The following is a 72,089-nucleotide window of genomic DNA, read 5'->3' on the forward strand; positions in this document are numbered from 1 at the left end:
GGGTTAAAACCATATACAACCTCAAAAGGTGAGATTTTGGTAGTCTTATGGACTACCCTGTTGTAAGCAAATTCAATGTGGGGCAAGTACTCATCCCAAGATTTATGGTTACCCTTAAGGACTGCCCTTAACATTGTAGATAGGGATCTATTAACTACTTCCGTTTGCCCATCAGTTTGTGGGTGACAAGTAGTAGAGAAAAGTAATTTAGTTCCTAGCCTACTCCAAAGAGTTTTCCAGAAATGACTAAGGAACTTAGTATCCCTATCTGAGACAATAGTTTTGGGTAGACCATGAAGTCTAACCACTTCCTTGAAGAAGAGTCTTGCTATGTTGCTTGCATCATCTATTTTGTGGCAGGGTATAAAGTGGGCCATTTTACTAAATCTGTCCACTACCACAAAAATAGAATCCATGCCTCTCTGGGTCTTGGGCAAGCCCAAAATAAAATCCATACTGATATCAACCCATGGAGAGTTAGCAACAGGCAAGGGTGTATAGATGCCATGAGGCATTACTTTAGACTTTGCTTGTAAACAAGCTATACATCTAGAGCAAAACCTCTCAACATCCCTTCTCATATGGGGCCAAAAGAATTTTTCTTTTAGAAAACTTAGAGTCTTTTCAACTCCAAAGTGCCCCATGAGACCACCCTCATGACTTTCTTGAACAAGGAGTTTTCTTATAGATCCTTGGGGTATACAAATTCTTCCCTCTTTATATAAGTACCCCTCAGAAATATAGAAACCTCCTTGAGGCTTTGCTAAGCATTGGGTATAATTTTCTTTAAATTCGAGATCATTAGTATACAATTCCTTAATGTGATTAAATCCCAAGATTTGAGATCCAAGGGAGATTAACAAAGTGTGTCTCCTAGAAAGGGCATCAGCCACAACATTATTTTTCTCTTTCTTGTATTTAATCACATATGGAAATTGTTCTAAGAACTCTACCCACTTAGCATGCCTTTTGTTTAGCTTGCCTTGGCCCCTCAAATATTTAAGTGACTCATGGTCACTATGAATGACAAATTCTTTGGGAATAAGATAGTGTTCCCAAGTTTGAAGGGCCCTAACTAAAGCATAAAGCTCTTTGTCATAGGTAGGGTAGTTAAGAGAGGCACCTTTGAGTTTTTCACTGAAATATGCAATAGGGTGCCCACCCTGTAACAAAACCGCACCTATGCCAACTCCAGAAGCATCACATTCTAACTCAAAAGTTTTTGAAAAATCTGGTAGAGCTAGAAGTGGTGCATGAGTAAGCTTATGCTTTAAAGTTATGAAGGCATTTTCTTGTTTCTCTCCCCATATAAATTCCACATTTTTCTTGACTAAATCATTTAATGGGGAGGCAAGTGTGGAGAAATTAGGAACAAACCTCCTATAGAAGCTTGCCAAACCATGTAAGCTCCTAATATCTCCAACATTTTTAGGAGTGGGCCATTCTTGGTTGGCCTTGATTTTCTCGGGGTCCACATGAACCCCTTTTTTACTAATTATAAACCCTAGAAAAACTACACTATCTACACAAAAGGTACATTTTTCTAAATTTCCAAAAAGTTGATTTTTCCTAAGAATATTAAAAACTTGCCTTAAGTGTCCTATATGATCACTTAGACTCCTACTGTATATGAGAATATCATCAAAATAAACTACTACAAATCTACCTATACAATCCCTAAGGACATGATTCATGAGACGCATGAATGTACTAGGAGCATTGGTGAGCCCAAAGGGCATCACTAACCACTCATATAATCCAAACTTGGTCTTGAAAGCGGTTTTCCATTCATCTCCTTCTTTGATTCTAATTTGATTGTATCCGCTTTTAAGATCAACTTTAGAAAATATGATGGCTCCATGAAACTCATCTAACATGTCATCAAGCCTAGGGATGGGGTGTCTATATTTCACAGTGATGTTGTTGATGACTCTACTATCACAACACATTCTCCACTTGCCATCGTTTTTTGGAACCAACAATACTGGAACAGCACAAGGACTTAAGCTCTTTCGAACCCAGCCCTTCTCCAACAAATCTTGGACCTGAGACTCAATTTCTTTAGTTTCTTGGGGGTTGGTCCTGTAGGCAGGCCTATTAGGTAGGCTAGCTCCAGGCACCAAATCAATTTGATGTTCTATTCCTCTAGAAGGAGGAAGGCCCATTGGACCCTCAGGAGGAAATAGATCATCAAATTCCTTTAAAAGTGTTTTTATCCCCTTAGGTAAAGTCTCATGTCCACTAGATGTGGCAGTGCAAGAAAGAGTTCCTTTACAGAGAAGGAAATAAGAGGGTTGTTGAATCAAGAGGGTTTGTTTGGAAATTTTATTCTCTTGACTAACGACCTCTAGGGAGGGAACTCTTTTCTCCCTAGATTCCTCTCTATCCTTAAGTTTCACAGACTTTTTTTTTTCTCTCTTTTCTTCTTTTTTTATAAATCTCTTTTCACTATCTCTTTTGAGTTTCATTTGTGCTTGATCCTCAGCCACCTGTTGAGGAGAAAGAGGATGAAGCACAAACTTTCTTTCCTTATGAGTAAAGGTAATCTCGTTAGTAAGGCCATTGTGCATGGTTTTCTTATCAAATTGCCATGGCCTTCCTAATAAGATGTGACAAGCTTCCATTGGTACTACATCACATAGCACCTCATCTTCATAGTTTCCAATGGAAATTTTGACCTTTACTTGTTGGTCAACTGCTAAATCACCATCCTCATTAATCCAATGGAGTTGATAAGGTTTAGGATGAGAATTAGTAGTTAAACCCAACTTCTCAACCAGCCTAGTGCTACAACAATTACACCATGAGCCACTATCAACAATGAGAGAACATGCACTGTTTGAAACTTTGCATCTAGTATGAAATATGTTCTCTCTTTGTGATAGAGTATCACTAGGTTGGTTGTTGAGGAGTCTCCTAATCATTAAGAGCTCCCCTTCATAAGGAAAAGTAGACTCTACACCTTTCTCTTGATCACTTGCTTCTTCCTCACTATTACTAGAGGAAGTAGTAGCCTCATCTTGGCTACTATAAATGTCATGCCCCCTCATGATCATTACCTTCTTTGTGGGGCATTGGGAGGCAATGTGGCCTCTCCCTAAACATTTAAAGCACTTAATATCACTAGTCCTAGAACTAGTGTGTGTAGTGTCCTTTCCCTTTCCCTTATCTTTTTCTGTGGCTAGATTTTTGGAGGGTTCAAAAGATTTCTTCTTTTCAAAAGTTTTTCCCTCCTTCTTGGAATCTTTCTTTAGAAATGAAGAGTTGGAGCTATTTTTGTAAGATTTTCTCATTCTTTGTTGTTCTACCCTTACACAAAGTTGGACCAAGTCATTTAGGTCCCTGTAGGGTAGTAGCTCCACTTGGTCTCTTATTTCTAAATTAAGACCACTCAAAAATCTAGCTACAGTAGTATCTTCCTCTTCCCTAATACAAGCCCTCATCATTAATAGCTCCATTTGTTGCCTGTACTGTTCTACAGACATGTCTCTTTGTTGGAGCCTTTGGAGCTTATTCATAAGCTCCCTCCCATAGTAGGTAGGAATGTGCCTCCTCCTCATTGCACTTTTAAGATCATTCCAATATTGAATTGGAGGATCATTGTGGAGGCGTCTCTCTCTCTCTAGGGCTGTCCACCAATACATGGCATGCCCTTGGAAGCTAAGGGCAGCCAAAGGTACTTTCCTCTCTTCACTTACCCTATGGCAAGCAAAGAGTTGCTCAACCTTCATTTCCCAATCTAAATAAGACTCCACATCATCTTTGCCAAAGAATTGTGGGAGGTCAACCTTGACTTCCCTTGGCCTAGTAATTCTCCTAGGAGTATGTTGGTAGTGATCCCCTTGATTCATGCTTTCATTAGGGGATGTGTATTGGGAATGTGAGCTCCTACTCTTTTTCCTATGTTTCTTCATATCTTCTTTCAATTTTTCCTCCTCTTGTCTTAAAATTCTCAACTCTTCCTCAAGATAAGCAAGTTGTCCTTCTCTTTCAATTCTTTCCTTCTCTCTTTGAATGGACTCTTGCTTTTTCCATAGTTTAAGTGATTTGAGCTCTTTAGTAATGTAAGAAAGACTTTTTGGAGAGCCATCACTTTTACTATGGGAGGAATCTTGAGACATTTTAATTCAAGAGATATTTTTCACACAAAAATAGTTTTTATGAAAATAAGGTTTTGGAGTGCTTTAGACTTGGCACTTAGAGGTCTAAGAGTACAAATTGAACTTTGGAGGGAGGTGAGCTACTAAAGAGCCACTTAATAACCAAGCCTCTTCAAGTAAAAATCTCTAAACCCCCTTGTACTTTTGTCTTGCACAAAACAATTTTCACAAAGAACTTTTCTAAAGAAAATAACAAGCAAGTGCCTATGTGTACAATTTATAAAATGCTTGAAAACATAAAGAGCATGAAAACATAAATTGCTTGAAAACTTAAATGACTGAAAACATAAATTGCTTAAAACATAAAGTGCTTGAAAACTTAAAGACAAGAAAACTTAAACTAGACGTTTAAAGCAATAAAACCTAAGTGAGAGCTTGAGAGGTACCAAAGACCTTCAAGGACCACTCTCACAAGTACTACACGTGGATTACTATAAAAGTTCTTAAGGAGAGATGGAGATACACCAAAGGCACTCCAAGACACTTCTTAATAAAGGCCTTGTACAAAAATTTAGAAAGCAAAAATTACAAGGTAAATGAAATTCAAATTTGCTTCAAATGAAATGTAAATTTACACTCCAAATGAAATGTAAATTCACTCTCAAATGAATTTAGTGGCTGCACCTAATTTTAAGGAAAACAAATTAGCCACTAATTTAGAACAAATTTAGAGACGGATTTTGTAATGAAAAACTAGGTTTTAGAAACCAAAATTTCCGTCACTAAATTTAGTTCTAGATTTTCACAAAAATTTTTCACAATTGGTTTAGTTTCTTGTTGCTCCAAATCAGTCACCAACTGCAGCCTCCCAAGGTGTTTCACTCCTCTCTTTAGAAGCAACTTTGATATTAGTCACTTCTAGGTGTTTCCAAGAGCCTAGCCACCAAGAGAGAACAAACTCCCTAAGCAACCACCAAAGCCTTCAAGTGGATGTCCTTTGCCTTGGCCTCCTACACCTTTCAAGAAGCACTCAACCACCTTCAAGACTGAATATTAGTGCTAAAACTGAAAATGAACAATTTAGAATGGCTACACCAATTGGTGGAAAACAAATGAGACAAGACTAGAAAGAATTCCACAAAAAGACAAGCAACAATTAAAGGAAATTTTGAAGGCTAGCACACAAAGATTAACCTAGGAAAGGCACTAGAATGGATTACAAAATTAAAAGCTAAGATTAGAAAACAAAATAAGACTCAAAAATGTGGCTGGTCACAAAGATTTACATGCAAAAACAATACCAAAACCGAGAGCACTCTTAACCAATTTTTACTCCTTTTTTGGCTTTTTCTTTTGCTATTTTCTTTCTTTTTCTTTTGCAAAATATTTTTCACTTAATTTTCTTTTGATGTTCAGGAGTTTCAATGCCTTTTTATCACTTATAAGTCTCGGTTTCAATATAGAAAAAACTGCAGTAAAATTTCACACAAAACAAGAGGTGTTTTCATGCATGTTACAACTAGTGCTTCACTCTTTTGTATTATTTTTTAGGTCAAACTTTTAAGCACTCATTCCTTTGTTTTTCTCATGCATATAAAACACACACACCTCTGTTTTGGTTCTGTTTTAAGGCAAAAAAAAATTGCACAAAGTTTCAGCCACAACACAAGACTCAAAGAAACCTAATAGGAATTAGTGTTTAAGAATTTTTTTGACAAAACTTTTAACAAGACATAATAGAAACTTAACTCTAGGAAATTTGCTAGAACTATTAGCAAATTAAGAACTCAAACATGTAAAGCAAAAGCACATATAGGAAGGTTCAGATTTATCAAGAAAATATTCAATAATTTTCGGACACAAAAACACAAAGCAAAAATTAGGTCAAACAAGCTATTCTAGGAAGTTACAACATATAAAGGACTACACATGACTTACTAGGACAAAACAAGTGATTCAAAACCAAAATCTATGCAATATGAATGTTGTCCAATCACGGACACATGTTATAGAATGAAGAGACTCAAGCAAAATTAAAAACACAAGTATAGGAACCTAAAGCACAACAAAACCGGTTTGATTCAAGAATTAGGAGAACAAGCAAATATGAATCAAACAATTATTATGTGACATTTTGGATCCATCAAAGTGTGAATAAAATCTAGATCCATTCAGCAAACATAAGAAGACATGTAATAGAAGGAAGATACAACACGGATTCAAGTAGAAAAGTTTGGAAACAAAACCTCAAGAGCACTAGGCTCTAGATACCAAAAATGATGGAACTAGGTGAGGAAGATTGGTGTTCCTCAACTCTTCCATGCTTAGGACCGTTTGCACTTGAGGTAGACACTTGAAGAATCTCTGAATCCTCCTTTGAAGAAGCTCCAATGGAGGTGAAGCCAAGAATGATGTTCGGTTACTTCAAGCTTGAGGTAGAAGCTTGATGAACCAAGGCAAGGTTTGAAGGAACCTTGAAGGAAACCTAAGAGAGGAAATCTCCACGGTTTTTATGACTCTTGAGTTGAGAGGAAAATCTGATTTCATTCTCAAAATATGTTCAAAAGTGTCTTACAAAGTGTAGAAATCAAATATATAGGGAGAGGTAGCTTGTAGGAGAAGCTAACCTTAACCATGGTTCACTAGGAACCATGGTAGGATTAACTTAAACTCCCACGGTTTAGCTAGCTTCTAGGAGAAGCTAACCTTGACCATGGTTCACTTAAGAACCATGGTAAGGTAAGCTTAACCTCCCTTGGTTTAGAAGCTTGCAAGACAAGCTTCAAAACCAAGAGGTGAAGCTTGAGAAATTCGGCCAAGGAGAAGCATATGAGCTAGGCGGCCTTGGACAAAAATGGCTCCATGATTTAATTTGAAAAGCTTTGATTTGGTTTAGTTAGGTTCATCATATGATGATGAGACCTAGCTAAATCAAATCTATGAAAAATTAGGAGCAAAATGAGTCCAATATGCAAAATTTTGCCTAGGCCCAATTCAGGCCCAATTTCTAAGCACACCCTCAAGCATTGCTAAATGTCACCCCCTTTTCCCTACTGAAAAAATATAAAATGAATGTATCATCTAGGGAGGTTAAATGGAGCTAAACTCTCCAAGTAACCTACCTTAAAAACAATATACACATAATAGGAAAAAGCAAATAAAGTGCCTCTCAAATACAAAGGCAAAAATAACCTATACAATAGACTATGTATAAACTGTACAATATGAACAAATAGAACTAGGCCTTCTCTTCATGATAGAGCATTCCAAGTGAAGATTATCTTGGGCCTAACAAGCCCATTAGTCTTCTCAAGATCCAGCTCTTCCTGTATCCTCCTAGCCATAGCTCTGGTCACTAGGCCCTTGACCCATGGTCTATCAACAGGTATCTTTGTTTATCTTTTGGTTCGATTATTTTTTGAAACAATTATTACTCACATCATGTTTATGTGGCAGGAATACATACTTTTTGTCATGGTCATTTGGGATGTGTTATATCTCAGTGAAACCACAACGGGAAAAGATAACAAAGTTGTTATTGCACGTAATATCATGTAAGGGATGTTTTTGTATTGATTTGCTCGATGTTAAATGATGCTATACCTCTGTTTAATAATTTGTCATTGCTTCTGTTGGCAGGTATGTTGTGGGACAATATCCTCGATTTTTAAGAGCTCATTGGACGTTTCTAAAAGCTATTGTGAATATGTTTCTTGAGCTTTTGCATGAGACTCGACCTGGAGTTCAGGTTATGTTTTCTTCCTATGTTTTCTGTCCTACTTTTTCTTATATCAACACCTTAGTTTATGTCCATGTGCGTGTGCCTGTGTTTGTGTGCTATACGTGCTCATTTCTGTGTGCTCTGTGTCTGTACTTTGTGGTGTGTGCCTTTGTTTGCCTTTGAGTCCTTGTGTGTGCATGTTGTGTTTTGTATGTGTTTCTATGTGCGTGTATCTGTCATTTTTGTGTTCACAGGTGGTAGCCCTTCAGTTTGGGAACACTACCAATATTCTTGAGGCATATTCATATGGTTCAAGTGAGGAACAAGTAAGTCTCTGGATTATGGCAAAATTGAATCTGGACATACTACTAAGTTACTTGTGAAGCATCTCTGACAAAATTTCCCCCTTGTTTAGGAACATATCATGTAGAATTTTGCACTGTTCTTCACCTCGTTTTGCAAGGCAGGTTTGTTTTCTCAGCTTTATGTCTATCTGTGATTGTATCTTGCAAGTATATGTTCATGAAATGTCATGGGATCAGGTGAAATAATGTGACCTAGTTTTGGGATTTTTTACGCTTTGTGTACGTGTACCATATCATGCGTGTGGCATGTTTGAGAATGGACCCACCTTTCTATATACTGAATTGTCATGTCAATTAGTTTTTTTTCCACATTTGTGTAGCACCTCTTCCTCTGTTTTTTGCTCATAGTTTTTCAGTTTGCTTGATTAGTGTTCAAGACTGTTAACATCTTAATTGGTGTGGTGATACCGTTCTGTTTATGCAGGTTCACATTTGAATTCTGGAATCTAGTAAAGAGAATACATCTGCTTTGCTTTTGGGTCTTGAATGTCTTATCAACGTCCCATATGTAGATGATACCGGGGATTTTAAGGTATGATAATATTGACATTCATGTCTTATGGTTGTCAATTTCTTATGTTATGATTATGATTTATGTGTTTTCAAAGTGTGATAAATGATAGTATACATAACTAACACATATAAAAGTATAACTAAAATCTAGCTAAAAATTTATTTTGTAGGTGATTGTATTTTGTTTTAACAAAAGGCACACTAGAGAAGATATAGGCCCCAACAAACCAACTCCTTCGTTTTTGGAAAATTAAAAAAAGAAATTGAGAAGACGACAGGTATCTTTGTTTATCTTTTGGTTCGATTTGTTTTTGAAACAATTATTACTCACATCATGTTTATGTGGCAGGAATACATACTTTTTGTCATGGTCATTTGGGATGTGTTATATATCAGTGAAACCACAACGGGAAAAGATAACAAAGTTGTTATTGCACGTAATATCATGTAAGGGATGTTTTTGTATTGATTTGCTCGATGTTAAATGATGTTATACCTCTGTTTAATAATTTGCCATTGCTTCTGTTGGCAGGTATGTTGTGGGACAGTATCCTCGATTTTTAAGAGCTCATTGGACGTTTCTAAAAGCTATTGTGAATATGTTTCTTGAGCTTTTGCATGAGACTCGACCTGGAGTTCGGGTTATGTTTTCTTCCTATGTTTTCTGTCCTACTTTTTCTTATATCATTAGCTTAGTTTATGTCCCTGTGCGTGTGCCTGTGTTTGTGTGCTATACGTGCTCGTTTCTGTGTGCTCTGTGTCTGTACTTTGTGTTGTGTGCCTTTGTTTGCCTTTGAGTCCTTGTGTGTGCATGTTGTGTTTTGTATGTGTTTCTATGTGCGTGTATCTGTCATTTTTGTGTTCACAGGTGGTAGCCCTTTAGTTTGGGAACACTACCAATATTCTTGAGGCATATTCATATGGTTCAAGTGAGGAACAAGTAAGTCTCTGGATTATGGCAAAATTGAATCCGGACATACTACTAAGTTACTTGTGAAGCATCTCTGACAAAATTTCCCCCTTGTTTAGGAACATATCATGTAGAATTTTGCATTGTTCTTCACCTCGTTTTGCAAGGCAGGTTTGTTTTCTCAGCTTTATGTCTATCTGTGATTGTATGTTGCAAGTATATGTTCATGAAATGTCATGGGATCAGGTGAAATAATGTGACCTAGTTTTGGGATTTTTTACGCTTTGTGTAGGTGTACCATATCATGCGTGTGGCATGTTTGAGAATGGACCCACCTTTCTATATACTGAATTGTCATGTCAATTAGTTTTTTTTCCACATCTGTGTAGCACCTCTTCCTCTGTTTTTTGCTCATAGTTTTTCAGTTTGCTTGATTAGTGTTCAAGACTGTTAACATCTTAATTGGTGTGGTGATACCGTTTTGTTTATGCAGGTTCACATTTGAATTCTGGAATCTAGTAAAGAGATTACATCTGCTCTGCTTTTGGGTCTTGAATGTCTTATCAATGTCCCATATGTAAATGATACCGAGGATTTTAAGGTATGATAATATTGACATTCATGTCTTATGGTTGTCAATTTCTTATGTTATGATTATGATTTATGTGTTTTCAAAGTGTGATAAATGATAGTATACATAACTAACACATATAAAAATATAACTAAAATCTAGCTAAAAATTTATTTTGTAGGTGATTGTATTTTGTTTTAACAAAAGGCACACTAGAGAAGATATAGGCCCCAACAAACCAACTCCTTCGTTTTTGGAAAATTAAAAAAAGAAATTGAGAAGACGACAGGTATCTTTGTTTATCTTTTGGTTCGATTTTTTTTTGAAACAATTATTACTCACATCATGTTTATGTGGCAGGAATACATACTTTTTGTCATGGTCATTTGGGATGTGTTATATCTCAGTGAAACCACAACGGGAAAAGATAACAAAGTTGTTATTGCACGTAATATCATGTAAGGGATGGTTTTGTATCGATTTGCTCGATGTTAAATGATGTTATACCTTTGTTTAATAATTTGCCATTGCTTCTGTTGGCAGGTAAGTTGTGGGACAATATCCTCGATTTTTAAGAGCTCATTGGACGTTTCTAAAAGCTATTGTGAATAGGTTTCTTGAGCTTTTGCATGAGACTCGACCTGGAGTTCAGGTTATGTTTTCTTCCTATGTTTTCTGTCCTACTTTTTCTTATATCAACAACTTGGTTTATGTCCTTGTGCGTGTGCCTGTGTTTGTGTGCTATACGTGCTCATTTCTGTGTGCTCTGTGTCTGTACTTTGTGGTGTGTGCCTTTGTTTGCCTTTGAGTCCTTGTGTGTGCATGTTGTGTTTTGTATGTGTTTCTATGTGCGTGTATCTGTCATTTTTGTGTTCACAGGTGGTAGCCCTTCAGTTTGGGAACACTACCAATATTCTTGAGGCATATTCATATGGTTCAAGTGAGGAACAAGTAAGTCTCTGGATTATGGCAAAATTGAATCCGGACATACTACTAAGTTACTTGTGAAGCATCTCTGACAAAATTTCCCCCTTGTTTAGGAACATATCATGTAGAATTTTGCACTGTTCTTCACCTCGTTTTGTAGGGCAGGTTTGTTTTCTCAGCTTTATGTCTATCTGTGATTGTATGTTGCAAGTATATGTTCATGAAATGTCATGGGATCAGGTGAAATAATGTGACCTAGTTTTGGGATTTTTTACGCTTTGTGTAGGTGTACCATATCATGCGTGTGGCATGTTTGAGAATGGACCCACCTTTCTATATACTGAATTGTCATGTCAATTAGTTTTTTTCCACATCTGTGTAGCACCTCTTCCTCTGTTTTTTGCTCATAGTTTTTCAGTTTGCTTGATTAGTGTTCAAGACTGTTAACATCTTAATTGGTGTGGTGATACCGTTCTGTTTATGCAGGTTCACATTTGAATTCTGGAATCTAGTAAAGAGATTACATCTGGTTTGCTTTTGGGTCTTGAATGTGTTATCAACGTCCCATATGTAGATGATACCGGGGATTTTAAGGTATGATAATATTGACATTCATGTCTTATGGTTGTCAATTTCTTATGTTATGATTATGATTTATGTGTTTTCAAAGTGTGATAAATGATAGTATACATAACTAACACATATAAAAATATAACTAAAATCTAGCTAAAAATTTAATTTGTAGGTGATTGTATTTTGTTTTAACAAAAGGCACACTAGAGAAGATATAGGCCCCAACAAACCAACTCCTTCGTTTTTGGAAAATTCAAAAACGAAATTGAGAAGACGACAGGTATCTTTGTTTATCTTTTGGTTCGATTTTTTTTTGAAACAATTATTACTCACATCATGTTTATGTGGCAGGAATACATACTTTTTGTCATGGTCATTTGGGATGTGTTATATCTCAGTGAAACCACAACGGGAAAAGATAACAAAGTTGTTATTGCACGTAATATCATGTAAGGGATGTTTTTGTATCGATTTGCTCGATGTTAAATGATGCTATACCTCTGTTTAATAATTTGCCATTGCTTCTGTTGGCAGGTATGTTGTGGGACAGTATCCTCGATTTTTAAGAGCTCATTGGACGTTTCTAAAAGCTATTGTGAATATGTTTCTTGAGCTTTTGCATGAGACTCGACCTGGAGTTCAGGTTATGTTTTCTTCCTATGTTTTCTTTCCTACTTTTTCTTATATCAACAACTTAGTTTATGTCCCTGTGCGTGTGCCTGTGTTTGTGTGCTATACGTGCTCATTTCTGTGTGCTCTGTGTCTGTACTTTGTGTTGTGTGCCTTTGTTTGCCTTTGAGTCCTTGTGTGTGCATGTTGTGTTTTGTATGTGTTTCTATGTGCGTGTATCTGTCATTTTTGTGTTCACAGGTGGTAGCCCTTCAGTTTGGGAACACTACCAATATTCTTGAGGCATATTCATATGGTTCAAGTGAGGAACAAGTAAGTCTCTGGATTATGGCAAAATTGAATCTGGACATACTACTAAGTTACTTGTGAAGCATCTCTGACAAAATTTCCCCCTTGTTTAGGAACATATCATGTAGAATTTTGCACTGTTCTTCACCTCGTTTTGCAAGGCAGGTTTGTTTTCTCAGCTTTATGTCTATCTGTGATTGTATGTTGCAAGTATATGTTCATGAAATGTCATGGGATCAGGTGAAATAATGTGACCTAGTTTTGGGATTTTTTACGCTTTGTGTACGTGTACCATATCATGCTTGTGGCATGTTTGAGAATGGACCCACCTTTCTATATACTGAATTGTCATGTCAATTAGTTTTTTTTCACATCTGTGTAGCACCTCTTCCTCTGTTTTTTGCTCATAGTTTTTCAGTTTGTTTGATTAGTGTTCAAGACTGTTAACATCTTTATAGGTGTGGTGATACCCTTCTGTTTATAGAAGTTCACATTTGAATTCTGGAATCCAGTAAAGAGAATACATCTGCTTTGCTTTTGGGTCTTGAATGTCTTATCAACATCCCATATGTAGATGATACTGGAGATTTTAAGGTATGATAATGTTGACATTCATGTCTTATGGTTGTCAATTTCTTATGTTATGATTATGATTTATGTGTTTTCAAAGTGTGATAAATGATAGTATACATAACTAATGCATATAAAAATATAACTAAAATCTAGCTAAAAATTTATTTTGTAGGTGATTGTATTTTGTTTTAATAAAAGGCACACTAGAAAAGATATAGGCCCGAAGAACCCAACTCCTTCGTTTTTGGAAAATTAAAAAAAGAAATTGAGAAGACGACAGATATCTTTGTTTATCTTTTGGTTGCGATTTTTTTTGAAACAATTATTACTCACATCATGTTTATGTGGCATGAATACATACTTTTTGTCATGGTCATTTGGGATGTGTTATATCTTAGTGAAACCACAACGGGAAAAGATAACAAAGTTGTTATATATCATGTAAGGGATGTTTTTGTAATGATTTGCTCGATGTTAAATGATGTTATACCTCTGTTTAATAATATGTCATTGCTTCTGTTGGCAGGTATGTTGTGGGACAGTATCCTCGATTTTTAAGAGCTCATTGGACGTTTCTAAAAGCTGATGTGAATAAGTTTCTTGAGCTTTTGCATGAGACTTGTCCTGGAGTTCAGGTTATGTTTTCTTCCTATGTTTTCTGTCCTACTTTTTCTTATATCAACAGCTTAGTTTATGTCCCTGTGCGTGTGCCTGTGTTTGTGTGCTCTGCGTGCTCATTTCTGTGTGCTCTGTGTCTGTACTTTGTGTTGTGTGCCTTTGTTTGCCTTTGAGTCCTTGTGTGTGGATGTTGTGTTTTGTATGTGTTTCTATGTGCGTGTATCTGTCATTTTTGTGTTCACAAGTGGCAGCCCTTCAGTTTGGGAACACTTCCAATATTCTTGAGGCATATTCATATGGTTCAAGTGAGGAACAAGTAAGTCTCTGTATTATGGAAAAATTGAATCCGGACATACTACTAAGTTACTTGTGAAGCATCTCTGACAAAATTTCTCCCTTGTTTAGGGTATCATGTAGAATTTTGAACTGTTCTTCACCTCGTTTTGCAAGGCAGGTTTGTTTTCTCAGCTTTATGTTTATCTGTGATTGTATGTTGCAAGTATATGTTCATGAAATGTCATGGGATCCGATGAAATAATGTGACCTAGTTTTGGGATTTTTTACGCTTTGTGTATGTGTATCATATTATGCGTGTGGCATGTTTGAGAATGGACCCACCTTTCTATATACTGAATTGTCATGTCAATTAGTTTTTTTTTCACAGTTGTGTAGCACCTCTTCCTCTATTTTTTGCTCATAGTTTTTTAGTTTGCTTGATTATTGTTCAAGTCTGTTAACATCTTTATTAGTGTGGTGATACCCTTCTGTTTATGCAGGTTCACATTTGAATTCTGGAATCCAGTAAAGAGAATACATCTCCTTTGTTTTTGGCTCTTGAATGTCTTATCAACGTCTCATATGTAGATGATACTGAGGATTTTAAGGTATGATGATGTTGACATTCATGTCTTATGGTTGTCTATTTCTTATATTATGATTATGATTTATGATTACTGAAACTTGTGTTTTCAAAGTGTGATAAATGATAGTATATATAGCTAATACATATAAAAATATAGCTAAAATCCAGTTAAAAATTTATTTTATAGGTAATTTTATTTTGTTTTAATAAAAGGCACACTAGAGAAGATATAGGCCCGAAGAACCCGACTCCTTTGTTTTTGAAAAAGTAAAAAAAAATTGAGAACACTGAAGGTATTTTTGTTTATTCATAAATTATATATATATATATATGACGTGTATTTTGTAATTTAATTTTATATTTAACTTAATTATATGAATTTTGTACTGTAAAATCCTTTTACATGATTGTCATTGTTATATTTTACAATACATGTTTTATTCCAATATCATGTTACACGGTCTGATTTTGTCTCATGAATATGTTGTTTATAATTAAATAACTTGATGTTACATTTTTTAATGTAGATACATAATTCTAGTGACTATAAATGTTGTTTAAAGTTTAATGAATAACAATTATTGAACCAACTACAAAAAACAAGCTATGGCTATTATGTTAATTTTAATATTAAACTTAAAAACTCATGTGATGTGCAAAAACATTTGTTGTCATTTAAAGGATTTTTGATAGACTATGGCCCAGGCCAAAGAATCCAAGAGATGATACCTTAAAAGAACCAAGAGGAATGAGATGATCTTAAAGACCTTTTTCATATATTTTGTACATAGTTCCTTTGTATAGGTCTAATTTTTTCCTTTGTATTTGTGAGACACTTTACTTGCTTTTCCTAGTGTTTGTATATTGATTTTAAGGTGGGCTACTTGGAGAGTTTAACTCCATTTAACCTCCCTAGTTGATAAATTCATTTTGTATTTTTTCAGTAGGGAAAAAAGGGTGGCATTTAGCAATGCTTGAGGGTGTGTTTAGAAATTGGGTCTGAGTTGGGCCTAGGCAAAATTTTGCATATTGGACTCATTTTTCTCCTAATTTTTCATAGATTTGCTTTAGCTAGGTCTCATCATCATTTGATGAACCTAACTAAACCAAATCAATAATTTTTGAAACAATTCAAAGGAGAAAATGAAGTCGTGGCCGCCTAGCTCTGTTACTCCTCCTCGGTCGAAATTTCCATGCTACACTCTTGGGTTTTGAAGCTTCTCCTCCAAGTTTCTAAACCTTGGTAAGGTTGGCTGACCTTACCATAGTTCTTAAGTGAACCATGGTCAAGGTTAGCTTCTCTTACAAGTTTTAAAAACCATGGATAGTTAGTTACGCCTTACCATGGTTGCTAGTGAACCATGGTTAAGGTTAGTTTCTCCTAGAAGCTACCTCTCCCTATATATTTGTAAATCCTTCACTTGTACTCACTTTTGGACATTTATAAGAATTAGAAATCAGATTTCTCTCTCATTTTAAAGAGTCAAATTTGTTAGAAACCTTCTCTTAGGTTCTCTCTCAAAGTTCCTTCTCCTAGAAGTTTGGTTCCTCAAGCTTCTTCACCTCTCCAAGGAGTAACCGAACCTCCTCAAGGTGCCTCTCCTCCATTGGAGTTTACTTCATGGAGCTTCAAGCTCATATTTGAAGATTTGCCTCAAGAGTATTCACGGTCCTTTGCATGGAATACTTGAAGAACATCAACCTTCTCCAAGTAGTTCCATCATTTTTGGTATCTAGAGCCTAGTGCTCTTGAGGTTTGGTGTTCTAATTTTTTTTGTATGAATCCGTGTTGTCTCTTCCTTCTTCTATGTCTAAATATGTCTTTACTGAATGGATCTAAATTTTCTAAAAAAATTTTGATAGATCCTATATGTCACATAAGAAGTAAGTTGATTCATGTTCTTGCTTGTTTCCTAATTCGTGAATCACTTGTGTTGTTCTTTAGGTTCTCTTTGCTTGTGGGTTTTTGTTTTGTTGAGTATCTGCATTCATTCACATGTGTCCGTGATTGGACAACATTCATTTTATATTAGATTTGTTTTTGAATCACTTGTTTTGTCATAGAAGTCATGTGTAGTCCTTTTGCTTGTTGAAACTTCCTAGACTAGCTTGTTTGACCTAAATTTTTTTGTGTTGATTGTGTCTGAAATTTTTGTGTATTTTCTTATTGAATCTGAACCTTACCTATATGTGCTTTTGTTTTACATATTTGAGTTCATAATTTGCTATTAGTTCTAGCAAATTTCCTAGAGTTAGGTTTCTATGATGTCTTGTTAAAAGTTTTGTCAAAAAAATTCATAAACACTAATTCCTATTAGGTTTTTCCTTGAGTCTTTTGTGTGGCTGAAACCTATTGCATTTTTTAAACATTAAAACAGAGACAAAACAGAGGTGTAAGTGGTCTAAATGCATGAGAAAAACAAAAGAATGAGTGCTTAAAAATTTGACCTAAAAACACTACAAAATTGTGAAGCACTAGTTATAAAATGTATGTGAACACCTCTTGTTTTGTGTAAAAAATTTGCTGCAGTTTTTAGTAGCCTAAATCCGAGACTTATATGTGTTAAAAGGCATTTGAACTCCTGATCATTAAAAGAAAAAGAAGTGAAAAATATTTTACAAAAAGAAAAGAAAGAAAATAGCAAAAGAAAAAGCCAAAAGGAGTGAAAAACCTAGTGAAACTAGTTCTCGGTTTTGGTGAAGCTTTGCCTTAAATATTTTCAGTCCAGCCACATAATTTGTGTCTTATTTTTGTTTCTAATCTTAGCCTTGTTTTTGTAATCCATTCTAGTGCCTTTGATAGGTTATCTTTTGTGTGCTAACTTCCTAAAATTGCCTTAATTGTTGCTTGTCATTTTTGTGGAATTCCTTCTAGTCTTGTCTCATTTTCTTCCACCAATTGGTGTAGCTGTTCCTAATTGCTCCTTTTCAGTTTTTGTACTAATATTCCAGCATCTTAAGTTGTGTTGAGTGCCTCTTGGAAGGTGTTGAAGGCCAAGCTCAAGGATAGCCATTATTGAAGGATTTTGGTGGTGACCTAGGAGCTTGTTTCTCATTGGATTGGATTCTTGGAAATTCAAACACCTAGGAGTAACCAACATCAAGGTTGCTTCTAAAGAGGAGTGAAACACATTGTGAGGCTGCAAGCTAGGTGGCTGAATTGGAAGAAGAAGGAGCAAAAGTTTTTTGTGAAAAATTTGTAAAGAATTTAGTAACAAATTTAGTGACGGAAATTATTCTTCAAAAAATTTCAATACCAAATCCATCACTAAAATTGTCACTAAATTAGTGGCTGATTTTTTTTGTTCTAAAATTCTTGGTGCAGCCACTAAATTTTGTTTAAGTGAATTTACATTTCATTTGGTGTAAATTTGCATTTCATCTTGAATGTGTATTTGCATTTCATTTGGTGTAAATTTACATTTCATTTTTGTAATCTTTTAATTTCCAAATTTTGTACAAGGCCTTTATTAAGGAGTGTTTTGGAGTACCTTTGGTGTATCTTCATCTCTCCTTAAGTGTTCTAATAGTAATTTTCGTTTAGTACTTGTGAGAGGGTCCTTGAAAGTCTTTGGTGTCTTTCAAGCTCTCACATAGGTTTAATTATTTTCCACGTCTAGTTTATGTTTTCTTGTCTTTAAGTTTTCAAGCAAGTTATGTTTTAAGTAATTTATGTTTTCAGCAATTTAAGTTTTCAGGCAATTTATGTTTTCTTGTCATTTATGTTTTCAAGCAAAATATAATTGTACACTCTAGGCACTTGTTTGTTAATTTTCTTTGAAAAAAGATTTTTGTGAAATTGCTTTGTGCAAGGCAAACGTACAAGGGGGTTTAGAGATTTTTACTTGAAGAGGCTTGGTTATTAAGTGGCTCTTTAGTAGCTCACCTCCCTCCAAAGTTCAATTTGTTAGACCTCCAACTGCCAAGTCTAAGCACTTCAAAAAAATCTTATTTTCATAAAAATTATTTTTGTGTGGAAAAATCTTTTTGTGTTAAAATGTCTCAAAATTCCTCTAATAGTAAAAGTGATGGCTCTCCAAAAAGTCTTTCATATATTACTAAAGAGCTCAAATCATTTAAACTATGGAAAAAGCAAGAGTCTCTTCAAAGAGAAAAAAAATTGAAAGAGAAGGACAACTTGCTTATATTGAGGAAGAGTTGAGAATTTTAAAACAAGAAGAAGAAAAATTGAAAGAAAATATGAGAAAACATAAAAAAAAGTAGGAGTTCACACTCCCAATACACATCTCCTAATGAAAGCCTTAATGTGGGCAACCATTATCAACCTTTCCCTAGAAAAACTATTAAACCTAAGGAATCCAAGGTAGATCTCCCTTAATTTTTTGGGAAGGATGATGTGGAGGCCTACCTTGATTGGGAGATGAAGGTAGAACAACTCTTTGCTTGCCATAGGGTAAGTGAAGAAAAGAAAGTTTCACTTGCAACCCTTAGCTTTCAAGGGCATGCAATGTATTGGTGGACCTCTTTGGAAAGAGAAAGACGTCTCCACAATGATCCTCCTATCCAATATTGGAATGATCTTAGGAGTGCATTGAGGAGGAGACACATTCCCTCTTACTATGGCAGGGAGCTTATGAATAAGCTCCAAAGGCTCCAACAAAAAGATATGTCTGTAGAACAGTACAGGCAACAAATGGAGCTTTACATGATGAGGGCTTGTATAAGGGAAGAGGAAGCCACTATAGTAGCCAGATTCATGAGTGGTCTTAACTTAGAGATTAGAGACCAAGTGGAGCTACTACCCTACAGGAACCTAAATGACTTGGTCCAACTTTGTGTAAGGGTAGAACAACAAATATTGAGAAAATCTTCTAAAAGAGAAAGCTCCCACTCTAGATCTCTTAAGAAAGACTACATGGAGGAAGAAAAACCTTTTGAAAAGAAAATTATTTCAGAACCCTCCAATGAATTGGCTAACAGGAAAGAGAAAATTAAAGATAAGGATAAAGATCTCATCACTCCACACACTAGCACAAAGACTAGTGATATTAAATGTTTCAAGTGTCTAGGGAGAGACCACATTGCTTCTCAATGTCCCATAAAGAAAGTCATGATCTTAAGGGGGCATGACACTTATAGTAGTCAAGAAGAGACTACTACCTCCTCTTCTAGTGAGAGTGAGGTTGAAACAAAGCTTCAAAGGTCCAAAGTGGAGCCAGTTTATCCTTATGAAGGAGAGCTCCTAATGCCTAGGAGAATCCTTCATAATCAACCTAGTGGTACCCTATCACAAAGAAAGAACATCTTTCATACAAGATGTAATGTTTTAAATAATGTTTGCTCTCTCATTGTTGATAGTGGCTCATGGTGCAACTATTGTAGCACTAGGTTGGTTAAAAGTTGAGTTTAATTACTATGTCACATCCTCAACCTTATCATTTGCAATGGCTTAATAAGGATGGTGACATAGTAGTTGATCAACAAGTGAAGGTTAAGTTTTTCATTGGGAAGTATGAGGACCAAGTTTTATGTGATATAGTACCAATGGAAGCTTGTCATATTTTGTTAGGAAGACCATGGCAATTTGAAAAGAAAACTATACATAATGGTCTTACTAATGAAATCTCCTTCACTCATAAGGAAAAGAAATTTGTACTTTATCCTCTCTCACCTCAACAAGTGGTTGAGGATCAAGCACAAATGAAAAAAAAAAAAAAAGAGAAAAAGTAGGGAAGAGTAAAGAGGAAGAAATATCCTCTAAGGGAGTTATGTCTAAAGACAATTGTTTTATCACTAGAGAACCTATGAAAATTATTCTCTTTATTCATAAAGACCTTAACTCTTACCCTCACGGTGCCACTAGTCTTGAAGAACAGATTCACAAATTCATTATTTTTAAAGAAAAAGAATCTCAACTTCAAGATTTTGTGAAGGAGTAGATAGCCTTCTTTTGTGTAAGACTTATCCTACCTTAGTTGCGTCAATAATGCACCCAATTTATGGAATATATTATTTGTTGGATATAACATATGAACCTTTAAGGTTCCTTGTGACAAATTCTTTTCATAACTATCCAACAAATAATATAATCCAAAATTGTTTAGAAAATTTCTTAGTAGTTTTTTCCTTATTTTCTAGGAAATGCCTAGGTTACCACATAGGGTACTTTAGGCAAGATGTTTTAGTTTTTAGGATTAAGTCTTTAGTGTGCTATAGTTTTAGTTTTAGCACATTTTTAGGATTTAGAAATATACCTAGTCTATGTTTAGGAGAGGATCCTATTCATTATATTAGTAGGTCTAATATCATAGATTTCTTTAGGTTCCGTGAAAGGATTCCTACTAGGATATACCTTTCACATTTATTCATGAATTTTATTATATTTGTAGGTGTGGCCAATAATCATGAAGACCCTCGAGATTTGAGGTCAAATCCTTTTCAAAAAGGAGGGGATGATAGACTATGGCTCAGGCCAAGGAATCCAAGAGGTGATACCTTAAAAGAACCAAGAGGAATGGGATGATCTTAAAGACCTTTTTCATATATTTTGTACATAGTTCCTTTGTATAGGTCTAATTTTTGCCTTTGTATTTGTGAGGCACTTTACTTGCTTTTTCTAGTGTTTGTATATTGATTTTAAGGTGGGCTACTTAGAGAGTTTAACTCCATTTAACCTTCCTAGTTGATACATTCATTTTGTATTTTTTCAGTAGGAAAAAAGAGGTGGCATTTAGCAATGCTTGAGGGTGTGTTTAGAAATTGGGCCTGAGTTGGGCCTAGGTAAAATTTTGCATATTGGACTCATTTTTCTCTTAATTTTTCATAGATTTGATTTAGCTAGGTCTCATCATCATTTGATGAACCTAACTAAACCAAATCAATAATTTTTGAAACAATTCAAAGGAGAAAATGAAGCCATGGCTGCCTAGCTCCTTTACTCCTCCTTGGCCGAAATTTCCATGCTACACTCTTGGGTTTTGAAGCTTCTCCTCCAAGTTTCTAAACCTTGGTAGGGTTGGCTGACCTTATCATGGTTCTTAAGTGAACCATGGTCAAGGTTAGCTTCTCCTACAAGTTTTAGAAATCATGGATGGTTAGCTACACCTTACCATGGTTCCTAGTGAACCATGGTTAAGGTTAGCTTCTCCTAGAAGCTACCTCTCCCTATATATTTGTAAATCCTTCACTTGTACTCACTTTTGGACATTTATGAGAATTAGAAATCAGATTTCTCTCTCATTTTCAAGAGTCAAATTCGTGAGAAACCTTCTTGTAGGTTCTCTCTCAAAGTTCCTTCTCCTAGAAGGTTGGTTCCTCAAGCTTCTTCACCTCTCCAAGGAGTAACTGAACCTCCTCAAGGTGCCTCTCCTCCATTGGAGTTTACTTCATGGAGCTTCAAGCTGAGATTTGAAGATTTGCTTCAAGAGTATTCACGGTCCTTTGCATAGAATACTTGAAGAACATCAACTTTCTCCAAGTAGTTCCATCAATTTTTTTATTTATAATTATAACATATTTTATTAATAAATGCATATACATAATTCTAGCCACTATGGATATTGTTTAAAGTTTAACGAATAACAATTATTGAACCATCTACAAAAGCGAGTTGTGGCTATTAATCAATTATGAAAGTAATAATGAGTTAAGAATTTATATATTAACGATACCATCTTTCTCATCTTTTATGTTAATTTTTTTAATACCAAACTTAAAAACTCATGTGATGTAAAAAAAAATATTTGTTGTCATTTAAAAGAATTTTTTTCATTATAATTATAATATACTTTATTGCTATATGTAGAATTGCACGATTACACTCACTCATGTTATCGAGATATATATTTCATATACTATTAATTATATTACATTCATATTCATGTAAGTTAATTAGACATTGGATAATATAATTACGCTATTCATTTTTAGTTTCAATTAGCCTTAATATATTTTTACCTAAATGTTAATCCCAATGTCTTATTATATATATTAATAAATAAATAAAAATTATCGATGTTTAAATTTTTTTAGCATAAAATGCACACAAATCAATATTATTAGTAGTTTTGTAGAGGTAGAAAATACGATCATTTAATTCACACAATATTATTCATACAAAGGTTACTAAAGTCACTAACAAATTTAATTAATGTGATTCACAATTTTTTAGTTTAAAATTATATAATTACTAATAATTATATTTTTTTATTATATGTTATTATTTTTTTAAGTATATATTCCATGTTATTCTTTATTTAAATACTACTTATTTTTGAAATTCATTTTGATGCAATATTTTTGATTTGGTATAAATAATGCATTAATATGTTACGTTATACAGTTTTTTTTCTTTCATCATATATTTAAAATTATAAATATATATATATATATATATATATATATATATATAATCATATATTAACAATTTATCAAATTGAAAAATAAAATAGTCCATACATCGCATAGGCCACCCACTTAGTTTTATATAAGGTAAAATAGCTTTTATTTATGCAAATATACTTTTTGGAGGTTATATAATTTAATCTTGCAAAATTAATAGAATAAATTTTTTTATAAAAATTTTAAAAGAAATTAGATTGATATAATTCCTCTTTCTAAATCTTTTCTTTCTTGACATTCTTCAAGTTTCTTCAAAGTTTCTAATGGAGAATTCATCTTCAATGGTGAAAGACTCTCTTCAAGGAATGACACCTCAAATCTTACCACACTCTTAAGAAGAAGATAATAGAATTGAAAGTAAATCAAAGAGAGTTTTAAGCCTTTAAGAGAGAGAACTCTAGAGAGAAATCTCAACCTTCTTTCATCATTTTTGGTATCAGAGCCTTGGTGCTCTTGAGGTTATGTGTTCTTGTCTCTTTTAATTGTTTCGTTCATGTCTTAATTCCTTTCTTGTCTTTAGTTTATTTTGCATCTTTGAGTTTATATTTGCTATTAGTTCTAGCAAATTTTTAGAGTTAGGTTTCCTTGATGTTTCATTAAAAAAATTGTCTAAACTACTACTTGTTTCCTTAGGTTTCTTGAATCTCTTGTGTTGGTTGAAACTTGTGCCTATTTTTAAGCCTTTAAAACAGAGAAAAATAGAGGTATTAAGTGTTCAAAAGTGTAAGAAAAACAAAAACAAAGTGTGTCTAAAAAAGTTACCTAAAATTTGTGTGCTAAGTTGGGAGCACTTGTAACACACACACACACACATACTTGTATACCTCATGTTTGTGCAAAATTGTTTGGCAACCTTTTTATTACTAAAATCAAGACTCATAGGTGTTGAAAAAGGCATTGAAACTCGTGTTTAAAAGAAAAAGAAAGTGAAAAGAACAAACAAAAGAAAGACAAAAGAAAGAACAAAAGAAAAAGGCAAAAAAGTTGAAATCTAGGGAGGTAGATTTGATTCTATGTCCTAATTAGTAGGACTACCTCTTTGAGCTCACCTTGCCTCCTTAAATTAAAAGTTTTATTTGATTGCTATATTTGCAATCACATTTTCTTGTTTATCCCTCTTATATCTTATTTCTCTAAAATCAAATTAAAACATTGAAAGTATTGTTGTATGACTTTTAAGAAAAACTTAGGTATCATTTTTTTTTTTAGGTTCGTTCCTTGAGTATCCACTGCCGACAGGAGTGACTAATCTCCTCGCTACGTTGAAGGCACCTCAAAGGGTGGGATAGCTGGCCCCAAGATTTAACGCGGCTGCATACACAAGGCAGGATTCGAACCCCTGACCTTGCTTAAGCATGGATCAACCCCTACCGCTGAACCACACGCTTGGAGTTAACTTAGGTATCATTTGGAAGAGTTTATGAACAACTTATTTATAATTATCTTATTCTATAAGTATTTATGGGAAAAATTTATAAAATATTTTATGAGTAGTCCATTAGATATTTTGAGCTTATTTTAATAAATTGTTTAATATAACTTATTACTTAGTTTATACGATAACTTAATTAAAAATACCTATACTCAAATCATGTCACTCACTAAAATAGCTTTATTTTTATTTTTATTTTTATTAAAAATCAATTTTATATTCTCTTTTCATTATTCTCTTCAAGATTTCCATTACTCTTCCAAAAGTTTACATTCCTCTTTATATTTTTTTTTCCCACCATTTTTTCTCTCCCCCTTCCCCAAATCTACATTTTCTTAGAATAAAAAGTCTTCATAACTTTTAGAAAATAGCACACTTTGAAATAATTTTGTTACTAATATTTATATAATAAATTTTTTTAATCATAATTTTATAGAATATATAAAACTGATTTTTAATTTTAGAGTTTATGATTCTTAGTTTTATTTATGGTTATATATATAATTGATTTATCATATTTTATTATTTATTTTTATAAATAAAAATTTCGTGAATGTGACTAGCTTATTATTTTAATATATAATATTATTTTTAAGAATTATTAATTACTTTTAAGAAAATTATTTTATTTCCAATCAAGATTTAAATTATAATTTTTAATTTTTTAAAATGAAACAACATCTTATAGATATTTAAATAATGTTTAACAAACAAAATTCATATCCTTGTAAATGTAGATTAGTTATTAATTATTAATTTTAAAATATTATAAAAATCATGTCCGTAAACTTTAAAAAAAAATACATCAAAGCATTTTAAAATTACATAAATACTTAAAAACATATTGAAATGCAACAACTTATTAATTTATGCACTTATACCATAATATAGAAGAGCTTATTAAATGATAAAATCTCATTTATGCAGATATGCCTTTAATATCCTAACTTGATGCATCATCTTTACTTGCCATTTTTATTGCATATTTACCCTAAAAAGTTACACTTTCCCTCCTGTATCACTCTTATTTTTTTAATAATAAAATTCTTCTACCTTTTTCTAGTACTCTTATAATGTGTTTGGATGAGGAATTTTATAAATTCAAGGAATTTTAAATTTTTGGTATTTGAATTACTTTGATTTTAATTTCTATCATTCTTAAAATATTTTGTTTGGATGAGTCAATTCAAATTTCTTAAATTTTAAATTGTTAGGTTGAATATGATAATTTGATTCCATCATAGTAAAATTGATTTTAAAATTAATTTATATGTTGAGATTTTTAAATTAAATTTTATAAAAATAAATATTAATCCATTTTTAAATATTTAATAATTTTAAAAATTAATATTAGATAATATTTAATTTGAAATTTTAATATAAGATAATATTTAGTAATTTTAAAAATATTTTTGAATATCCAATAATTAAAAGAATGAAGAGATAAGATAAAATATATAGGTGAAATAAGAAAAACAAATATGAGAAATTTCAAATTCTCCCATTATTAGGAGAATTTGAAATTCTACTATTTTAAGGAATTTCACAAATGCTTGGATTTTAAATTCTTTGTAAATTCCTCATCCAAACAAAGCATTTCACCTCCAAAAATTTGAAATTCTTCAAATAAATGAATTACCCTATATAAATTTCTCATCCAAACACACCATTTGCCTTCTTTAGAGGTTATTTAGAAGATTTAATCAGGTTTACAATTTTTGTTAAGGAGTTAACTAAAAAAATATTATAATGATAAAAAACTAAAATATATTATAGATATTAGTAATATAATGAACACATTTTTTTCTTATCTCTTTTTTTGTGAACAACTTTTTTGTAACACTTACTTTTTCTTATTTTCACGATTTTTTTCAGAAATGAAAAAAAAAGAGAAGGAACTTTACCGTGCAAGAAACAAGGTAGGAAAATGAAGAATATGAACAAATTATAGTAATAGTAAGAAGAACAACTTATGGAAGTTATATTACCTAGCTTTAGAAACAAAGCTCTAGTGACCAAATTATATGAACTCATCATCATTTCTATAATAAAGATCTTATAAATTATATTTAAGATAATTTTAATTAATTAATAGTACTAATTGTATAACAATTACTAGAGTCGATAAAAATTACAATAACATGAACTGAGTGTTGAGTACATTAGTACAATCGTTATAATTTTTATGAATAAAAAATAAATTTAGTGCATAAAATATATATTATTTAAAAAATAGTAAAATAGAAAAAAATTTATTTACCAATAAAAACTTTGTTTTGAATTTAATTAGAATACGCAAACGTTATAAAGGTTTTTCATGTTACTTAATTATAAAGTTCTTATATTTATTGGTGGTAAGATTTTTTTTTTTTTAATAACTACTTTAAAAATTTATATAAAACAATTTCTAATTGATTATCAGTTTAAAAATATTACATAAAAATTGAACTAATTTTTTAAAATCAAATATATTTTTTATTTTTATTTTAAGCAAAAAAGTATTGGACAAACAAATGGTGAAATGAGGTAAGACGCAGTTGGGATTGGACGATTTATGGTGAAGAGGAGGATTTTACGGTTTATGGTGAAGAGGAGGATTTTGTCGCACATGGCCAAATTGAACATTGCATCCTTTACTGCTGCACACAAAACCAAACCCGCATGGATGATGAAATTGAGAAGGGTTCCTCGTTGAATTTGGTAGGTTTTCACTCTCAAATCTCCAACTTTTACAATACAATTTCATAATAGTTGTTTTCTGTTTAATAAATTTAAATTTAATTATTTTGGTTGCGTGTCAAATATGATCATGTGGCTTTGTAGTTTCTGCGATAATTTCCTTTCGTTGTACTATTAATCGTCAACAAATATCAATATATACGAGGGCTGTGACGTGTTGTCCTCGCTTCCAGATCCTTCTTTTAATTCTCTGAATTTTATTATTTTCCTAACAATCTCTTTCGAGTCTCACCTACCACAACTTCAGTTATGCTTTAGCTGTTCATAAAACTCTCCAGAAAAATTATTGTTGTATCCGCTGCTGTATATCTTCTTTCATTATTCTTTTGCCAAGGTGATGATTTTCTCTGTTTTTTTATTTAATTTTATTTCTTTTCCATAGTTTTTCCTCTTAGTGATTGGTCCTGGGGATTTAGATTTGTTTAGGTTAGTGTTTGGGTTCCTACGTGTTTTTACCCTGTGGTGTTTGGTGTCGTTGCATATCTATCTGGATATTAGAAGCATGCTTCATACTCTTTTTAACGGTGAATGAAAGGAAAAAGTATTACCTTTTCAGCTTTCTCGTTTGTGGGTTTTGTTCAATTGTTCGTTGCCCTCGATTGCTTGAATAAGGAAAGAAAATACCAAGTTTTGATGTGGGTTTACAGTGCAAAAAAATAAATGTCCTTTTTTTCCCATCAGAAACGGCGAGATAGATCGTTTGTGGATGAATTCATTGTGTCAACCTTCACAACTGCGATTCTCTAATTTTTTTAATATTTTTCTTTTTTGTGTTTTGGGCTTTTGGTTTTAAGCTGCTGGATTGATGTTTCAGGAGTCAAGGAATTTAAAGAGAACATTATGGAGGAATCAAATGCAGCAAGGTATTGGTGTCATATGTGCTCTCAAATGGTCAATCCTATCATGGATGTGCAAATCAAATGCCCCTTTTGCCAAAGTGGATTTGTTGAAGAAATGAGAAACGCCACCAGTCGCAGCTACATTCACAATATGCCAGAAGCTGATGGGCAATCCACGCCAAAGTGGGCACCCATCTTGCTAGGCATGATGGGCAATCCACGTCATCCTCAAGACTAAGGCAAATAGAGAATGATGATTTTGATAATGGTAATCGTGATGATGTTGATGGTGTAGCAGGCCATGGTGGAGAAACTGCTTATGATCAAGAGCTTGAGTCCATCCTTCGCAGAAGGAGAAACTCGGCTACCATTCTACAATTTCTCTAAGGTATAAGAGCTGGACTGGCATCTAAATCATATGAGAATTCGGACAGCGATAACCATAACAGGGAAAGACAGCGTGTAATCTTGATTAATCCTTTAAATCAGACCATTATTGTCCGAGGTTCCTATGAGTCAAACCGGGCTCAAAGTGATAATCATAGCCCCGTTGGGTCTCTGGGTGATTATTTCATAAGGCCTGGTTTGGATTTATTGTTGCAACATTTGGCTGAGAATGATCCAAATAGATATGGAACTCCACCTGCTCAGAAGGAGGTCATTGAAGCATTGCCTACTGTTACAATCAATGATAATTTGCAGTGTTCTGTGTGTCTGGATGCTTTTGAAGTTGGTTCTGAAGCTAAAGAGATGCCTTGCAAACATAGGTTTCATAGTGGGTGTACCTGCCCTGGCTGGAGCTTCATAGTTCTTGTCCAGTATGCAGGCTTCAGTTGCCAGTCGATGAATCTAAGCAAGACCCTGATGTGTCAAGGAATAGCAGAACCGAAGGGAGGATGGGAATATTGAGCATGACAATGCTGAAGAAAGAGATGGTGAAAGAAGAAACCCTAAACCCTAAAACCCTGAACCTAAATCATAAACCTAAACCATAAACCCTAAACCATAAACCCTAAAAATTTCTAAAACCCTAAACCTTAAACATTCAAACAGAATAATTAAACATCCTAACATTATAAAACAACAACAGTAGGGTAATTTGAGACATAATAGTTAAACATCTTAAAATTATAAAATAACAATAGTAGGATAAGTTGGAGCAGCAGAGGTGGAGAAGCAGCACCTGACACAGTAGCAATCTGTATTAGTATAAAGTAGAATAATCGTTTATTGATATTAAAACTATCATGTTGATCCAATAACCTGTGGAGTCAAAAAATAGATGAGCATATTTTAAGTCTGAATAGCTAATTTCATCTGGTGATATTTGAGTTGAAATTTTTGTATTAACATATTAGTCTGCATCTCTACGCATACATCTAAAGGATATTTTATACTAAGTAGCGGTCTTGACTATTTTTATATTGTATAAGCATATTAGTCCTTAACTCTACACATACATCTAAAGGATATGTTACAGTAGGTACACACTAAATTAATTTTCTTTAGAACTAGTTGTGAATAATTTTTAAATTGCAAAGGAAATGCGTAACTTGCGTACCTTCACTTACTCTCATTGTTTTCTTCTTTTATGAGAGCTACTTGAAGAGATAGAATGTTGAGAATTTTGTTTACCATCATCTAAAACTCTAAGAGGAAAACCTGTTCTGAATTTTGGTACTTCATTTAATATGGCGATATATCTACCAGATGTTGGGCATAATGCTGGAGCAACTAGTACTGTTGTTCATCACTAATTGATAGAAGCTGCAAATCTTCAACATACTGGACTGATTAAGGCCCTGTATAACCCATCTCCTTCTGCAAGTTTTCCATTTCCTAGACATATGATGTGGGAGGAATAATTGTTTGCTTCTTCCACTCAATGGGCCTCGATTGTTGCACTGTGAAACTTTTAGTAGATCCAACTTCTTCAATGTAAGCTTTCGAATAGGTTAAAAAGGTATCATTTTCCATTCTTTCAATGTCTTGAAATTTTAAAGTGCCTTTGTGGTCAGATAATGGCCCCCCAAACACAAGCTGAATAGATGTCTTAAGGGAACTAGTCTGCATTCCGCTCAACAACAGATCTACTGTATAGATAGTATGATATCTATGCCCAGTTGAAAGTATGTCGGATAATGAAGGTTTACGGACATATGAATTAGATTCAAAAATCTCCCTAAAAATTTTCATGCCATAAATTGACGTCTCTCCAACATGAGTATTGGTCATATGGCGTATGTCCAGCTCTAGCAAACATGAGTTGTCTAAAAACCTCATTTTCGTCCACATTCATTATGCAGGCCTGCAAAGAAGAAAACAGATTAAATTAGTGAAATAAGTATTACCAAATTATATACAAGCCTAAAATCCAAATTAAAATTGATATACAAGCCTAAGATTACCGCGTGAGGATCAAACTTGCTTTCACAATCACTTTCACAATTGTTGTCACTTGTTCCTAAAAGAAAAATTGAAAATTATAATACTTGCAAGAATAGTCAAAGAACATTAATCAGTTTTCCAAGAAAATGAAAGAACATTATGAGTAATTAAATAAATTTTCCAACCTAAATTTGTGCAATTAGTAAGAGTGAAACTTGAGGAAATAGTGGAACTTGGGGAAATAGTAGAACTGGAAGAATTTTCAATTTGATCATCCATAGCGGTACAACACACGTTGTCACCATAAGTAGCAACTGCAACTTCAGAAATCACTAATCAAAATTACTAATTGTACTAACTACAACACTTTGTCACTATTTCCCTAAAGCTACTAACTTCACACATGCATGATTCTGACGGGAGAAAATGAGTTCTTCTGAAACTACTAACTTGACACATACCCCTAAACCCCTAACCCCTAAAGACCCTACACCCTAAAAAACTCTAAACCTCAAAACCCAAACCTAGAGCCATGAACCCTAACCCCAAAAACCCTAAACCCTAAAAACCCCTAAACCCCCTAAAAATCCCTAACCCCTAAACCCTCATCCATGAACCCTAAAAATCATGAACCCTAAGCCCCAGAAAACCCTAAGCCCCAAGCCACAAGCCCCAAGTCCAAATAAACCCTACCCTACCCAACTATTACGAAAAGGTTAACCCATTCGTACAAGGCCCAAGAAATTCCTATATCAAACGCCCCTTCTTCAGAAGCTGACACCTGGCAGCTTGGTGAAGTCGGAACTCCCCCAATATCAGGAGTAACTTCCCTCTCCGGGTTCGAACTCGAGACACCGGGTTCGTAAACAAGGCTCTGATACCATTGTTACGAAAAGGTTAACCCATTCGTACAAGGCCCAAGAAATTCCTATATCACTAACCCTGAATCCTAAAAATCCTTAAATCCCAAACCCTAAACCCTAAACCCTAAACCCTAAACCCTAAACCATAAACCCTAAACCCTAAACCCTAAACCCTAAACCCTAAACCCTAAACCCTAAACCCTAAACCCTAAACCCTAAACCCTAAACCCTAAACCCTTGAACCCTGAATCCTGAACCCTGAACCCCTAAACCCTGAACCCATGAACCCTGAACCCTGAACCCTAAACCCTGCACCCTGCACCCTGCACCCTGCACCCTGCACCCTGAACCCTGAACCCTGAACCCTGAACCCTGAACCCTGAACACGAAACCCTAAACCCCTAAACCCTAGACCCCAACCCCTAGACCCCAACCCCTAGACCCTAAACCCTAAACCCTAAACCCTAGACCCTAGACCCCAACCCCTAGACCCCAACCCCTAAACCCCAACCCTGAACCCTGAACCCTGAACCCTGAACCCTGAACCCCGAACCCCGAACCTCGAACCCCGAACCCCGAACCCTGAACCCTGATTAATTCACCAATTTAATACAATATTAAATCAAACAGTAAAACCCCCAATTTTTTTCCTAAAACCTAACTCACAGGCACTTTTCTACAATTTCGTTATCTCTCCCGGATCATCATTCTTACAAATTAAATATATATTTCTAATCCTCAACACATACAAAATCTAATTAGATCATCAATTCTTCAAATAGAAATAATTATAAAATTACCCATAATTCTAAGGGACTTTTTCTCTACCCAATATCCTCATGTAACTCTACATATAAATCTCCCCTTTTCCCCCGTACCTGGATAAACAGTAGCTGAAACTAAAATAGAGATCTCCTTGGTCTCCTCCTCTGAGTGCCCCTCGATCTTCAAAGAGTGTAGAAGGAAATGAAGAGAATGTAGAAGAAAGAAGTTAGAATTGAAAGAAGTCATAACTAAAAGGTGTGCCTTTTGGGAGTGCTAGAGCTCTCTATAGGCATCAAGCCTCGCTGGAATGACCCGTTTCAAATCCGAAATGGCCCGTTCTAGACTCTGATGACATGTGTAAAATTCACATCCAGAACGGCCTGTTCTCAAACCAGAACGACTTATTCTAGGGTTGCACTTAACTCATAACAGCCATATCTGGAACAACCCGTTCTCAATTAGGGTTATAGGCATTTTTGGTGATTTGGAACGCCCCGTTCCCATCTAAAATTTGTAGACAATTTTTGTATTTTAGAACGGCCCGTTCCAGTTTGAGAACGGCCCGTTTTGAACTACAAAATCACTCTCGTTTTAGTAGTTTGGAATGACCCGTTCCAATTTGGGAACGGCCCGTTCTGGGCTACTAAATCACCCTATATGGGCCTTTGGGCCCTCAAACAATCTGTGAAAATCGGGCTGTTACACATCTATTCTAGTGATGTTAAAGAGATTTAAACTTTGGAAAGGTGTTTTGCAATCGATGGTTATTAGTGAAGAATGGAACTCTTATAGAGAAGATGATGTGGGTAAGGCCCAAGCTGCAAAAGAATTTATTTTGAATGATGTGTGGTGGGTCAAAATTACATATATTCTTAATTTCACCGAGCCTATTTATAGTATGCTTAGGGCTTGTGACACAGATAGTCCCACACTTCATTTGGTTTATGAGATGTGGGATAATATGATAGAAAAAGTAAAGACGTCTATATATAGATATGAAGGAAAAAAGTTAAATGATACATCAACATTTTATGAAGTTGTTTATTCTATACTAATTGATAGGTGGACTAAGAGTTGCACCCATCTCCATTGCATGGCTCACTCTTTGAATCCTAGGTAAAATTAGCCTATTAAATATATATATATATATATATATATTTATTTATAAATAATTTGATAGTTACTAAATTTTTTTATTTAATAACTTTTTTATTTATTCATAGGTACTACAGTGATGAATGGCTTCAAGAGGCTCCAAATAGAATTTCTCCACATGAGGATGAAGAAATTTCTATGGAAAGAAATAAATGTTTAAAAAAGCTTTTCACAACAACTGAAGAAAGAAGAAAAGTTTCTCTAGAATATGCTGATTTTTCATCAAAAGCTCATAATTTTGCTTATTTTTACTCAATTGAAGATAAATGGACATTAGATGCTAAATCTTGGTGGGTAATGCATGGTTCTTTTGTCCCTCTTCTTCAAAAGCTTTCTTTAAAACTTCTTGTACAACCTAGTTCTTCATCTTTTTGCGAAAGGAATTGGAGTACTTATTCCTTCATTCAGTCCCTGAAAAGAAATAAGTTGAATCCTAAAATAGCAGAAGACTTGGTTTATGTACATACTAATTTGCGACTCTTGTCTAGGAAAAGTGAAGAATATACGCAATGGAGTACTAGAGTGTGGGACATTGGTGGAGATGCATGGGGTAGCTTTGATGGTGTTTAAAATCTTGAAGTTACATCATTATCTATTGATGAACCAGAAATGGAAGCTGTCTTGTTTACAGATGATGGTCAAGGAGGGGATGAAATTGATACTATTCCTATTTCTTGACAATAAAAAATGATTTATAATTTTTTAGTAATGTTTAAAAATTAAAAAGCAAGAAATGTATTCTTAATCTTGATTTTTGAATGATATTTATTTGCAATTACTATTTTATATATATTAATTTATTTTTTTTAATATGTATCATAAACGTATCGTATCCTATATTTTCAAAACTTGACGTATCGTCGTATCGGATACGTATTGTATCTGATACGCATATCGTATCCGTGCATCATAGGTTATAGGCCATTTTTGTAGTTTGGAATGGGTCGTTCCAGTTTGAAAATGACTCGTTCTGGGCTACTAAATCATCCTTATTGGGCTTTGAGCCTTCGTATAATCTGTGAAAATCAGGGTGTTACAACCATCAATTTTGAATGTCATGCATTTGGGTTATTCACTTATTTTCCATCAATTTTGGTTGAGTTAAACATAGAGAGTCAAAATAATGTATCTAGTAGAAATATATCTTTTGGTTAAAGTTATAACTTACTAAAAATTATGTTTGTTTTGATTTTATTTTCCTTGTTATATGTGTGATGGGTATCCTGGAAGAGAAAGAAAAAGAATTTTTTATATAGTTATGAATGTTGTTAATTTTTGTTCTTACTTTATCTTTATTTTTAAATGTGTACAAGAATCTGGAAAAGACTTTTAAGAGAGTAAAAAGAATCATAACAAGACACTTTTTATATATTGTTTAGTTATATTTTCTTTTATTTTAAAGAGTTTTGTTGAGAGATTTGTGAACCCTTTTACTACGAATTTATGTTTAGCAATTTTTATTTTATTTTATTATTTATTTATCATATATATATATATATACCTTTTATTTCTAAATTACATTTTAATCAAAATCCTTATTCATTTTTTCAGGGTAGAAGGGTGTGAGAGATGACTTGTATGGGCCACGGATGATTGTCAATAAAGGGAGAGAATATGCAAAATAATATTTTTAAATCCAAAATAAAAGGTGAAAAAATTGAATGCTTCAAAAATCACTATTAAATTTGCTAATAGTCCTTGACTAATCACATTAATAATGATAAACCAATCACGTCTTATTTAAAATTCTTGCATATACTAACTTTTTTTTACATGATTTAAGTTTTTTCTGTATACACACTTCATTATTTATGAATATTCAAATTTATCACTGTAGATATATTTTAGTTAAATAATATATTATTTTATATTTTTAATAATAAAATAATAAATAAATATTTAATAAAACTTAATTCCAGTATAGTAAAATAATTAATGCTTAAATTCATTTTTGATTCTTATAGTTTCATTTATTCCAAATTTTACTCTTATAGATTTCAAAATTAAACAATATTAATTTATTTATTAACATGTCATCCAAAATTAAATTAAAAATATTAATATGCATGTGAATGTTACTGGCAGTTACCTAGTCACATAAAAAAAATAATGGTTTTAAAAATTAAAAAAAATATTTTAAGAGATTATAAATTTTAATTCACAAGTATGTTAATATTTTTTATTTACCTTTTATGGTTTGTTATTGGATGGTTAATTTTGAAAACTAAAAGGATCAAGTTTGCTTTAAAAAAAATTATAATTATAGAGACTAAAATCACACATTTATAAAATTATAGAAACTATTTGGAAATGGAATTCCTTGGGTTCTTACACTGTTCGCTCTGCTTATAAAGGTTATCTCTAGCATTGCCTCTCCATGGGTAATCTCAATGTTCCTGGTCCATGGAAAAACATTTGGAATCTACGCATTCCCCACAAAATTAAGCATTTCATATGGAGATTGATGCGAGACATCCTTCCCACGCGGCCAAACCTTCAAAAGAAAGGCATTCGTTGCCCAAGTACATGTTTTCGATGTAATATTGATATCGAAAACACCTGGCACACTTTCTTTAGTTGTCCATCAGCCAAGTTGTGCTGGTAGGGAAGTAATCTTCACTCTTGTATCTTGAATTTGATCAACTCCTCTGATGGTGTCTTTAACCTGATATCTCATATTTTACAGTATTGGACCCCTCAAGCTGCTGCAAAATTTTCCATGATTCTCTGGAGCATGTGGCACAGCCGGAATGCTTTGCATTGGAGTAACACTCCTTGGAACCCAAACGAGATCAATCTTCGTGCCTCCTCCATGCTTCATGATTGGGCCACTGCTAATAGAATCGACCTGGTCCAGCGCACTAAAACCCAAACCAGACAGTGGTGGTCTCCTCCTCCCCAAGGGTCATTTAAGTGCAACATTGTCACTCACTCTTTTCCAGTGGAAGGACTTACTAGAATAGGCATCTGCATTAGAGACCATCAAGGTGCCTTTATTAGAACTCGTTCAACCACTATCAAAGGTTGTTTGGAACCCCACGTTAGTAAAGCCTTTGCTCTTCTTCATGCTATCAACTGGACCCATAACCAGAACCTGGAGGACATTATTTTCGAAATCGATTGTAATCGCATCCCTTCCTATTTCTCCAATCATCACTCTGTTGACATAACTGAATTTGGTTGCCTTATTGACAAATGTAAGCCTATCATGGTTAACCCCCCAAACTCTCATGTGAGTTTCTCCCCTAGATTTGCCAATATTGTTACTCATAAGCTTGCTAAAGTAGCAATAGAAAGTGCAAATCTTTGTAATTTTTTTCACATCCCAAATTATATCATTTATGATATTCTTAATGATATGAGTTAAAATTTTGAATTTCAAAAAAAAAAAAAACTATAGAACTAAAAGTGGATTTAAGACAATAATTAACTACAAAACATTTTACAGTTTTAGTTATCCTAACAAATGAAAAATTAACTTTAAATTAGAAATATAAAAACATCAAATGAGAAAATTAAAATAAATTTAAAATTGTGACAATAAAATTAAAAGTTAAAAATATTATTTTAGCTTTTTTAAAATTTAGTATTATATAATAAATTAATATGTATAAGAAAGTAACCAATGACACACAAACTTATTAAAAACTAGAAAAATATATCATTCTTGCCTGTCGTCATTTTTTATATATTATAAATTGTTACAATATTTAAATATCTATTATTATTTACTCTGTCTCTATATATTTTATTTAAGAATTTTATGATAATTATTCTTTTAAACCAATACATGTTAAAAATAATATTTTTATAATCTGGAGAGTGGAAATTGAAGATTAAATAAAAATAAAAATAAAAATAAATATGTAATTTTAGGAGGGAAAAATAAAAATAAATGAACCTAATTTTATTTGTTTGTAAACTGAATTGAACGACGATGTATGAGACTGCATAAATGGCTCACCTCACCTGACCCAACGTTTAAGCTTTTGGTAGAACCATGGGCAATCCTATTCCTTGGTTATGTTTTCTCAAACTAAATCAGCTACTCGAAGCCACGTTTTGACCATGAGCCGATGTCGTCAGACTCACAACCCAAAAACTCCTTAACCCTGCTTTTCCTCACCAAATCACTCTCTAATCGCTTTCTCTCTCACTTCTAATTTCTAAACAAACTCACTTTTGCCAACTCTTTCTCATGGGTTTTCTATTATTCATTCTCAGCTTATTTTCTTTTATTAACACCTGTTCTGCTAGTCCCGTGTGCAATCATGGTTTCCATTTCCACCCATTAAAATTGCCCAAGAATGACAAGAGTGTTGGGTAAGCCTTTCTCATTCTCAATTTCACTTTCCGCTTTCACATTTTCGATTTCATGTTCCACTTTTGCATTCTCACTACACGTTCTGTTCTTTTCTTCTGAAGGCAATCGAAATTTTCTCCACCGTTCAGTGAGTTCTCAAACCCCAAATAAAGGTTGCGTATGCATGATCTATGTCCTATAAGAGAAAGAAAAAGAATTTTTTATATAGTTTTGAATGTTGCTAATTTTGCTGTTACTTTATCTTTATTTCTTAAATGTGTACAAGAATCTGAAGGAGACTCTCAAGAGAGTAAAAAGAATTATATCAAGACACTTCTTTCAATCAACCGACTATGGATTTCAATATATAATCTGATTGCTACAGGTTCAAATCGTAATTGTTATTATCATGTTCCTTGGGCTTGCTTCTCTATGTTTTTGGTCTTGTTATCTAGACAATGTTGTGAATTGGCCATGATGAGCAAACTCTCTTAGCTTCTTTAGGCCAAGCTGAGTAAATTAGTTTAAATGACCAAGTCTTGTGAGGCTAGAGTGAATATTGATATGTGAATCTGGTCTGTTGCTGAAATTGGTATCAGTAATTTCTGGTGAAGATGAAATAACACATACTATAAATGCAATCCATCTTTCCTTTCGATGGCTGGGAATCAGATAGGTATAACTATGTATCAAATTCAAAAAGAATCATGAAAGAAAAGTTTAAAGAAGAAAATTGCCACATTTCATTCACTCGAATTTGTTGATTCTTAATCAGCTATGACCAGAAACATAAAAACATAGACCAAAATCGTAACTTTCCTGTTTGCTATTTTTCATTTTCATTGTAGCTGCAACTCTTAGTGGTGGGGGTTCTATGTCTCTAGCATTGTAATAAGTATTGCACAATTCGTGATTCGTATCGTAGAATATGATATGATTCCGAGGTTCAGCTACTCACCGCTATCCAGATTTCAAACATTGTTTTGTATTATGTGATCTCCTGTATAATTTTGACTAAACATGGTGAACGAGAACTAAATAAAGTTTATTCAACGGAGTCACTAGGATATAGAAGTATTGAAATTCCGGGAGGCTTTACTCAATTATACTGGATAGGTGTTGAGGCTTTGAGATGTACATTATTTTTTGACTTTGGCTAAATCCTTGACCTCACATACTTGAATCTTGAGCATCTTCACCTTAAATACATGATAAACAAACTAAGGTAGGCTTGTACAATTGGTTATGCTCTTGGGAAACATCGGGCTATTATATTAGAGGATTTTTTCTCATCCTATTATAGACATACATGACCTTTTATTTGTCTAATATAAATTGATATATTATTTACCTTCTATCTAGACTTTCTGTATAATGGCTACTCAAATATCTACTATACTGTTGTTGTTTTTAGTGTTGGCCACTCCATGTGTGACCTGGGATCAATAAATTTCACTCTATGCTCTTCATAATGCTTTTGTTTGTCTTGACTTCTTTTTATATTATTCCTTTACTTAAAGCCAAGGATCTACAACTGCTATCTTTTTAATCTTCAAGGGATGATCATTTTGATCCCTATTATTTTATTTCTTTATAAGAATATAGCTAATTTCTTTCTTGTCTCTGTTTCAGTTGTGGTTTCCTATGTACTCTATTCTTCAGCTCTTGTGATATATCAATTATCCAATGGCATGTTAAATATTAAATTTAGTTTGTTTGCATTCCCAGCTTTTTATTTTGCGACCTGGTTTTGTGGAGTTAATTTTATTTTTGCTTTTGTATTTTGCTGCCTTGAAGACTTCATTTACATGTCTAGTGTTGGTGAATTCAGAAAACGTCTTCAGCTTCTCTTTGCTTTCCTTTGTCAAAACCATATCTATGCATGCTCTAAAATTATTTCCTCGCATAATTTGATTTTATTGCAGTGAAGTTTTCTTGAAAACAAAAGAAGGAAAAAGTCATGAAAGCCCATGGAAATTTTTACTTCAATGCCTCCTAATTCCCCCAAAAACAAAGTTATTTTTTTGTTCTCTTGACACATCATATTTTGATGTTAATATTTTGAAGTTTCTGATGAGGATCGGTTACATACCTTTAGTGATTCGTTGATATTGGGTATCAATCTAATCAAAAGTAATAATCAATACATTTTCTTTGAAGAAAGGAATTTCAACCGGTCATTTCTTGTAATTTAATGTCTCAAATGTAATTTAATGGATTTCTTGCAACTACTATGGAAGTAATGATCTTCATAATGATCATAATGCTCTTGACTTTCCTATCAGGCATCCCTTTAGCAAAATCAAGATAGTAATAAATGACAGATTAAACTTATATTATCTCCTTAAGCATCTTTATTCATTTTTGTTTTTTGTTGTTGGTCATGGTACTCTACCAAAAGCCACATTGAAATTTCCACCCTTTATGAGTGCATACATAATCACACAGCACTAAATCTTATTTCCATCTCAATATTCTTTTGTTCTATTTGTTTATTTTTTGAGAGATATTCTTTTGTTGTATTTGTTTATATTTTTGAAAGGGAGAGGGTTCATCTCCAACAAAACAAAACAAATTTAGTTATACTATCTAGATAGTAAATAGTAGTGAAGGATTGCACATGTTAAACAGAATTTTAGAAGACACGAACTCTTGTTTTGAAGGGTTTATTGCTTCCTTCATTATCAGTTCTGTGTATCTTGTTGTGGTATTATTCTTTATAGTAGTGAAATAGGTTACTTAAGTTGCATGCTTTCATGTAAAATGCCATTATCAATTTTATTTATATGTTATTAAAATTATTTATATAATAATGATCCTATGTTATTGTATGTATATTGTTTAATGCTAGGTGATAGATCGATGCAGTTGATCTAAAGAGCAAGCACAAGTGAAAGCTTAAGATAGCGAATTTGTTCAACCAAGGTGTTTTTATCCCCTAATATAATGTCCCTTTTTTTTAAATTGCATTTCCTATGCTCATTTAAATCTTTAGCTAGTGTCATGGATAGGATTATGTTGTATTATAAAATAGTTAATACTTTTTTATAATACAACATAAATCCTTGATATTGTGCTCATGCAGTGTTAGAGATCTGTTGAGGTCTTTGAAGATAATTGTGAATGTGAAGCTAAAAGTCACTGCACCATTGCAAACACGGATGATATATACAAGGTAGTTTCATTTTAAGCTTTTGATTGCAATAAATTTTCTATTTTTATTTCCTCTATAGCTTTTAGAATTTTAATCTTTTCATATTATTATTAACTAAATAATAATTACTAAAATTATTTTTATTCAAATATTTTTTTAAATTTAAATGTTAATGGATATAGCAAAAAAAACATCTATCTTCAAACAACATAAAGGGAAGTTATGTTTCTAATTATAAAGTGAGAGATAAATTCTCTGCCAAAAAGAGAGAGACAAAGAATAAGTTTATGATTTTTTTATATATTATTGTGCTATTCCCTTTTTTTGTTTGCAATAAAGTATAACATGTAGATAGTGTACATGTAACGATATTGGATGAGCTAGTTAATTGTTTGCTTAAACTTGTTCAATAAGATATAGATTTAAATTTTAAATTTTGAATTAAATTGACATTTTAACCCAATATGATCATTGTAACTATAATAAATTATTTTTTAAATTGAAACTTATAGAAAAGATCATGCCTTACTTTCCGTTTGAAAATAATTAAAAGTTGACAACATATGTGAAGTTCATTATATTCTTTTAGCATGTATAAGAAACTGACCCAAAATAAATTATTTTTCTTTACATATATTAATGCTCCATTTATTTAATGTAAAATTTTTTTTTAATATAATAAATATTTTTTTTTCTGCACCTAGTTGAAGATGGGCTCGGATTCTACAGGTTTAGAGTCTTCAAAATTTATTTGCTGACATATTTTTATGTTTTATTCTAGGTCTATTCACAAGGAAGGATGAATGTTCACTTTGAATGAAGTTGCATTCGGGAATTTAATTTTATAATTACTACACATGAATAACTAAGTTATTTTGATTGACTACAACTATTTATTAGGTTTTTAAACTACTGAAATTAAACTTTGCTATTTTATGAAGCCTACTCATTCTCTAACATGTTGTAGGAGAGATTTACAGCCCCTGGCCATTTACTGTCGTTTTCTCAAGTGCAATTTGTTTATCCCTTATTCTGAAAACAATAAATTAAAACATCAATATTAGATTTAAGTAAATAATGTTAACCAATCACATATGGTTTATGAAAATTAACTCCTTATGTATAAATAATCTTAAACATGACCTTTCAGATTGTTGCCATCAATAAAAAATTTATCATTCATTTTTTATTTTTATTTTTGTTGCAGTGAAGAAGTATGATACTTGTGAAATTGTCGCGGTGAAGATGGCAAGACTTCGTGTATTGCGATTTGTTAAGGATTTTCCTTATTTCCTTTGGTTCAGTGCTATCTTACAAACAGTCTTTGATTGTGTCTGATTCACGATGCATAAGCGAATTTATTTTTACAAGTATTATGCACGAATAACTGTTATTTTGATTGACTTCAACTACTTATTAGATTTTTAAACAACAGAAATTAAATTGTACTATTTTATGATTCTTACTCATTCTCTCACATGTTGCGGGAGAGAAGTTTGCATTTTGCAATTCTTGAATTTTTTTTTGTTTTTTGTTATATGTAGGTGGAGGGTCTTAGGAGATCGGTGAATTTTAAGATTTTGGGATAGTTTCACTTTTGCACATGAAGATAATTTTAAGATAGTTTTTGCCTTACCTTTTGCACTTGAATTTGATTTCAGCTTTGGAATTTCAATCATGGACACATTTTTGAGGCATATAAAGACAATCTCAAGACAACTGTGTGGGAATATTAAAATCATTACACCATTTCAGATACGGATGATATCTACAAGGTAATCTTTCCTTTAATTTTAAGCTTTTTGATTGCAATAAAACTTCTAAACTTCTATTTTTCTTTCCTTTATAACTTTAAACTTTTATTCTTTTCATATTATTATTAAATAATAATTATTAAAAATATCTTTATTTAAATAATTTTTAATTTAAATATTAGAGGATATATCAAATCAAACTACATCAGTAAATAAAAATATCTATCTTCAAATCACATAATGGAAAATTACATGTTTCTAATTTTTTTTATCTGTAAGATCTATGAAAAGATTATTTTGGTAATTCTTAGAAATGTATTCCTAGGTGTAATTATAGTGAGAAATAATCCTTTGCCAAAAAGTTTAACCCGATGTGAGACAAAGAATTAGTTTATGTTTTTTTTTTTTAATTTTATTGTGCTATTATGTTTTTCTTCTTATTTGTAATAGAGTATAACATGTAGATATTTTGGTTTAGCTAATTGATATGTTTAACCCAATATAATCATTCACTTGAATAAATTATTTTTTAAAATGAAAAATTTATAGAAAAGATCATGCCTTTTTTGTTTCTGTTTTCCAAATTATTACAAGCCGACAGTATAGAGTTTATTATATTCTAATTTTTTCTCTCTATATATTAATGATCCATTTATTATATTTAATTTTTTATTAATAAAATAAATATTTTTCTTTATGTTTGTCTTAATTGATTATTTTAGAAATATGCAATTTTCAATCTTTTAAGAAATAAATAATAATTTTATAATCATTTTTTTAAAAGCTTAAATAAATTGTTCTCGTATCAACTTATAGCATAAAGAATAATTAAATAAGAGTGCTTCTAAATTACTAGGGTCTATTTAATGGTGAGAGATTACAATTATATATGTATGATATGGAGTTTGAACTTTAAAATTATTATTGTAATTTTTATTGGTAAAAAAATTATAAAGCTTTTATGAAAAGTCAGTCTGTTAACATATTTATTGGTGTGGTGATACCCGTCCTATATTTTTTGCTCATATTTTTTCAGTTTGCTTAATTAGTGTTCATGTGTATTAACATTTTTATTGGTGTGATGATACCCTTCTATTTATCCAGGTTCATATTTGAATTCTGGAATCCAGTAAAGAGAATACATCTGCTTTGCTTTTGGGTCTTGAATATCTTATCAACATCTCATATGTAGATGATACCGAGGATTTTAAAGTACGATAATGTTGACATTCATGTCTTATGGTTGTCTATTTCTTATGTTATGATTATGATTTATGATTGCTGAAACTTGTGTTTTCAAAGTGTGATGAATGATGGTATACATAACTAATACATATAAAAATATAACTAAAATCCAGTTAAAAATTTATTTTATAGGTAATTTAATTTTGTTTTAATAAAAGGCACACTAGAGAAGATATAGGCTCGAAGAACCCAACTCCTTTGTTTTTGGAAAATTTTAAAAAAACAAAATTGAGAACACGACAGGTATCTTTGTTTATCTTTTGGTTGCGATTTTTTTTTAAACAATTATTACTCACATCATGTTTATGTGGCAAGAATACATATTTTTTGTCATGGTCATTTGGAATGTATTATATCTCTGTGAAATCACAACGGGAAAATATAACAAAGTTGTTATTGCACGTAATATCATGTAAGGGATGTTTTTGTATTGATTTGCTCGATGTTAAATGATGTTATACTTCTGTTTAATAATATGCCATTGCTTCTGTTGGCAGTTATGTTGTGGGACAGTATTCTCAGTTTTTAAGAGCTCATTGGACGTTTCTAAAAGCTGTTGTGAATAAGTTTCTTGAGCTTTTGCATGAGACTCGACCTGGAGTTCAGGTTATGTTTTCTTCCTATGTTTTCTGTCCTACTTTTTCTTATATTAACAGCTTAGTTTATGTCCCTGTGCGTGTGCCTGTGTTTGTGTGCTCTGCGTGCTCATTTCTGTGTGCTCTGTGTCTGTACTTTGTGTTATGTGCCTTTGTTTGCCTTTGAGTCCTTGTGTGTGCATGTTGTGTTTTGTATGTCTTTCTATGTGCGTGTATCTGTCATTTTTGTGTTCACAGGTGGCAACCCTTCAGTTTGGGAACACTACCAATATTCTTGAGGCATTATCATATGGTTCAAGTGAGGAACAAGTAAGTCTCTGTATTATGGCAAAATTGAATCCGAACATACTATTTAGTTACTTGTGAAGCATCTCTGACAAAATTTCCCCCTAGTTTAGGGTATCCTGTAGAATTTTGCACTGTTCTTCACCTCGTTTTGCAAGGCAGGTTTGTTTTCTCAGCTTTTTGTGTATCTGTGATTGTATGTTGCAAGTATATGTTCATGAAATGTCATGGGATCAGGTGAAATAATGTGACCTAGTTTTGGGATTTTTTACGCTTTGTGTATGTGTACCATATCATGCATGTGGCATGTTTGAGAATGGACCCACCTTTCTATATACTGAATTGTCATGTCAATTAGTTTTTTTTTCACATCTGTGTAACACCTCTTCCTCTGTTTTTTGCTCATAGTTTTTCAGTTTGCTTGATTAGTGTTCAAGTCTGTTAACATCTTTATTGGTGTGGTGATATCGTTCTGTTTATGCAGGTTCACATTTGAATTCTGGAATCTAGTAAAGAGATTACATCTGCTTTGCTTTTGGGTCTTGAATGTCTTATCAACGTCCCATATGTAGTTGATACCGGGGATTTTAAGGTATGATAATATTGACATTCATGTCTTATGGTTGTCTATTTCTTATGTTATGATTATGATTTATGTGTTTTCAAAGTGTGATAAATGATAGTATACATAACTAATCCATATAAAAATATAACTAAAATCTAGCTAAAAATTTATTTTGTAGGTGATTGTATTTTGTTTTAATAACAGGCACACTAGTGAAGATATAGGCCCGAAGAACCCAACTCCTTCGTTTTTGGAAAATTAAAAAAAGAAATTGAGAAGACGACAGGTATCTTTGTTTATCTTTTGGTTGCGATTTTTTTTGAAACAATTATTACTCACATCATGTTTATGTGGTAGGAATACATACTTTTTGTCATGGTCATTTGGGATGTGTTATATCTCAGTGAAATCACAACGGGAAAAGATAACAAAGTTGTTATTGCACGTAATATCATGTAAGGGATGTTTTTGTATTGATTTGTTCGATGTTAAATGATGTTATACCTCTGTTTAATAATATGTCATTGCTTCTGTTGGCAGGTATGTTGTGAGACAATATCCTCAGTTTTTAAAAGCTCATTGGACGTTTCTAAAAGTTGTTGTGAATAAGTTTCTTGAGCTTTTGCATGAGACTCGACCTGGAGTTCAGGTTATGTTTTCTTCATATGTTTTCTGTCCTATTTTTTATTATATCAACAACTTAGTTTATGTCCTTGTGCGTGTCCCTGTGTTTGTGTGCTCTGCGTGCTCATTTTTGTGTGCTCTGGGTCTGTACTTTGTGTTGTGTGCCTTTGTTTGCCTTTGAGTCCTTGTGTGTGCATGTTGTGTTTTGTATGTCTTTCTGTGTGTGTGTATCTGTCATTTTTGTGTTCATAGGTGGCAGCCCTTCAGTTTGGGAACACTACCAATATTCTTGAGGCATATTTATATGGTTCAAGTGAGGAACAAGTAAGTCTCTGTATTATGGAAAAATTGAATCCGGACATACTATTTAGTTACTTGTGAAGCATCTCTGACAAAATTTCCCCCTTGTTTAGGGTATCATGTAGAATTTTGCACTGTTCTTCACCTCGTTTTGCAAGGCATGTTTGTTTTCTCGACTTTATGTCTATCTGTGATTGTATGTTGCAATTATATGTTCATGAAATGTCATGGGATCAATTTCAATAATGTGACCTATTTTTGGGATTTTTAACGCTTTGTGTATGTGTACCATATCATGCGTGTGACATGTTTGAGAATGAACCCATATTTCTATATACTGAATTGACATGACAATTAGTTTTTTTTTCACATCTGTGTAGCACCTCTTCCTCTGTTTTTTGCTCATAATTTTTCAGTTTGCTTGATTAGTGTTCAAGTCTGTTAACATCTTTATTGGTGTGGTGATACTCTTTTGTTTATGCAGGTTCACATTTGAATTCTGGAATCCAGTAAAGAGAATACATCTGCTTTGCTTTTGGGTCTTGAATGTCTTATCAACGTCCCATATGTACATGATACCGGGGATTTTAAGGTATGATAATGTTGACATTCATGTCTTATGGTTGTCTATTTCTTATGTTATGATTATGATTTATGTGTTTTCAAAGTGTGATAAATGATAGTATACATAACTAATGCATTTAAAAATATAACTAAAATCTAGCTAAAAATTTATTTTGTAGGTGATTGTATTTTGTTTTAATAAAAGGCACACTAGATAAGATATAGGCCCGAAGAACCCAACTCCTTCGTTTTTGGAAAATTAAAAAAAGAAATTGAGAAGACGACAAGTATCTTTGTTTATCTTTTGGTAGCGATTTTTTTTGAAACAATTATTACTCACATCATGTTTATGTGGCAGGAATACATACTTTTTGTCATGGTCATTTGGGATGTGTTATATCTCAGTGAAACCACAACGGGAAAAGATAACAAAGTTGTTATTGCACGTAATATCATGTAAGGGATGTTTTTGTATTGATTTGTTCGATGTTAAATGATGTTATACCTCTGTTTAATAATATGTCATTGCTTCTGTTGGCAGGTATGTTGTGGGACAGTATCCTCAGTTTTTAAGAGCTCATTGGACGTTTCTAAAAGCTGTTGTGAATAAGTTTCTTGAGCTTTTGCATGAGACTCGTCCTGGAGTTCAGGTTATGTTTTCTTCCTATGTTTTCTGTCCTATTTTTTCTTATATCAACAGCTTAGTTTATGTCCCTGTGCGTGTCCCTGTGTTTGTGTGCTCTGCGTGCTCATTTCTGTGTGCCCTGTGTCTGTACTTTGTGTTGTGTGCCTTTGTTTGCCTTTGAGTCCTTGTGTGTGCATGTTGTGTTTTGTATGTGTTTCTATGTGCGTGTATCTGTCATTTTTGTGTTCACAGGTGGCAGCCCTTCAGTTTGGGAACACTACCAATATTCTTGAGGCATATTCATATGGTTCAAGTGAGGAACAAGTAAGTCTCTGTATTATGGCAAAATTGAATCCGGACATACTATTTAGTTACTTGTGAAGCATCTCTGACAAAATTTCCCCCTTGTTTAGGGTATCATGTAGAATTTTGCACTGTTCTTCACCTCGTTTTGCAAGGCAGGTTTGTTTTGTCGGCTTTATGTCTATCTGTGATTGTATGTTGCAAGTATATGTTCATGAAATGTCATGGGATCAATTGAAATAATGTGACCTAGTTTTGGGATTTTTTACGCTTTGTGTATGTGTTCCATATCATGCGTGTGACATGTTTGAGAATGGACCTACCTTTCTATATACTGAATTGTCATGTCAATTAGTTTTTTTTTTCACATCTGTGTAGCACCTCTTCCTCTGTTTTTTGCTCATAGTTTTTCAGTTTGCTTGATTAGTGTTCAAGTCTGTTAACATCTTTATTGGTGTGGTGATACTCTTCTGTTTATGCAGGTTCACATTTGAATTCTGGAATCCAGTAAAGAGAATACATCTGCTTTGCTTTTGGGTCTTGAATGTCTTATCAACGTCCCATATGTACATGATACCGGGGATTTTAAGGTATGATAATGTTGACATTCATGTCTTATGGTTGTCTATTTCTTATGTTATGATTATGATTTATGTGTTTTCAAAGTGTGATAAATGATAGTATACATAACTAATGCATATAAAAATATAACTAAAATCTAGCTAAAAATTTATTTTGTAGGTGATTGTATTTTGTTTTAATAAAAGGCACACTAAAGAAGATATAGGCCCGAAGATCCCAACTCCTTCGTTTTTGGAAAATTAAAATAAGAAATTGAGAAGATGACAGGTATCATTGTTTAGCTTTCGGTTGCGATTCTTTTTGAAACAATTATTACTCACATTATGTTTATGTGGCAGAAATACATACTTTTTGTCATGGTCATTTGGGATGTGTTATATCTCAAGAAAACCACAACGGGAAAAGATAACAAAGTTGTTATTGCACGTAATATCATGTAAGGGATGTTTTTGTTTTGATTTGCTCGATGTTAAATGATGTTATACCTCTGTTTAATAATATGTCATTGCTTCTGTTGGCAGGTATGTTGTGGGACAGTATCCTCGATTTTTAAGAGCTCATTTGACGTTTCTAAAAGCTGTTGTGAATAAGTTTCTTGAGCTTTTGCATGAGACTCGTCCTGGAGTTCAGGTTATGTTTTCTTCCTATGTTTTCTGTCCTACTTTTTCTTATATCAACAACTTAGTTTATGTCCCTGTGCGTGTCCCTGTGTTTGTGTGCTCTGCGTGCTCATTTCTGCGTGCTCTGTGTCTGTACTTTGTGTTGTGTGCCTTTGTTTGCCTTTGAGTCCTTGTGTGTGCATGTTGTGTTTTGTATGTGTTTCTATGTGCGTGTATCTGTCATTTTTGTGTTCACAGGTGGTAGCCCTTCAGTTTGGGAACACTACCAGTATTCTTGAGGCATATTCATATGGTTCAAGTGAGGATCAAGTAAGTCTCTAGATTATGGCAAAATTGAATACGGACATACTACTAAGTTACTTGTGAAACATCTCTGACAAAATTTCCCTATTGTTTAGCAACATCTCATGTAGAATTTTGCATTGTTCTTCACCTCGTTTTGCAAGGCAGGTTTGTTTTCTCAGCTTTATGTCTATCTGTGATTGTATGTTGCAAGTATATGTTCGTGAAATGTCATGGGATCAGGTGAAATAATGTGACCTAGTTTTGGGATTTTTTACGCTTTGTGTATGTGTACCATATCATGTGTGTGGCATGTTTGAGAATGGACCCACCTTTCTATATACTGAATTGTCATGTCAATTAGTTTTTTTTTCACATCTGTGTAGCACCTCTTCCTCTGTTTTTTGCTCAGTTTTTCAGTTTGCTTGATTAGTGTTCAAGTCTGTTAACATCTTTATTGATTTGGTGATACCGTTCTGTTTATGCAGGTTCACATTTGAATTCTGGAATCTAGTAAAGAGATTACATCTGCTTTGCTTTTGGGTCTTGAATGTCTTATCAACGTCCCATATGTAGATGATACCAGGGATTTTATGGTATGATAATGTTGACATTCATGTCTTATGATTGTCTATTTCTTATGTTATGATTATGATTTATGTGTTTTCAAAGTGTGATAAATGATAGTATACATAACTAATGCATATAAAAATATAACTAAAATCTAGCTAAAAATTTATTTTGTAGGTGATTGTATTTTGTTTTATTAAAAGGCATACTATAGAAGATATAGGCCCGAAGAACCCAACTCCTTCGTTTTTGGAAAATTAAAAAAAGAAATTGAGAAGACGACAGGTATCTTTGTTTATATTTTGGTTGCGATTTTTTTTGAAACAATTATTACTCACATCATGTTTATGTGGCAGGAATACATACTTTTTGTCATGGTCATTTGGGATGTGTTATATGTCAGTGAAACCACAACGGGAAAAGATAACAAAGTTGTTATTGCACGTAATATCATGTAAGGGATGTTTTTGTATTGATTTGCTCGATGTTAAATGATGCTATGCCTCTGTTTAATAATTTGCCATTGCTTCTGTTGGCAGGTATGTTGTGGGACATTATCCTCGATTTTTAAGAGCTTATTGGACTTTTCTAAAAGCTGTTGTGAATAAGTTTCTTGAGCTTTTGCATGAGACTCGACTTGGAGTTCAGGTTATTTTTTCTTCCTATGTTTTATGTCCTACTTTTTCTTATATCAACAGCTTAGTTTATGTCCCTGTGCGTGTCCCAGTGTTTGTGTGCTCTGCGTACTCATTTCTGTGTGCTCTGTGTCTGTACTTTGTGTTGTGTGCCTTTGTTTGCCTTTGAGTCCTTGTGTGTGCATGTTGTGTTTTTTATGTCTTTCTATTTGCGTGTATCTATCATTTTTGTGTTCACAGGTGGTAGCCCTTCAGTTTGGGAACACTACCAATATTCTTGAGGCATATTCATATGGTTCAAGTGAGGAACAAGTAAGTCTCTGGATTATGGCAAAATTGAATACGGACATACTACTAAGTTACTTGTGAAGCATCTCTGATTCCTATGTTTTCTGTCCTACTTTTTCTTATATCAACAGCTTAGTTTATGTCCTTGTGCGCGTGTCTGTGTTTGTGTGCTCTGCATGCTAATTTCTGTGTGCTCTGCGTCTGTACTTTGTGTTGTGTGCCTTTGTTTGCCTTTGAGTCCTTGTGTGTGCATGTTGTGTTTTGTATGTGTTTCTATGTGCGTGTATCTGTCATTTTTGTGTTCACAAGGTGGTAGCCCTTCAGTTTGGGAACACTACCAATATTCTTGAGGCATATTCATATGGTTCAAGTGAGGAACAAGTAAGTCTCTGAATTATGGCAAAATTGAATCCGGACATACTACTAAGTTACTTGTGAAGCATCTCTGACAAAATTTCCCCCTTGTTTAGGAACATATCATGTAGAATTTTGCACTGTTTTTCACCTCGTTTTGCAAGGCAGGTTTGTTTTCTCAGCTTTATGTCTATCTGTGATTGTATGTTGCAAGTATATGTTCATGAAATGTCATGGGATCAGGTGGATTAATGTGACCTAGTTTTGGGATTTTTTACGCTTTGTGTAGGTGTACCATATCATGCGTGTGGCATGTTTGAGAATGGACCCACCTTTCTATATACTGAATTGTCATGTCAATTAGTTTTTTTTTCCACATCTGTGTAGCACCTCTTCCTCTGTTTTTTGCTCATAGTTTTTCAGTTTGCTTGATTAGTGTTCAAGACTGTTAACATCTTAATTAGTGTGGTGATACCGTTCTGTTTAAGCAGGTTCACATTTGAATTCTGGAATCTAGTAAAGAGATTACATCTGCTTTGCTTTTGGGTCTTGAATGTCTTATCAACGTCCCATATGTAGATGATACCGGGGATTTTAAGGTATGATAATATTGACATTCATGTCTTATGGTTGTCAATTTCTTATGTTATGATTATGATTTATGTGTTTTCAAAGTGTGATAAATGATAGTATACATAACTAACACATATAAAAATATAACTAAAATCTAGCTAAAAATTTATTTTGTAGGTGATTGTATTTTGTTTTAATAAAAGGCACACTAGAGAAGATATAGGCCCCAAGAAACCAACTCCTTCGATTTTGGAAAATTAAAAAAAGAAATTGAGAAGACGACAGGTATCTTTGTTTATCTTTTGGTTCGATTTTTTTTTGAAACAATTATTGCTCACATCATGTTTATGTGGCAGGAATACATACTTTTTGTCATGGTCATTTGGGATGTGTTATATCTCAGTGAAACCACAACGGGAAAAGATAACAAAGTTGTTATTGCACGTAATATCATGTAAGGGATGTTTTTGTATTGATTTGCTCGATGTTAAATGATGCTATACCTCTTTTTAATAATTTGCCATTGCTTCTGTTGGCAGGTATGTTGTGGGACAGTATCCTCGATTTTTAAGAGCTCATTGGACGTTTCTAAAAGCTATTGTGAATATGCTTCTTTAGCTTTTGCATGAGACTCGACCTGGAGTTCAGGTTATGTTTTCTTCCTATGTTTTCTGTCCTACTTTTTCTTATATCAACAACTTAGTTTATGTCCTTGTGCGTGTGCCTGTGTTTGTGTGGTATACGTGCTCATTTCTGTGTGCTCTGTGTCTGTACTTTGTGTTGTGTGCCTTTGTTTGCCTTTGAGTCCTTGTGTGTGCATGTTGTGTTTTGTATGTGTTTCTATGTGCGTGTATCTGTCATTTTTGTGTTCACAGGTGGTAGCCCTTCAGTTTGGGAACACTACCAATATTCTTGAGGCATATTCATATGGTTCAAGTGAGGAACAAGTAAGTCTCTGGATTATGGCAAAATTGAATCCGGACATACTACTAAGTTACTTGTGAAGCATCTCTGACAAAATTTCCCCCTTGTTTAGGAACATATCATGTAGAATTTTGCACTGTTCTTCACCTCGTTTTGCAAGGCAGGTTTGTTTTCTCAGCTTTTTGTCTATCTGTGATTGTATGTTGCAAGTATATGTTCATGAAATGTCATGGGATCAAGTGAAATAATGTGACCTAGTTTTGGGATTTTTTACGCTTTGTGTAGGTGTACCATATCATGCGTGTGGCATGTTTGAGAATGGACCCACCTTTCTATATACTGAATTGTCATGTCAATTAGTTTTTTTTCCACATCTGTGTAGAACCTCTTCCTCTGCTTTTTGCTCATAGTTTTTCAGTTTGCTTGATTAGTGTTCAAGACTGTTAACATCTTAATTGGTGTGGTGATACCGTTCTGTTTATGCAGGTTCACATTTGAATTCTGGAATCTAGTAAAGAGATTACATCTGCTTTGCTTTTGGGTCTTGAATGTCTTATCAACGTCCCATATGTAAATGATACCGGGGATTTTAAGGTATGATAATATTGACATTCATGTCTTATGGTTGTCAATTTCTTATGTTATGATTATGATTTGTGTTTTCAAAGTATGATAAATGATAGTATACATAACTAACACATATAAAAATATAACTAAAATCTAGCTAAAAATTTATTTTGTAGGTGATTGTATTTTGTTTTAATAAAAGGCACACCAGAGAAGATATAGGCCCCAAGAAACCAACTCCTTCGTTTTTGGAAATTTAAAAAAAGAAATTGAGAAGACGACAGGTATCTTTGTTTATCTTTTGGTTCGACTTTTTTTTGAAACAATTATTACTCACATCATGTTTATGTGGCAGGAATACATACTTTTTGTCATGGTCATTTGGGATGTGTTATATCTCAGTGAAATCACAACGGGAAAAGATAACAAAGTTGTTATTGCACGTAATATCATGTAAGGGATATTTTTGTATTGATTTGCTCGATGTTAAATGATGCTATACCTCTGTTTAATAATTTGCCATTGCTTCTGTTGGCAGGTATGTTGTGGGACAGTATCCTCGATTTTTAAGAGCTCATTGGACGTTTCTAAAAGCTATTGTGAATATGTTTCTTGAGCTTTTGCATGAGACTCGACCTGGAGTTCAGGTTATGTTTTCTTCCTATGTTTTCTGTCCTACTTTTTCTTATATCAACAGCTTAGTTTATGTCCCTGTGCGTGTGCCTGTGTTTGTGTGCTATACGTGCTCATTTCTGTGTGCTCTGCGTCTGTACTTTGTGTTGTGTGCCTTTGTTTGCCTTTGAGTCCTTGTGTGTGCATGTTGTGTTTTGTATGTGTTTCTATGTGCGTGTATCTGTCAATTTTGTGTTCACAGGTGGTAGCCCTTCAGTTTGGGAACACTACCAATATTCTTGAGGCATATTCATATGGTTCAAGTGAGGAACAAGTAAGTCTCTAGATTATGGCAAAATTGAATCCGGACATACTACTAAGTTACTTGTGAAGCATCTCTGACAAAATTTCCCCCTTGTTTAGGAACATATCATGTAGAATTTTGCACTGTTCTTCACCTCGTTTTGCAAGGCAGGTTTGTTTTCTCAGCTTTATGTCTATCTGTGATTGTATGTTGCAAGTATATGTTCATGAAATGTCATGGGATCAAGTGAAATAATGTGACCTAGTTTTGGGATTTTTTACGCTTTGTGTAGGTGTACCATATCATGCGTGTGGCATGTTTGAGAATGGACCCACCTTTCTATATACTGAATTGTCATGTCAATTAGTTTTTTTTCCACATCTGTGTAGCACCTCTTCCTCTGTTTTTTGCTCATAGTTTTACAGTTTGCTTGATTAGTGTTCAAGACTGTTAACATCTTAATTGGTGTGGTGATACCGTTCTGTTTATGCAGGTTCACATTTGAATTCTGGAATCTAGTAAAGAGATTACATCTGCTTTGCTTTTGGGTCTTGAATGTCTTATCAACGTCCCATATGTAAATGATACCGGGGATTTTAAGGTATGATAATATTGACATTCATGTCTTATGGTTGTCAATTTCTTACGTTATGATTATGATTTATGTGTTTTCAAAGTGTGATAAATGATAGTATACATAACTAACACATAAAAATATAACTAAAATCTAGCTAAAAATTTATTTTGTAGGTGATTGTATTTTGTTTTAATAAAAGGCACACTAGAGAAGATATAGGCTCCAAGAAACCAACTCCTTCGTTTTTGGAAAATTAAAATAAGAAATTGAGAAGACGACAAGTATCTTTGTTTATCTTTTGGTTCGATTTTTTTTTGAAACAATTATTACTCACATCATGTTTATGTGGCAGGAATACATACTTTTTGTCATGGTCATTTGGGATGTGTTATATCTTAGTGAAACCACAACGGGAAAAGATAACAAAGTTGTTATTGCACGTAATATCATGTAAGGGATGTTTTTGTATTGATTTGCTCGATGTTAAATGATGCTATACCTCTGTTTAATAATTTGCCATTGCTTCTGTTGGCAGGTATGTTGTGGGACAGTATCCTCGATTTTTAAGAGCTCATTGGACGTTTCTAAAAGCTATTGTGAATATGCTTCTTGAGCTTTTGCATGAGACTCGACCTGGAGTTCAGGTTATGTTTTCTTCCTATGTTTTCTGTCCTACTTTTTCTTATATCAACAGCTTAGTTTATGTCCCTGTGCGTGTGCCTGTGTTTGTGTGCTATACGTGCTCATTTCTGTGTGCTCTGTGTTTGTACTTTGTGTTGTGTGCCTTTGTTTGCCTTTGAGTCCTTGTGTGTGCATGTTGTGTTTTGTATGTGTTTCTATGTGCGTGTATCTGTCATTTTTGTGTTCACAGGTGGTAGCACTTCAGTTTGGGAACACTACCAATATTCTTGAGGCATATTCATATGGTTCAAGTGAGGAACAAGTAAGTCTCTGGATTATGGCAAAATTGAATCCGGACATACTACTAAGTTACTTGTGAAGCATCTCTGACAAAATTTCCCCCTTGTTTAGGAACATATCATGTAGAATTTTGCACTGTTCTTCACCTCGTTTTGCAAGGCATGTTTATTTTCTCAGCTTTATGTCTATCTTTGATTGTATGTTGCAAGTATATGTTCATGAAATGTCATGGGATCAGGTGAAATAATGTGACCTAGTTTTGGGATTTTTTACGCTTTGTGTAGGTGTACCATATCATGCGTGTGGCACACATCTGTGTAGCACCTCTTCCTCTATTTTTTGCTCATAGTTTTTCAGTTTGCTTGATTAGTGTTCAAGACTGTTAACATCTTAATTGGTGTGGTGATACCGTTCTGTTTATGCAGGTTCACATTTGAATTCTGGAATCTAGTAAAGAGATTACATCTGCTTTGCTTTTGGGTCTTGAATGTCTTATCAACGTCCCATATGTAGATGATACCGGGGATTTTAAGGTATGATAATATTGACATTCATGTCTTATGGTTGTCAATTTCTTATGTTATGATTATGATTTATGTGTTTTCAAAGTGTGATAAATGATAGTATACATAACTAACACATAAAAATATAACTAAAATCTAGCTAAAAATTTATTTTGTAGGTGATTGTATTTTGTTTTAATAAAAGGCACACTAGAGAATATATAGGCCCCAAGAAACCAACTCCTTCATTTTTAGAAAATTAAAAAAAGAAATTGAGAAGACGACAGGTATCTTTGTTTATCTTTTGGTTCGATTTTTTTTTGAAACAATTATTACTCACATCATGTTTTTGTGGCAGGAATACATACATTTTGTCATGGTCATTTGGGATGTGTTATATCTCAGTGAAACCACAACGGGAAAAGATAACAAAGTTGTTATTGCACGTAATATCATGTAAGGGATGCTTTTGTATTGATTTGCTCGATGTTAAATGATGCTATACCTCTGTTTAATAATTTGCCATTGCTTCTGTTGGCAGGTATGTTATGTTGTGGGACAATATCCTCGATTTTTAAGAGCTCATTGGACGTTTCTAAAAGCTATTGTGAATATGTTTCTTGAGCTTTTGCATGAGACTCGACCTGGAGTTCAGGTTATGTTTTCTTCCTATGTTTTCTGTCCTACTTTTTCTTATATCAACAGCTTAGTTTATGTCCATGTGCGTGTGCCTGTGTTTGTGTGCTATACGTGCTCATTTCTGTGTGCTCTATGTCTGTACTTTGTGTTGTGTGCCTTTGTTTGCCTTTGAGTCCTTGTGTGTGCATGTTGTGTTTTGTATGTGTTTCTATGTGCGTGTATCTGTCATTTTTGTGTTCACAGGTGGTAGCCCTTCAGTTTGGGAACACTACCAATATTCTTGAGGCATATTCATATGGTTCAAGTGAGGAACAAGTAAGTCTCTGGATTATGGCAAAATTGAATCCAGACATACTACTAAGTTACTTGTGAAGCATCTCTGACAAAATTTCCCCCTTGTTTAGGAACATATCATGTAGAATTTTGCGTTGTTCTTCACCTCGTTTTGCAAGGCAGGTTTGTTTTCTCAGCTTTATGTCTATTTGTGATTGTATGTTGCAAGTATATGTTCATGAAATGTCATGGGATCAGGTGAAATAATGTGACCTAGTTTTGGGATTTTTTACGCTTTGTGTAGGTGTACCATATCATGCGCGTGGCATGTTTGAGAATGGACCCACCTTTCTATATACTGAATTGTCATGTCAATTAGTTTTTTTTCCAAATCTGTGTAGCACCTCTTCCTCTGTTTTTTGCTCATAGTTTTTCAGTTTGCTTGATTAGTGTTCAAGACTGTTAACATCTTAATTGGTGTGGTGATATCGTTCTGTTTATGCAGGTTCACATTTGAATTCTGGAATCTAGTAAAGAGATTACATCTGCTTTGCTTTTGGGTCTTGAATGTCTTATCAACGTCCCATATGTAGATGATACCGGGGATTTTAAGGTATGATAATATTGACATTCATGTCTTATGGTTGTCAATTTCTTATGTTATGATTATGATTTATGTGTTTTCAAAGTGTGATAAATGATAGTATACATAACTAACACATATAAAAATATAACTAAAATCTAGCTAACAATTTATTTTGTAGGTGATTGTATTTTGTTTTAATAAAAGGCACACTAGAGAAGATATAGGCCCCAAGAAACCAACTCCTTCGTTTTTGGAAAATTAAAAAAAGAAATTGAGAAGACGACAGGTATCTTTGTTTATCTTTTGGTTCGATTTTTTTTTGAAACAATTATTACTCACATCATGTTTATGTGGCAGGAATACATACTTTTTGTCATGGTCATTTGGGATGTGTTATATCTCAGTGAAACCACAACGGGAAAAGATAACAAAGTTGTTATTGCACGTAATATCATGTAAGGGATGTTTTTGTATTGATTTGCTCGATGTTAAATGATGCTATACCTCTGTTTAATAATTTGCCATTGCTTCTGTTGGCAGGTATGTTGTGGGACAGTATCCTCGATTTTTAAGAGCTCATTGGACGTTTCTAAAAGCTATTGTGAATATGTTTCTTGAGCTTTTGCATGAGACTCGACCTGGAGTTCAGGTTATGTTTTCTTCCTATGTTTTCTGTCCTACTTTTTCTTATATCAACAGCTTAGTTTATGTCCCTGTGCGTGTGCATGTGTTTGTGTGCTATACGTGCTCATTTCTGTGTGCTCTGTGTCTGTACTTTGTGTTGTGTGCCTTTGTTTGCCTTTGAGTCCTTGTGTGTGCATGTTGTGTTTTGTATGTGTTTCTATGTGCGTGTATCTGTCATTTTTGTGTTCACAGGTGGTAGCCCTTCAGTTTGGGAACACTACCAATATTCTTGAGGCATATTCATATGGTTCAAGTGAGGAACAAGTAAGTCTCTGGATTATGGCAAAATTGAATCCGGACATACTACTAAGTTACTTGTGAAGCATCTCTGACAAAATTTCCCCCTTGTTTAGGAACATATCATGTAGAATTTTGCACTGTTCTTCACCTCGTTTTGCAAGGCAGGTTTGTTTTCTCAGCTTTATGTCTATCTGTGATTTTATGTTGCAAGTATATGTTCATGAAATGTCATGGGATCAGGTGAAATAATGTGACCTAGTTTTGGGATTTTTTACGCTTTGTGTAGGTGTACCATATCATGCGTGTGGCATGTTTGAGAATGGACCCACCTTTCTATATACTGAATTGTCATGTCAATTAGTTTTTTTTCCACATCTGTGTAGCACCTTTTCCTCTGTTTTTCGCTCATAGTTTTTCAGTTTGCTTGATTAGTGTTTGTCGCCACCCGCCGAAACGGACCTTGGCAATCGCGACGATGGTCATGACTCGTTTTAAAGTTTTGGAAAGTGGTGGATTGCTAGAACGACTTATTCTCAAACTGAGACCTTGTCGAGCTAACAATTTTATTAAATGATTCACCAATCCATGTTAATCCCAAGCGGGACCCTCCATGGATTAGTGGTTTTCGTAAAAAGAAGGGTTCTTGGAGTCGCCACCAATGTTTTACTCAAAACATTGGAAAAAGGGATAAGGCAATTGATTTTATAAATCAACTTTGGCCATTACAACCAGAGTTGGGTAAGGGAGTCGGTTACGTGCGGGGAAGGTGTTAGCACCCCCACAACGCCCCATTAGGGTTCCCTATGACGGATTATTTATTAAATAATAGCGTAAAATTACTAAATTACCCCTATTTATTGTAAACGATTACAAACGAGATATCTACATTATGAAAACTTTAAACATGTAATGCAGCAATCAGAAAGCAATAAAGGAAAGCGATAAGAGAAAGGATTTGGAAAGGAAACCTTTGAAGCGTGCTTTTATATATATCAATGAAATCTAGGAGGCTTTTTGGCGCTCCCTCTCTCTACAAGCCCGCTCGTTCCTTCCTCCAAAATAATTTTTTACTATCGACTAGTTCGAATCTCCAAGCTAAATGCTCGGAATTCCAGAACTTCGTCGGATCGACTCCCAGAGAGATTTCTAGGGCAGAACACTGCTCAAAAACCCCAGAATACTCAAGGAGGGAGTCAAAATTGTGTGTGAAAGTGTCAAATGACGTCCAAATGACGTCCTATTTATAGGGATGAGGCGCAGTACGGCCCCTGGGATCAATACGGCCCGTATTGAGTTTTTGTACTTCAATACGGCCGTATTGAATTCAGTACGACCGTATTGAAATACAGAAACTTCAATACGGCCGTATTGGTTTCAGTACGGCCGTATTGTAGTACAAAATGTGCAGTACGGCCGTACTGAACTCCAAGGAGGCTGATTGAGCTCCAAACCTCCCACTTTCTTATTTTTGGCTACTCTAAGACCTCTAAACCTACAGATAGTCATCCTATGGTCTTCTGGGAGTCCTTCTGGCTGACTTTCCTTTGATCTTTTAGAGTCTTCGAGTCTTATTTCCGACCTGGACAATTTTAGGGGTCTACAGCTGCCCCCCCTTTACTTAGTCAAACGGCCTTTTGGTGTACCGTTTGATAAGTAAAGGAGTTGACCCAATTGTCCGGGGAATAAGCCATCCTTCCGACTTGTAGTGTCTTCAGGTGGGAAAATTGTTGAGTAGCCTCTCCAGGTTGAGTTTGCCCTCTCCAGGGTGAATATTAGTCGTCGCCTCTCCAGGCTATACCAACGTGTTCTTGACAACCTCGTGGTAGTTGCATACCTCCGTGTTCTTGACAACCTCGGGGTAGCCAAGTACCGCCTCTCCAGGCTATACCAACGTGTTCTTGACAACCTCGTGGTAGTTGCATACCTCCGTGTTCTTGACAACCTCGGGGTAGCCGAGTACCGCCTCTCCAGGCTATACCAACGTGTTCTTGACAACCTCGTGGTAGTTGCATACCTCCGTGTTCTTGACAACCTCGGGGTAGCCGAGTACCGCCTCTCCAGGCTATACCAACGTGTTCTTGACAACCTCGTGGTAGTTGCATACCTCCGTGTTCTTGACAACTTCGGGGTAGCCGAGTACCGCCTCTCCAGGCTATACCAGCGTGTTCTTGACGACACTGGCAGTTGCATACCTCCGTGTTCTTGACAACCTCGGGGTAGCGTGAGTTTGCCCTCTCCAGGGATTTGTGATGATTTTGTCTCCACAGTCCACGATGCTGCTTCGACGATTGTTTTTTATTTTTGTGCCACTGAGGGCTGGATAACGCAGGGATCCGTCTAGGGGATGTGCAGTTACTCATAGGTTCTTGTGTCCCAACTTTCCATTGCGTAGTTGGTGCCCATTGAGGAATTTCTGTTTCCTTGGGGTGTAGACACGAAGATGCTCTTTCTGATGTGAGCGATGCCTTATGATTGGCTGACGTCCTTTCGACGATGGTGGAGTATCCCGGTTATCCTTATTCGGGTGACTCTTTTTGGTTTTCTGATCTTGTTGCCTCTGTGTAGGCTGTTATCCGCTGGGGAATTCTATTGTGATGATCTTGATTGGCCTCTTCTGTTAGGCGGATTATCTTGACGTTTGATGTTTGGCTGAGAGCCGGATTCCACTTGGGGAATGATTATTTGTCTTTTGTGATTTTTCTTGAAGGGGTGCCTCTGAGTAGGCGAGTGGGGATTTAAAGTTTATATATCCCAGAGTATTATTTAGAAAGCCTCTTCAGGCTTAGCTTCACTCATCGCTTGAGTTAGAAAGCTATCCTCCACTGAGGAGGTCATAGTCCTTTCGACTCGGATATTCTGTTTAGACGATCAAGCCCTCCTTGGGGAATCTTGCTGATCTTGGTTTGATAGCTTTCACTGGGGAATTTGGCCCGTGAGTGGAAGCTGAGATATCTCTGGGGAGTATTATTTCGGCGAGCCTCTCCAGGCTCAATTATTCTGATGAGGGAGTATTATTTCGGCAAGCCTCTCCAGGCTCAGTTATTCTGAGAGAGTATTATTTCGGCAAGCCTCTCCAGGCTCAATTATTCTGTGGGAGTATTATTTCGGCAAGCCTCTCCAGGCTCAGTTATTCTGTACGAGTATTATTTCGGCAAGCCTCTCCAGGCTCAATTATTCTGTACGAGTATTATTTCGGCAAGCCTCTCCAGGCTCAATTATTCTGTACGAGTATTATTTCGGCAAGCCTCTCCAGGCTCAGTTATTTGATGCGATTGATTTTCTAAATCTTTTGCCTTTTTTGTCGTTTTTGGCTTTTTCTGTATTTTTGCCCTTTTTGTCATTTTTTTTGGCTTTTTCTGTATTTTTGCCTTTTTGTCGTTTTTTGGCTTTTTCTGTTGACTGTTGTCATACACAAGCAATTTTTCTATTTTTCTATTTTATGCAATTGCCTCATGATAAGGTCTTTGAATGTGCAACTAATGTGTGTGTGATGCAAAAATGCAAGTTTGATTATTTTTATTAATGTTTTTTAGAAAAATGAATGGCTCTCCCTATCTTCCTTTTCTTGGAGGAATTTCTGTCGTCGACGTGAGGGAATATTTTTGTGAGCCTTTTATGCAGGAGATTACGGATTTTATAGGAACCCCTCCAATTTTCTTTATTGACCGATTATTAAAGGAATTTCGTACAATTTTTATGAAATACCAATTTTAGAGGCATAATCACATGGTCAAGAGAGAAGAGAAATGAATAGATATTTTATTGATATTTACAAGTGTTTTTACAGAAAGATATACAGAAGGAAATTTCTGAAGAATGGCTGGCCAGGGTAAGCTATATACATTGGCTTAACAATTATATCTGTAATTGTTGCTCTTTACGTTCCCCTAGTTGCTTTGGGTGAGATGCCTGAGCCAGGAGTGTAGCAAGACGCTTGCTTCTAGAAGATAATCACTTGAACCGCCTTTCGGTTTTCGATTCAAGTGATCGTTGCTTGCTTTGTTTTTGTATCTTATTCTTTTGCCCCTAATTTTTGCCTAGGACGTATCCTAGCGGGGATAAATTCACCTTTGTTTTGCCTAGTACCCTTGTACTGGCAGGCTTTTTATTTCGCCCTAACTTTTGCCTAGGACGCCCTTTTTGGGTTTTCATCCTAGCGGGCCTATGCAAGCAACGTCTTCAAGCATAGTACTTCTTTACCACGTCAGCGTTGACTGGGTATCGAAGTTCTTCTCCATCCATGTCTGTGAGGATCAATGCTCCTCCTGAGAAGGCTCGTTTTACCACGTATGGTCCTCCGTGATTTGGGGCACACTTTCCGATTTTGTCCTTTCGAGTTGGTAGCAATTTCTTTATTACCAGCTCTCCCTCATGGTAGACTCGAGGGTGGACTTTCTTGTCAAAAGCTTTTTTGATCTTCCTCTGATAGGCTTGACCATGGCATATGGCGTTCAGCCGTTTCTTTTTGATAAGGTTCAACTGGTCGTATCGGCTTTGAACCCATTCTTCCTCGGAAAGTTTTGTTTCCATGATTACCCTTAGAGAAGGTATCTCGACTTCGACGGGTAGAACTGCCTCCACCCCATAAACGAGGGAGAATGGAGTAGCTCCTGTAGATGTACGTACTGAAGTCCTATAGCCATGAGGAGCGAAGGGTAACATCTCGTGCCAGTCTTTAAATGAGACAACCATCTTTTGCACTATTTTCTTGATGTTCTTATTGGTTGCCTCGACTGCCCCATTCATCTTTGGCCGATATGGGGAAGAGTTATGATGTTGGATCTTGAATTCTTGGCACAGTTCTTCCACCATTTTATTATTCAGATTAGATCCATTTTCAGTGATGATTTATTTCTCCATGCTTCCACTAGATTATTCTAAAATCATTTGGGACAAGAGAGAAAAGAAGGGAAAGATACTTTTATTCTGAAGTTTGTGTTTTAGAGGGGATTTATTTTTCAAAAATGGTTTTTGTAAGAATGGTTGGCCAAGGTAGGCTTATGTGTTTAGGCTTGTTTGATTAAACACTTATGAAGTTAATAAAATCTTGTTTATTGACGTTGTGATTTTGACAACTTGGATAGCTTCTCTTGAACCTTTCTTTTTGAATTCGGTTCATGGTACCATCATGGATTTCTTTTGTTTTTTGATTGTCCTTATTTTTGCCTAAAACACCCTTCTGTGGCGTTTTAGAGGACTTTTGTTTTTATTTTTGCAACCCTAATTTTTGCCTAGGTCACCCTTTCGTGGGATTCCTAGCGGGTCTTTTGCTCTTATTTTTGCACAGCCCCCTTTTTGGGTTTCCTGCCGAGCTTCTTTTATTTTAAGGGATTTCTTTTTATCCATGATGGTACTTGTCGAGGCCAAGGGAAGGTGCTCCAAGTTGTCACACACACTTCCACATAAAAATGATGCGGGTTTATTGTTATTAAGATGATTTTAACCTCATTCATGTTTATTCAAACAGGGTTAAAAATAATGTGGTTTAGAATTTTATTGCAAGAAAAGAAGCAATGAGAAAGAATAAAGAATGATTTTATTATAATCATAGCGGAAACATGTGTCCTTATTTCATCACTGATATGGGTCCCAATGTTGACCTCTTTTATCTCTCGGCCCTGCCCCAAATTCACAGTCTCCAATTTCTCTTGATACGGTTGGAGTATACGAGCTTTTTGATCTAGCAGTCTTTGCAGATCCGGAGAGATGGCCTCCTCATCACTGTCCAGCTTAACCCATTCATCCTCAACTTCCGGATCCCGGTCAGAGCGAACAATTACAGACATAATTATTTCATTGGTTCTGTTTAGGTTTAGAATTATTAATGTTAATGAGGAAAGAGAGAAAAGAACAAAAGAGAGAATGATATGTGAAAAATGCCTCTTTATTGATATGTATTAAAACTGTACAAAAACCCTTATTTACATGAAAAGGTTCTCATGATCTCGGGTACTGATCATGAGTCCCTAAAAGAAGAATATGGAGGGGCCCTATCGTGGCTTGCCATTCTCTACTCCTGCTTTGGTAGAGGATTCTTGCTCACGTCGGGTGCTGTCGAATCAAAGGTGACCCACCCGGCATCGATGAGGTCTTGGACCTTGTATTTGAGAGCTTTACAGTTCTCCGTTGAATGCCCTGGTGCCCCCGAGTGGTATAGACATTTATCTTGTGGTTTGTACCACTCGGGGTAAGGTGGATCCATCTTCCTTGGCGGAACATAAGCTAGAAGATGGGCTTCTACTAGCTTCGGCAAGAGGTCGCTATATGTGGTCGGAAGTTTGTCAAGCTTCCTCACAGGGTTATATTGCGACTTTCCTGACTTCGAAGTGGAAGAAGATGAAGAAATGGTTATGGCGTTGACTCCTCCTTCTTTCTTCTTCCCGAAGGTCTTCTTAGCTTCAAATGGTTGGGAAGGCTTAGCTAGCTTCCCACTTTTCAGCCCTTGTTCCACCCTTTCTCCAATGGTGATAATGTCCGAGAAGAGCGTTGTCGTATTCCCTATCATTTTGTCATAATAGGGACCGGTCAACGAATTTATGAATAAGGACACCGTCTCCTTATCCGACAGCGGGGGCTCTATTTGTGCCGCCAACTCCCTCCACCGTTGGGCGTATGCCTTGAAAGATTCATCATTTGTTTTACTCAAGGCTTGAAGATCAGACCTATCAGGTGTTAGGTCGATGTTATATTTATAACGCTTGAGAAAGGCTTCGGCCAACTGCCTCCATGTGCACACTTGATTTCCATCCAGCTGCATATACCAATTGAGTGCGGTTTCAGCCAAGCTCTCTTGAAAGCAATGAATTAAGAGCTTTTCATTGGTAGCATATGCAGCCATTTTTCGGCAATACATGGTGAGATGACTTTTGGGGCAAGTCGATCCCACATACTTTGGGAAATCTGGCACTTTAAATTTGGGAGGGAATTGGATGTCCCTCACCAAGCACATATCGGCGGCATCTTTGATGTCAAAATCATGCCCCTCCATAGCCCTTAGCCGATCCTCAAGAGCATGGAATTGTTCCTTTGAAACCTCGGGCTCTTTAATCATGATCCCCGCCCCAAGGGGTACAGCTCGTGGAGGTTCTTCTTCGTGCTCCTCCTCCTCATGATGATGGGACTCATGGTCACTGTGGTGAGACCCATGTACATTATGGTGACGCATGAGTTCCATCATTTGCGCCATTTGTTCTTTGAGCTGTGAGAGCTCGGCTGTAAGCTTCTTATTTTGGTCCTCCAGCGCTTCCATCTTCTTGATTTTCTGCGCGCGTGTGAGGACAGAGAGATGACCAGCCACTTTCTAAAATGAATGCTTAATTAGTTTATTTTATGGAATGAATACGCTCTTGACATGAGCTTGATAACCCTCCATTTTTAAGGCGCTGCCTTTTTAAAACAGAGTGTTACCACCCTCCTTGACTTATGATCCCTCCCCAACGGAGAATCTCGATAATTATGGGTCTCTTTTACTCATGTCAAGAGGTATTGGTGAACCTAAAATGCATGGTTTATGAGGATGCATGATGTCTTATTGGTAATGATGTACATGCTCCTCACTTTTATTATATTTCCACACATGGTCTTTCCTCTCATGTCATGGTATTTTCATGCATGAGGAGTATTCTTTAGACCTTATCACGAGGTTTTATTAATGCACAAACAATATCACAAAAACCTATACACAAACAATTCACTCATCCACGAACAGTCACGAGCGAATCACGAGGTAGGGGTATCCTGCAGAAAAGTGCATATTCAAGGTGGTTCTAACTGTTCTCACCGGTCTGAGGCCCCCAAGGTGCCTCCATTATAGGGACCCAATTCCTCTTGTCGTAAGTCGATGGAAAGCTCCAACGAACTGTCGGACTCAAGTTCATGGTTATCACCTTGAGTGATGCTTTCCGACAACGGTCTACGGGCACCTATAGACCCATTCGACAACCGGCCGTACTAACATCCACTCCCTATGGCTTTCCACTCATGCCCCCGGGTATAGAGGGAACTGTTGTGTGCAAAGGTTTGTGTGCAGTTTTTATTTCAAACAATTGCGAAAATTTAAACATACAACAGTTATTAAAGCCAAATAGATAAAACATGTTATCATACAAGTAAGGGGTAATGAAGTAATTTTAAACTATTATTTTTAGAAACAATCCATCACTAAATGGGACTGACTCTCAAGGCTTCCCCAGTGGAGTCGCCATCTGTCGCCACCCGCCGAAACGGACCTTGGCAATCGCGACGATGGTCATGACTCGTTTTAAAGTTTTGGAAAGTGGTGGATTGCTAGAACGACTTATTCTCAAACTGAGACCTTGTCGAGCTAACAATTTTATTAAATGATTCACCAATCCATGTTAATCACAAGCGGGACCCTCCATGGATTAGTGGTTTTCGTAAAAAGAAGGGTTCTTGGAGTCGCCACCAATGTTTTACTCAAAACATTGGAAAAAGGGATAAGGCAATTGATTTTATAAATCAACTTTGGCCATTACAACCAGAGTTGGGTAAGGGAGTCGGTTACGTGCGGGGAAGGTGTTAGCACCCCCACAATGCCCCATTAGGGTTCCCTATGACGGATTATTTATTAAATAATAGCGTATTTATTGTAAACGATTACAAACGAGATATCTACATTATGAAAACTTTAAACATGTAATGCAGCAATCAGAAAGCAATAAAGGAAAGCGATAAAAGAAAGGATTTGGAAAGGAAACCTTTGAAGCGTGCTTTTATATATATCAATGAAATCTAGGAGGATTTTTGGCGCCCCCTCTCTCTACAAGCCCGCTCGTTCCTTCCTCCAAAATAATTTTTTACTATCGACTAGTTCGAATCTCCAAGCTAAATGCTCGGAATTCCAGAACTTCGTCGGATCGACTCCCAGAGAGATTTCTAGGGCAGAACACTGCTCAAAAACCCCAGAATACTCAAGGAGGGAGTCAAAACTGTGTGTGAAAGTGTCAAATGACGTCCAAATGACGTCCTATTTATAGGGATGAGGCGCAGTACGGCCCCTGGGATCAATACGGCCCGTATTGAGTTTTTGTACTTCAATACGGCCGTATTGAATTCAGTACGGCCGTATTGAAATACAGAAACTTCAATACGGCCGTATTGGTTTCAGTACGGCCGTATTGTAGTACAAAATGTGCAGGACGGCCGTACTGAACTCCAAGGAGGCCGTATTGAGCTCCAAACCTCCCACTTTCTTATTTTTGGCTACTCTAAGACCTCTAAACCTACAGATAGTCATCCTATGGTCTTCTGGGAGTCCTTCTGGCTGACTTTCCTTTGATCTTTGAGAGTCTTCGAGTCTTATTTCCGACCCGGACAATTTTAGGGGTCTACAGTGTTCAAGACTGTTAACATCTATATTGGTGTGGTGATACCGTTCTGTTTATGCAGGTTCACATTTGAATTCTGGAATCTAGTAAAGAGATTACATCTGCTTTCCTTTTAGGTCTTGAATGTCTTATCAACGTCCCATATGTAGATGATACCGGGGATTTTAAGGTATGATAATATTGACATTCATGTCTTATGGTTGTCAATTTCTTATGTTATGATTATGATTTATGTGTTTTCAAAGTGTGATAAATGATAGTATACATAACTAACACATAAAAATATAACTAAAATCTAGCTAAAAATTTATTTTGTAGGTGATTGTATTTTGTTTTAATAAAAGGCACACTAGAGAAGATATAGGCCCCAAGAAACCAACTCCTTCGTTTTTGGAAAATTAAAAAAAGAAATTGAGAAGACGAAAGGTATCTTTGTTTATCTTTTGGTTCGATTTTTTTTTGAAACAATTATTACTCACATCATGTTTATGTGGCAGGAATACATACTTTTTGTCATGGTCATTTGGGATGTGTTATATCTCAGTGAAACCACAACGGGAAAAGATAACAAAGTTGTTATTGCACGTAATATCATGTAAGGGATGTTTTTGTATTGATTTGCTCGATGTTAAATGATGCTATACCTCTGTTTAATAATTTGCCATTGCTTCTGTTGGCAGGTATGTTGTGGGACAGTATCCTCGATTTTTAAGAGCTCATTGGACGTTTCTAAAAGCTATTGTGAATATGTTTCTTGAGCTTTTGCATGAGACTCGACCTGGAGTTCAGGTTATGTTTTCTTCCTATGTTTTCTGTCCTACTTTTTCTTATATCAACAGCTTAGTTTATGTCCCTGTGCGTGTGCATGTGTTTGTGTGCTATACGTGCTCATTTCTGTGTGCTCTGTGTCTGTACTTTGTGTTGTGTGCCTTTGTTTGCCTTTGAGTCCTTGTGTGTGCATGTTGTGTTTTGTATGTGTTTCTATGTGCGTGTATCTGTCATTTTTGTGTTCACAGGTGGTAGCCCTTCAGTTTGGGAACACTACCAATATTCTTGAGGCATATTCATATGGTTCAAGTGAGGAACAAGTAAGTCTCTGGATTATGGCAAAATTGAATCCGGACATACTACTAAGTTACTTGTGAAGCATCTCTGACAAAATTTCCCCCTTGTTTAGGAACATATCATGTAGAATTTTGCACTGTTCTTCACCTCGTTTTGCAAGGCAGGTTTGTTTTCTCAGCTTTATGTCTATCTGTGATTGTATGTTGCAAGTATATGTTCATGAAATGGCATGGGATCAAGTGAAATAATGTGACCTAGTTTTGGGATTTTTTACGCTTTGTGTAGGTGTACCATATCATGCGTGTGGCATGTTTGAGAATGGACCCACCTTTCTATATACTGAATTGTCATGTCAATTAGTTTTTTTTCCACATCTGTGTAGCACCTCTTCCTCTGTTTTTCGCTCATAGTTTTTCAGTTTGCTTGATTAGTGTTCAAGACTGTTAACATCTTAATTGGTGTGGTGATACCGTTCTGTTTATGCAGGTTCACATTTGAATTCTGGAATCTAGTAAAGAGATTACATCTGCTTTGCTTTTGGGTCTTGAATGTCTTATCAACGTCCCATATGTAGATGATACCGGGGATTTTAAGGTATGATAATATTGACATTCATGTCTTATGGTTGTCAATTTCTTATGTTATGATTATGATTTATGTGTTTTCAAAGTGTGATAAATGATAGTATACATAACTAACACATATAAAAATATAACTAAAATCTAGCTAAAAATTTATTTTGTAGGTGATTGTATTTTGTTTTAATAAAAGGCACACTAGAGAAGATATAGGCCCCAAGAAACTGTTGGGATTCATCCCAAGTCCCACATCGGTAAAATGAAGGAAAATTGGCTAGTTTATAAGTGTCCACCATTCCACATAGTATGAGGCCTTTTGGGAAGGAGCCCAAAAACAAAACCGTGCGGGCTTGGGCCCAAAGCGGACAATATCATACTATGGTGGTGGAAAAGGTGGACAATCGGGCCCAACAAGTGGTATCAGAGCCAACGGTTCTTCTGGGTTTGATGCGGGAAGACCCTCAGTGTTGTGCCTCGCGATGGAGATTCGAACTTGGTGCCTTGTGTCGAAAGTCTTCCTGATATTGTGGTGTTCAGGCGGCGTGTCCTGCAGAGTTAACGGCGGTACAAGATGGTGACGGATTATCGCTTGAGGGGAGGAGATCACGAGACATGTGGTCCTTGGTCTGAGGGGAGGTTTGTTGGGATTCATCCCAAGTCCCACATCGGTAAAATGAAGGAAAATTGGCTAGTTTATAAGTGTCCACCATTCCACATAGTATGAGGCCTTTTGGGAAGGAGCCCAAAAACAAAACCGTGCGGGCTTGGGCCCAAAGCGGACAATATCATACTATGGTGGTGGAAAAGGTGGACAATCGGGCCCAACAAGGCCTGAACACCAGGATATCAGTCTATCACCCAAGACTCTTCCTTGTTTTCCAAAGAACATATCAGCGCATCATCTCCTCCTGAGGTCGTAGCAACATTTGCTTCATCTTTCACCTCCTGTTTCTTCGAGGCACTCCTACATTGATTTTTGTAGTGACCAGTCTTCCCACAATTCCAACATTCGATAGTTTTTGATTTGTTAGAGCTTTGATGATTTCTGGATTTGGATCTCTCCTTTGATTTGCCACGTCCGGTTCCTCTGGTTGAACTTCTACCTCTTGACTCTGTATGCAATACTGAAGAGGTTGTGGATTCACCCGTCTCTCTTCGGCGGACTTCTTCACTGAGGACCAAGTCACGAACATCATCAAACTTTAACTTGTTACTTCCTGAGGAGCTACTCACAGCTGTGACAGTAGCATTCCAACTTTCTGGTAGGGAAGAAAGAAGTATTAAAGCTCGTACTTCTTCATCGAAATTGATTCCAACTGAACTCAACTGAATTGTAATTGTGTTGAGTTCGTTTATATGTTGCGCTGTTGATGCACCTTCTGTCATCCGTAGGTTGAACAACCGCCTTATCAAGTGAACTTTGTTTGCGGCTGACGGCTTTTCGTACATGCTGGAAAGGGCCGCCATAAGACTAGCTGTAGTCTTTTCTTTTGCAATGTTGAATGCAACATTACGGGATAACGTCAAACGGATGGCTCCGAGAGCTTTTCTGTCTAGAAAGCTCCACTCATCTTCCTTCATAGCTTCTGGTTTTTTGCCCGTGAGAGGTTCGTGCAAGCCTTTCTGATACAAATAGTCCTCTATTTGCATCTTCCAAAAGCCGAAGTCTGCACCATCGAACCTTTCAATCTTCATCTTGCCTTCGTCCATTGCCATCACTCCTACTGCTTTTGAAGAAAAGCTCCCCCACTAGTTCTCTGAACTGAGATCCCAAGAACAAGAGAAAAAAAATCTTTTCTGATGTGGAAGATCAGACACAACTGCAACCACAGAGCATACTAAGAAAAATTTTACTCTAACCAAATCTTTTCTGATGTGGAAGATCAGATGCTGCTGCAACCACAGAGCATACTAAGAAATGGGCTCTTGATACCAATTGAAGAAGTGCACTTTCATCGGTTATGGTGAAGATGAGTTTGGCTACCGTCTTTGGGATGATGAAAACAAAAAGATGACCCGTAGTAGAGACGTGATCTTCAACGAAGGAGTTATGTACAAAGACAAACAAAACACAAGTGCCAGCAACTCAAAACCGATTGAGCCTACTTATGTAGAGGTAGACGATGCTCTTGAAAGTCCTCCAGTTGAGAGTTCTCAGTCAGTGGAATCAATTGAACCAGACAGAGGGCAACAATGTGTTCCAGAACCTGAATTAAGAAGGTCTTCTCGAGTTCCTGTGCCTAACAGGAGATACATGAACTACATGTTGTTAACAGATGGAGGAGAACCTGAAGACTATTCAGAAGCATGTCAAACCAGAGATGCGAGCAAGTGGGAGCTTGCAATGAAAGAAGAAATGAAGTCTTTGATCTCAAACCAAACATGGGAACTAGCAAAGTTACCTATGGGGAAGAAGGCACTTCACAACAAATGGGTGTATCGAGTAAAAGAGGAGCATGATGGCTCCAAAAGATACAAAGCTCGATTAGTCGTCAAAGGATTCCAGCAAAAGGAAGGAGTTGACTACACAGAGATTTTTTCTCCAGTTGTGAAGCTCAATACAATCAGAACAGTGTTGAGTATTGTTGCTAGTGAAGAGCTCTATCTAGAGCAGTTGGATGTGAAGACCGCATTTCTTCATGGAGATCTAGATGAGGAGATATACATGCACCAACCAGAAGGATTCTCAGAAAAAGGAAAAGAGAATATGGTGTGCAGGTTGAAGAAGAGCTTGTATGGTCTGAAACAAGCTCCAAGACAGTGGTATAGGAAGTTTGAGAGCTTCATGCACAAGGAAGGTTTTAAGAAGTGCAATGCTGACCATTGTTGTTTCTTCAAGAGGTATAACTCCAGT

At 35.0% G+C, this 72,089-nt stretch overlaps 3 protein-coding genes and 3 long non-coding RNA genes across 18 annotated transcripts; 5 read left to right on the forward strand and 1 right to left on the reverse strand.

Annotated features, from left to right (window-relative positions):
* Positions 1–12,760: 12,760 nt before the first annotated feature.
* Positions 12,761–20,993, forward strand: LOC145956281 (uncharacterized). 5 transcript variants are annotated; one of them, XM_083071860.1, is made up of 5 exons: positions 12,761–13,192; positions 13,698–14,105; positions 14,195–14,243; positions 14,566–14,673; positions 17,584–20,993. In XM_083071860.1, the coding sequence occupies exon 5, from the start codon at positions 19,033–19,035 to the stop codon at positions 20,014–20,016; it is 984 nt and encodes a 327-aa protein (XP_082927986.1). In that variant the 5' UTR covers positions 12,761–13,192; positions 13,698–14,105; positions 14,195–14,243; positions 14,566–14,673; positions 17,584–19,032; the 3' UTR covers positions 20,017–20,993. The 5 variants fall into 5 exon arrangements, with proteins under 5 accessions (XP_082927986.1, XP_082927998.1, XP_082927990.1 ...); XM_083071872.1 differs by having other exon boundaries at positions 14,195–14,239; XM_083071864.1 differs by having other exon boundaries at positions 12,762–13,192; positions 17,636–20,993.
* A 5,970-nt stretch (positions 20,994–26,963) lies between these two features.
* LOC114916157 (uncharacterized) lies at positions 26,964–33,974 on the forward strand. The gene is made up of 3 exons (XR_014432730.1): positions 26,964–27,144; positions 29,733–33,154; positions 33,262–33,974. It is a non-coding gene; the product is annotated as an uncharacterized LOC114916157 (long non-coding RNA).
* On the forward strand, positions 27,165–30,017 carry LOC109801422 (E3 ubiquitin-protein ligase SIRP1). The gene is given in 5 exon segments (XM_083071876.1): positions 27,165–27,517; positions 27,998–28,249; positions 28,252–28,803; positions 28,806–28,904; positions 28,907–30,017. Coding segments are annotated over 4 exon segments (954 nt in total). The 5' UTR covers positions 27,165–27,517; positions 27,998–28,023; the 3' UTR covers positions 28,984–30,017.
* LOC145949352 (uncharacterized) lies at positions 30,264–30,733 on the reverse strand. Its single transcript, XR_014432731.1, has 3 exons — positions 30,596–30,733; positions 30,431–30,486; positions 30,264–30,330 (listed from the first exon to the last, which is right to left on the reverse strand). It is a non-coding gene; the product is annotated as an uncharacterized LOC145949352 (long non-coding RNA).
* A 1,953-nt stretch (positions 33,975–35,927) lies between the features above and the next one.
* LOC145953851 (uncharacterized) lies at positions 35,928–36,560 on the forward strand. The gene has a single exon (XM_083067644.1). The coding sequence runs from the start codon at positions 35,928–35,930 to the stop codon at positions 36,558–36,560; it is 633 nt and encodes a 210-aa protein (XP_082923770.1).
* A 458-nt stretch (positions 36,561–37,018) lies between these two features.
* On the forward strand, positions 37,019–46,576 carry LOC109793993 (uncharacterized). Of its 9 annotated transcripts, none has more exons than XR_014432734.1 (10): positions 37,019–37,516; positions 37,619–37,669; positions 37,783–37,881; positions 40,348–40,421; positions 40,582–40,671; positions 41,858–41,922; positions 42,312–42,425; positions 43,509–43,616; positions 44,147–44,554; positions 44,644–45,116. It is a non-coding gene; the product is annotated as an uncharacterized LOC109793993 (long non-coding RNA). The 9 variants fall into 9 exon arrangements; XR_014432739.1 differs by adding an exon at positions 42,195–42,215 and having other exon boundaries at positions 37,023–37,516; positions 44,147–45,116; XR_014432738.1 differs by having other exon boundaries at positions 37,021–37,516; positions 40,508–40,671; positions 44,147–45,116.
* Positions 46,577–72,089: the final 25,513 nt, after the last annotated feature.

Source organism: Cajanus cajan, chromosome 1, assembly GCF_000230855.2.
Source record: "Cajanus cajan strain Asha chromosome 1, NIPB_CcT2T_4, whole genome shotgun sequence".
Taxonomy (NCBI): Eukaryota; Viridiplantae; Streptophyta; class Magnoliopsida; order Fabales; family Fabaceae; genus Cajanus; species Cajanus cajan.

Coding starts and splice junctions, on each gene's coding strand:
- LOC145956281 (XM_083071860.1), top strand. CDS start 19,033: ATGAAGGTAGAACAACTCTTTGCTTGCCATAGGGTAAGTGAAGAAAAG.
- LOC145953851 (XM_083067644.1), top strand. CDS start 35,928: ATGTGGCACAGCCGGAATGCTTTGCATTGGAGTAACACTCCTTGGAAC.